General features: G+C 42.2%; 1 protein-coding gene across 1 annotated transcript; it reads right to left on the reverse strand.

Annotated features, from left to right (window-relative positions):
- Positions 1-18709: 18709 nt before the first annotated feature.
- On the reverse strand, positions 18710-55871 carry ELMOD1 (ELMO domain containing 1). The gene is made up of 10 exons (XM_065420622.1): positions 55727-55871; positions 55559-55587; positions 52793-52890; positions 40314-40443; positions 34554-34687; positions 33186-33254; positions 32710-32733; positions 27862-27912; positions 26394-26527; positions 18710-18882 (listed from the first exon to the last, which is right to left on the reverse strand). Exons 1-10 carry the CDS (start codon positions 55869-55871, stop codon positions 18710-18712), a joined length of 987 nt encoding a protein of 328 aa, XP_065276694.1.
- Between the last annotated feature and the right edge of the window lie 16218 nt (positions 55872-72089).

The raw sequence follows: 72089 nt of genomic DNA on the forward strand, positions 1-72089 counted from the left end.
ATTATATATTATAAGATACTTTGCAGTTCTACCTTCATTACTAAGCATCCATATTAAAGCATCAATCACAAATAACTCTTGGATACCAGTTCCAATACATTTCTTGCCATGGTAAGAACTTAAAATAGCATTGTAGTCATTGTTAATAAATGGCCCATTGACATTATAGATGGCATTGTAGAGTTGGAAAGCTACTAGATAGATTGATTTCCTAGTATTTTCTTCTTGCATTGAACAAAGAAAAGATAATTTAGGGAAGCATTGTAGGAGTAAGATATTTTCCAGGGACAAAAAAACCACAGCAAGTAGTATGCTGGTGAAAAAATATTTTCTTCTAGGCAGATGGTTACTATGAATAACCATGATGAAATTGTGATGAACAGTTCTCACTGCACATTGAATTGTGGTGTGGATGGAAACTGTTTTATGGGTTTCTTTTTCTACCAGCACTAAATGCTTCAGAGAAGCCCACATCATAAGAACATTAGGAAATGTGTCTGGAAATTCAAAGCCCCCTTGATTCAAAGACCCCTTTAATCTCTCCTTTTATTAGGAGAGATTAAAAAGACTGGACTTTTCATCTTAGAAAAGAGATGACTAAGGGTGGGGGGATATGATAGACGTCTATAAAATAATGAATGTATAGAAAGTGAATAAGGAAGTGTTATTTACTCCTTCACATAACACAAGAACCAGGGACCACCCAATGAAATTAATAGAAAGCAGGTTTAAAACAAACAAAAGGAAGAACTTCTTCACACAACACACAGTCAACCTGTGGAACTCTTTGCCAGGGGATGTTGTGAAGGCCAAAACTATAACGGGGTTCAAAAAAGAATTAGATAAGTTCATGGAAGATAGGTCCATCAATGGCTATTAGACAAGATGGTCAGGGATGCAACCCCATGCTCTGGATGTTCCTAGCCTCTTACTGCCGGAAGCTGGGAGTGGACAATAGTGGATGGATCACTTGATGATTGCCTGTTCTGGTCATTCCCTCTGAAGCAGTTGGCCTTGGCCACTGTGGGAAGATAGGATACTGGGCTAGATTGCCCATTGGTCTGACCAAGTATGACCATTCTTATATACAAGGGGTGGGAAAGGGACACATTATTCTTGGAGAAAACTCTCCCCATAAATATTGCCAGATCACCCCAGTGTAAGTTGATTACAGCCATTACAGTATTCACTGTGTTTAGAAGGAGGTAGTAAGCATAAAAAGAGGTGTTTTTGATGATCCCTTCTAGACAGCTTGGAAAGGATACGAGCAGTTTGCTTTACTCTCACACACAAAGGATGCTATTCCGGATCAGCCTGCAGGTGCCAGTGTAGCAAATTGCAAGGGTAACCCTATCAGCTTCTTAAAAGGTCCCAGATCCCATCAACTCAGTTAGCAAGAGAGTGAGAGATGGGAATATTTGAGACTAGGGAAGTATATGAAAGGAAAGCAGCACTGAGTGGGTTAAATCAGAGCACTGAATACTCTAATAGGATGATCAAGGACTGCAGTTTTCTTGATCGTTTGGACAAGCATTTAGCTGATTGACAGTCATTTTCTGCAACATCAGAAAATAATCTAATTTGACATGGCTGACTTCAATCCAAAAAGCAACCAGTCTAAGGCAGACATATTAGCTATAATAAATCTGAAGATAATATGTAGCTACAAAACATTCCTTTTTGCTATGACAGGGAAATTAATATTTAGAAATGTGATTGTTCCACCTGCACACAGATTTCCTACCCGTTAGAGATGGTACTGCTGCTCCCATTTGCAGCAATAAGGCAGAGAGCTGGCCATGGTACTGAAACAAAGACTACAATGGCTACCTTGTTATGGCTATTTCTGTAGTGCAATAAATAAGCATGGTACTTTTTCTGACAAGAGAACAAAATATATATCTCAGTGCGATTACAAGATATTTAATTGTACAGACAAGCATTAGCCATAGAAGGGAAAAAGAGGACAAGGGCTAAGATAATGCAGTTGATAAAAATGTTGATGCATGCACCTTGGATGTGGTGTGTTATCTTTTGTATGGAAAATAATGTATCTTTTATTGGACCAACTTCTGTTGGTGAAAGACACAAGCTTTTGATCTTACACCTGAAGAAGAGCTTGAAAGTTGTCTCTTTCATCAACAGAAGTTGGCCCAATAAAAGCTATTGCCTCATCCACCTAATATCTGGGACCGACACTGCTACAACACCTCTGCAAATTACTTTCCATCACATTCTCAAGTGTATGCACCCAAACACATGTTCTAAAAGGAAAAGAATAGGTTTTGGAATCCTATGAGAGGAAAATGTGTTTTAAAAAGAGACTTATAGATTTGTAGACTCCAAGGCCATAAGGGACCTTTGTGATCACCTAGGCTGACCTGCTGTATGAACTTCCCCAAAATAATTCCTAGCTCATATATTTTAGGAAAACATTTTTTTTTTTTTAAAAAAAATTGTCAGTGAAGGAGAATCCACCATGACCCTTGGTAAATTATTCCAATTGATAATTACCCTCACTGTCATAAATTTATGCCTCATTTCCAGTTTGAATTTGTCTAATTCAGGGACATGCACAGGAATTTAAATTTGACCCCCTTTTGAAGGGGCACATTCTGTGCCCCCCCCCATTACCTGGGGTTTTCAGAACCCCCAACGGTGGTAACTTAACTATTTCACTCCAGGCAGTGTCAGGAATAAATTAACAGCAACTCAGCAATTCGGTCTGATCAAAGATTAAATGAAAGTAAGCATGCTCTTGTCGAACACTGCAGTTTATTAGATTTAAGCAGACACAAACATAAGCAATAGGTTTAGAACATCCCAGATATTTACCTAACATCTGGAACGGTATTGAATAATTAACAGCAGGTTGGCAGTGGTTAGTTGCTCATCCACCGGGGAGAAAAGGTGGCAGGAAAAACATCTCTCAAGATGGCTTCAGAGGACTGCTCCAAAGTACACTTTATTAGCTAATCTTTTACGTCTACAAACAACATAGGTCATAATGACCCCTACTGGATCATCAGTTTTCTAACTTTCAATAAACTTTTAATATCAGAGGTATCTAGATTCAAGGTTTTCCAACCACCAAGGTTTTCAGTCTCAGTTGTTTACTTGTCTGTCCCCTCCTCCCATTCTGATTAGCAGAAACTGTAGCTAATTTTGACCTTGATTCTGAATGCCTGTCTTCAAATTAACCCTTAACTATGTGGTGTTCTATTTCATTAATTCAAAGTGGCTGAATACACATGATATGGTTGCAATTAGCTTGATCACATTCTGGGGTATACACACCCCTCAAATCCAGGGCAACACTCCTGCCCCAGGAGGAACTTACTCTCCCCCCACCCTGGTAGGAGCTCACTCTTCCCTCCCCCATAGTCCTGGGGCCAGAGGAATTCTGTGCCCTCAATGATTATTGGGGGTGGAGTGCCCCTTCTTGTCCCTCCTTGTGCACACCCCTGGTCTGGATCATGTTATACCTTTCTCTGCCAGCTTGAAGAGACCATTATCATATATTTGTTCTCCATGTAGATACCTATAGACCAGGGGTAGACAACCTATGGCATGCGTGCCGAAGGCGGCACGCGAGCTGATTTTCAGTGGCACTCACACTGCCCTGGTCCTGGCCACCATTCCAGGGGGTTCTGCATTTTAATTTAATTTTAAATGAAGTTTCTTAAACATTTTAAAAACCTTATTTACTTTACATACAACAATAGTTTAGTTCGATATTATAGACTTATAGAAAGAGATCTTCTAAAAACATTAAAATGTATTACTGGCATGTGAAACCTTAAATTAGAGTGAATAAATGAAGACTCAGCACACCACTTCTGAAAGGCTGCCGACCCCTGCTATAGACTGTAATCAAGTCACCCCTTAACTTCTCTTTGTGAAGCTAAATAGATTGAGCTCTTTGAGTCTATCACTATAAGGCAGGTTTTCTAGTCCTTTAATCCTTCTTGTGGCTCATCTCTGAACCCTCTCCAATTTAGCAACATCCTTCTTGAATTATGGGCACCAGAACTGGACACACTATTCCAGCAGTGGTCGCACCAGTGCCAAATACAGAGGTAAAAACCTCTCTACTGCTACTCGAGATTCTCCTGTATGCATCCCAGGATCACATTAGCCCTTTTAGCCACAGTATCACACTGGGAGCTCATGTTCAGCTGACTATCAACCATGACTATCGACTCTTTTTCAGAGTCACTGCTTCCCAGGATAGAGTCCCCTATCCTGTAAGTATGGCCTATATTCTTTGATCCTTGAAGGAGGAGAGGGTGAACCAGTTCAGGCAGCAAGTTCCAGGCATACAGACTACAGGGAAAAGGTGTGGCAACAAGAGTGGAAGAAAGAGCCAAAGGGATAATTAGTTTATTATTTATTAGCACTCCAAGAATATGATGGACAGAAATCATAGAAAAACATGGTCCCTGCCTGAAGGATCTTATAATCTACATTTTAGATGTTACTCAAGGGAGGGATTCAACATTGTTGTTGTTGTTTTTTGAAGGCGGGGGGGGGGGGGGAGACATGGCCAGAATGACTGTCAAGAAAAATTATCATTTATATCTTGTATAGACTGGCAGAGGTAACATGAACTTTGGGGAATCCAAAGAGGAGGCAGTTACAGTAAGCAAGATAGGAGATAAGACTTCTACCTGCCTTAACAATGACTTTTCCAGATGATCATAAAGCAGCACTGATGGCCCTTGAAGAGAGTCCTAGCCACTCTTCCTCTCCTGCAAAGGCTTTCTCATGGCTAAAGCAGTCAGAAATCCTGGGCTTTAGTCCTGATTCTACCAGGGACTCCCTGTACAATGTTATGGCCAAATTAACCCATAGACTGTAGGTCACTTTGCCCTCTGCCTTCCAAATTCCCACTCTGTAAAACGCAGAGGGTACTCATTGAATTAATTCCCGGCTGTAAAGCAAGGTGAGGTCCTTGGTTGAACGATGCCATGTAAGTGCCCAGTATTATTCTTTATAAATTAATGGGCACATATATGTTTATTTATATTAGCCAGGTTACTTCAAAATCCTATTTTTTATTGTCAGAGGTGCCCCGCGCATGTTTTTCTGCTGCAGGGCTTGCTGCAGGTAATTTAATAAGAAGGAAGCTAATTTTCCACAATCTGTTTTGATTCTAAAAAGCAGTGAGTTGAAGTGTCCTGGAATTAATTCCTGGCAGTTCAAGGCAGGCATAGAATTGCAACTGTCACATTCAAGCATGCAGATAATACATCATCTGCCATTTCAATTTGCCTATGGATAATTCAGACCCACCTTCTTTTAAAGAAATACACACTCTGATAAAGATTTACCAGAACTTCTGATCTGAACCAGATGGACATCAGATATCAATGGCATGCCATTGTGTATGCAAGGCATGCATTGCATGCCCCAGGACTTTCTGTGCCTGCAGGATGACCATATGGCCTCTGAACGTACATGGAGGATGCCATTTTGAAGAACAAAATTCTGCAAAATGGCATCCTCTGCACAGTTTGACTTTGCACGCACTGGACATGTAAGGTCAGGCTGCATGGAGAATGCCATTTTGCATGCAAGGGTACAGTTGCATGCCTGACTAAAAATGTCACAGCATGCCTCTGCTAGATGTCAATTTTATACAGGTGTTTACATTTTTAGTAGTATCAAATTATATTCCCCCAAGTAGAATAGGCTGCATTTCTTTACATTGCCCTACACACTTAATGACAGTCTATCTTGGGTTTGTTTTTTTTATAACGCTTTCGTTTTAGTATCCAAGCGCAGTCACCATGGTATCTGTAGAATGATGAAATAGAACATGTGGAACAGAACATACTTAACAGAATACACAAGAATGGTAGATAATCATTATAGACATCCATACTACATTTAAGATAATGATGTACAATGCTTCTGCTATATAATGGTGTTTCATCTGCATGTAATGTAGAAGAGGTAGCAGAGTAGGTGATAAAGATTTAGTCTCTGCACAATTCTGCAGTTCAGCCATGCGAGTGCTGTCGTTTTCCAACTGCACTGCCAAGTCTCAAGGTAATGTTTGGTTCTTTATGGAATCTGAAAGGAGTTCCGCATTCATACGGCACTGGAATTCCTACAGGATACCTGAATCACTGAATGGCTTTTCAAGGGGGAATCAAGTATTCATGAGATACTCAACTCTCATACTGCAGCTCAGAGACACTCATTTTCTAATCATAGGATGGAGAGGGGAACCTCTTCTGCCCTAGCGAGCAGATATTTGACATTTCTATCATTGCCTGGGGATGTAACTTTTCACCTGCCCGAGGGAACTAGAGTGCTGTGTTTTGAATGCTGCTCCTTAAACATATTCCTGAGCTCATGGAGCTGCAACTCCAGTTATGAGCTAAGTGACGATTACCTTTCCGTCACCTGTATCTGCTGATAAAAGGCCAGATGTGCACCTGGTGTGAACTGGCAGTGCTCCATTGCAGATTTACACTAGCAGAGGAGTTGGCTCATGGACTGGAAGAATGAGTCCCCTCTTCAGCTGCTGAAAAGGACTGACACCCCATTACTTGGGGCAGGAGGATGCTTGGGAAGGGGCAGAGTAGTACCGAGCGGTGTGTGACCACCAGTGCCACACAGCCTGCAGTGTCAGTGATGGAATCCACCCTCTCCCCAGGGAACCTCTGAACTCCTAGAGCTGCCAATGGCCCTTGTGAAGTAGGCAGAGCAGTAGGATGCACCAGCCCTGAGAGGAAGTAGAGAACAGAGACCAAGGTAGTTGAGCTGCAGCAGCTCTTCTGCCCACACTGCAGCTGTGACACCCAGGTGGGGCTGATGCAGGGAGGGAGGGGAGAGCATCTGACAGCTCCTGCTAAGTAGCTGACCCATCTGCTTTAAAGCAACTGGTCGTTGTGGGAGCAACACAAGAGGGGATGCTGCCCAGATACCCTTTCATGTAGAACTCCTCTTTTCTGCTCCCTCATGAATACCCAGGTGCCCCTCCTCCAGAATGGCTCTCTTTGCAAAGGTTGGGTGGGAAGAAGACAAAGCAGGAAAGCTTCACAGAGGAGGGTGAGGAAGCCTGGAAAGCCAGAATAGATATTGCTTCCTAGTTTATCCTTAAAAAATGGGGGACAACAGGAGAGAGAAAATGAGAAGGCAAGTGAGGGATAGTAACAACTGCACTAGGGGATGTGGTGGGGCACCAGCAGCTAACCAGTGCAGTGGGACACGGCAGCCAGTAGAGGCTGCAGACCACTGAGCTATGGCCTCTTTTGCCTACATTCCTTTCTGTTTCCTCCCTCCCCCCATTAGCAATTCAGGTGAAGCTTGGTCTCTACTGGACACAGTGACTCAGTTTTGGAGTCCTGTGAGGTACTGGGCACATTTAGCTTCTACTAACTTTCACTGCAATTGAGGGGGGTTCAATAACCTTCAGAACTGGGCTCTAAGGCCTTTATCCAGCAAAGCATTGAAACAGGTGCCTACCTCTAAGCCAGTGAGTAATCCCATTTGCTTCAGTGCGACTACCCACGTGAGTCAAGTTAAGAACCTGTTGCGCTGGATTGGTGCCTTACTTTGTAAAGTGGAGATGACTAGGGCCCTTGAGACAGCACTGAGTTACTGTATTTGATGTAAAGGTTTATTTTGGTTGCTCTGTGTGTGTACTATTGATTCAGCTATGGTGAAACAGGAATGGAGAGAGGGGGCTTTGAGAAAAGGATTGAAAAGTAAGCTGCTTTCACGAGGACTAGGTAAGTAACATCATCCCTCCCTTTTCTTGCATCAGTGCATCGCAGTGATTCACAGCAACTATCCCTATGGCTTGAGGCCCTGTGCTGCATTGTTTCACTGGATGTTTCATAAGGTTATTGAGCACTTATTAAAAACACAGCCAGCCCATCATTCACTGGGCTCCCACATTTCCACCTACCCATTATGTCCTGCCATTATTTCACCCCAGACTCATGTCATCTCTTTTGTGCTCCCTTGTCTCTTCCCTCCCGTCCCGCCCCTTCCCATTACATTCCCTTCTGCACTGCTCCCACCAGCTCCACCTCCTCCTCATTTCCTTCCCATCTCTATTTTCCTGCCCTCATCCCATCTCTGCATCTTTCTTCCTCTCCTCTTCACCTTTGTCTCTGGTGACATCAACTGCAACTCCAGCTCTCCATCCCTGCCCTTACACCATCAGCCCCCCTACCCTCCTGCCCTTCCCTCACAGCTCACGCCCAACCTTCCCCCTGGCAGTGTGGTCCCTCGGGAACGCTGCCTCCATCTCACAAAAGACCACAGATATCGATGACCGTTTAATCTCTTGCTCCCTCTGTTTCATAGTAGTTGCTTAGGCCTGGATCCCTCCCTCACAGCCAGGCTCTTTGCTGCTGCAATCGCCTACGTTTTCTTGCATGCAACCCGCTGCAAATCCACTGCAAGCAGTCAGCACACAGGGATTGCAGCTGCTCTTCCAGCCCATTGAATAGCAGGTGCCAGAGAGTGGGGGAAGGGCAGGAGTGAAGGGGGTTAATAGGTAAAGGAGGCTCATTGGCTTTGAGTTCAGAAGGGGGACTTCACTCTTCCACCCACCATCACCATTACTCAGGCTTTATGTGGAGTAGATTTCAACCCTACTTATTTGGTGTGTGTACTGCCCTTTGGAGATGAAATGCATTTCTCTACATGTTCACTGTTACAGCAACAATGCACTAGAGACCTGATTCAATTCAATGGCAGTCACTCCATTGCTATAAATAAGTTGGATAAGATTCGAGATGAGCTATTTTTATTTCTTCTCCACTGTTTGAAGGATTCTCCTATTATTAAAAGCTCAAAACCAGATCTCCATCCTCATCTTCCTTGACCTTTGACACCATTGAACACGTTCTTCTTGAAATCTTGTCCTCGTGGGGCTTTTTTTATTGTTTTCTCTCCTTGGTCTCTTCCCATCTCTCTAATAGCTCCTTCAGAGGATCCTCATCCCCTTCCTGCTTTCTCTGCTGGTGCCCCTCACACTTGGGAGGAGCTCCCCGTAAACACCCACCAAGCTACCTCAGTCTCCTCCTTCAAAACCCTGCTTAAACTCTCCTTTGCTATGATGCCTACAAAAAACTTGACAAGGGTTTGGCCACTGGTGTGCAGAGACCACAGCTTGTCATGCTGACCAGTACTGTCTCGTTGTTTCCTTGCATCCCCCATCTGTTGTCTTACACTTAGATCATAAGATCACTGGGGTCAGGAGCTGTCTTTTTACAATGGGTTTCTGGTCCATGACACGGGACCCTACGTGCTACGGTCATACTACTACTAAGAAAAACTAATTGTTAAGGGGAGTGGTCTGGTCTAAGCCAATTCCTACGGGTCTTGCTCTTGGGCTTTTTTGGCTGAATTTGTATTTTCTAATGACGGTTATACATTAAGAATATTTTCTCTAGATGAATAAGTAATCACGTGATTGGTATTGCATGTAGCCAGCAAGAGAATGCACACAACCAGTCCTGGTATCTTTCTACAACACCTATTGTTAGAAAAACTCCTCCCTTATATTTTTCAAGTCTTGTATCAACCTTGGACCGTTGCAAAGGAAGGAAAATAATGACTTCTTCATGTTCTTAACCCATATGTTTTAGGGTTGTTTTCTACCTCTGTTTGAATAATTCATCTGATTTTTAGCTGCACTGAGTGGCTAAGACAGTCAAACTGAACATAAACATTCTGTATTGTTCTCACCATAGCCCAGAGGTTTCATTAGCACAAAATTCCAGCTAATATTTGGCCAAAATCCAATTTAAACTAAAAATATCAAGACATTTAGGCAGATGTAAACCTGTGAAAACTGGGACAGTTCTGTGCAGCAGCATTAAACCATAGCTTGGGACAAGCAGCCAATAAAGAGTTTTCCAAAAGGGCCAGGAGAAGTCTTATTTCATCTGGTACAGAGCCAACTGAGGGCCAGGGGCTTGGGGGGACAGCATTACCTCTCCCTGAAAAAAATAATTATTTCTGATAGAATTGCCTCCCACAGTCTGATCCACAATACTCAGATCAGAGTGGCAGATAGATGTGGATGCAAGTTGGTATTTACTCCTCAGCTCACACCTAGAGATCCACAGCCTGCTGGGACAGCCACCTGCAAGTCAGCATGACAGCAGGGTTGTCATCCTTAGAGAGGTACACAAATAAAGCCAAAAGATCAAAACAAAATTACATTTTGAAGCAAGTGCACAGACAGAAACGATGTTAAATATGCCCACCTTGGGCCAGAATGGAGAACAACTGACAGTGCCTCATAAAATCCATTGCCCATTGTATAATCAAATAAGAGGGCATGGGGGAAGGGGAAATCACGATTTTGGTGAGCTCTCAACAGTGATGCAAGATCTAGATTTGCCAATCCCAGATCACAGCTACCCAATTCACCACAGTTTATACACACACTCCGTACTCCAAACACTGCAGCAATCCCAATTTACAATGTGCTGAAAATTCATCACTGGCAGGGCATTGTTATGGCCAGCATTTCCACTCCACCATCTCCCCTGCAAGGTCTCTTGGGGCAGATGGCACAGCATCTCCCATGTACACCAATCACAGGGGCTCTTTAAATCAGCTGAATGCTCAAACCTATGGTAGAACAACATCCTCCACCTACCTACCTCCACCCTGGGCAACTCTCCAACGCAGCTCTGGTGCAGGAAGAAGCCAAGGGATAGCATGTTCCAAGAGCTAAGGCTCCTTCTGGAGACAAGTATATTTTATTTATGTATACACAAAAATAGCCTGGTGCCAGCAAATGAGTAAAAACTGCATTCCCTTGGAAAAGAAAAGCAATCAAAGAAAAGTGAAAATAACTCCTCTGAGCTAGTGGATAAAATAGTAACAACTTACTAAAACCCGAAGAAAGCTAGAACTCCAAATGAAAGGCTGACACCTAACAGCAATACCTCCCACTCACACGCATCATCTATGTAGGGCTATAAGAAAAACAAAGACCTCACACTGTCATAGCTCTGTAGTAGTCAATGTCCTGCAATGCTATAGGAGCCCTGACAACAGCTACAATTCAGAGCACCACAAAATCCATTTAAGTCAAGGGCTTTATGTTGTGGCAGCTGAATTAATCTTGGCATGGTCAGAAAGATGGGAAACCCTCATGCTATTTCACACAGACTTAAGTTAACGTGATGTCACTTATTTCGTATGGCCCTTTCTTCGTCTGCCATCAGTAGCTAGCTCCACGCTTCCATTTCTGCATCACACCACAGTAAACCTTTCAATGCCAGGGCAGTTTTCCCATATCCACACCCCAAAAAGATTGTGTTCTGTACCATGAAGCAGTCTGTAATTACCTGCCAGTGCAGAGACGGAGAAAGAAGCCCTCTGGGCACAGACTCCTTTCACAGCGCTGGGGTGTTGCTGTAGAGCACTTGGCAACAACAGCCACTGGGATCTCTCTCAGCATCCTCTTTACTCCAGCACTGGTGGCTGGATATAAAAATACATAGGACTTATTGAGCACTTGTGTTAAACTATGGAATCTAAGCTTGGGTAGCTTTTAAAGCGAGATCCTCAGCTCAACCAGAAGTTACGGGTTGCCCTGGGTTAAATTCTATAGCCTGTGGTATACAGGAGGGCAGACCCGATGATCACAACAGTCCCTTAAAATCTTTTATTCAAATTGAAGGCACAAAAGCCATAGATACCGAGAAAGATAGGATCTAAGACATCTGATAATAGTAAGTGAAATTAGCGTTTCACAGCTAAGGCTTTTCTCTACTCCAGGAGTGAGAGATATTTTCAGCACAGCAAAATGAGCCCAATTCTGTTCCCACGGAAGGGAGCAGCAAAAAATGAGACAAACCCTTTAGTTGCTTAGATTCTCAGTTTTCTCTCCCTGCTTATGAGAAGCTAGCATCCGGTCAAATGTCTCCTGTAAAGAAGGTTAAAAACAACAGACTAGAACACAATAGGGGAGTGCACAGAACAACAAACTTTCAGCCCCAGAAACGAAGCACCAAAGAGGTCAGAAAAATAAAAACACGAATTAATTTAAGTCTAATACAAACACTAGAAAGTAAATCACAGAAAACAAATGGACACCATCAACTTGAATTTGGACCAGAACTCACCTTTGGCAATTTTTTTTAAATACAAGAAAACCTAAAACCAAGAGGAAAGTTTCCATGAATTCTTATAAACCCTGTTTTCAAATGTATTCTCCAACACTGTATATACTAAACACTGTACTCCTGGAGGAATTCTGTGCTACTGTGCACACACAATTAATGAGCCATGCATATTTTAATTTTTTTGCGCAGAAAAAAAGCCTCTTCAGAATTGTTGCTGCAGTTCTGCCTTTTGCCCACCAGAGGGTGCTGTGTCAATAGATCACAGCAGCTGCTCCCAGCCAGCTAGGGAAGGGAAAGATACTGCCTTTTTCACAGCGCCTGCCCCCGTGGGCCAGGTCAGGAGACAGGGGTTATGGGGAGACAGACAGCATGGGGTGCTGGGGGGGGAGGGTCAGACAGGGGCTCATAAAGGCTAATGGGGGAAGGACAGACTAGGGCAGGGGCTGAATGGGAGGGGAAGAGCAGGGCCACATAGGGACAGAGAATGGCTGAGTGGGGGCACAGAGATATATGGGGACAGGGGGACGGGGTACAGGGCCACATGGAGATGGGGTGCAGGGCCACATGGAGATGGAGGGAGTGGGTGACTGAGTGGGGGTGGAGGAACAAGTGAACATGGGTTGCAAGGACACATGGGGGTGCAGGAACACATGGGGACATAAGCAGATATGCCTGACTCAATGGGAGAGGCTAGAGGTCAGCCAGGGTCTGCATGGGGGAAGCTCCCTAACAATTCCTCCCCACCCCCCCAAAAAAGAAACTGTTCCATACTTTTCCCACCCATACCCAGCAACCCTCCAAGTTCACACCAAGGCTCCTTCCCAGCAATTTACTTCCCTCTCCCTCAGTTCCTCTGTTACCCCTGACTCCCCCACGCCTTTACACTGCTTCTGAGAGGTGCCGGAAATACGGTTCTGTATCATAGTTTAAATAAATTATTACTCAGAGTTCTATATTAATATGCCTAGTAAGGAATCTATTTGTCAAAAAACATTTCCTGAATCTTTTTTGTTGTCTCTATTGTTAAAGACATATTTGCTGACAGGTATTTTGAAATAAATGACTAAAAATAATTAAAACTGGTGTGATTATATTGTGTTATTTTGACAAATAACATATGCAGAATTTGGCAGAATTTTAAAATATTGTGTGCAGAATTTTTAATTTTTTAGCGCAGAATTCCCCCAGGAGTAACACTGCAACACTGAGAACCTGAAAGTGAAAATGATTATGAACAGAAGCAAAAGAAGCTGCAAGAAATGCCAGGAAAAGAAGCATCATCAGTGAAATGGGAATTGGATTTCAAAATTATTTCAGTCTAATCTAAGAGGTGTTGATATCAAGTCAAGAAATGTGGGTTCACCCCCTCCCCCATGATGAAGATGCTGGTTCCTTCACCCGTGTTTAATACCATCTTATTCTGCAAACTGTCCCATTGACTTCACTTGTAGGGTAAGGAACTACTCAACAGGAATACAGGCAGCAGAATCTGACCCAATACAATTTGACAGCATCCCTTCCAGTGCAATAGAAACCTTTGTCTTTGTCCTGAGATGCTGAGCACCCACAAATCTCATTGGAATCTATGGGAATTTTGACAGTTCAGGATCAGGGCCAAATGCCATTTTCTATAGTTCATGTTGTATCTGGAAAAAGAACATGGTTGATAAAAATTGAGCTGCATGCACAGTGTGGAATTCCACCAGCAAAGTGCTCATGCAGTATCCTTTAGCTAAATACACGTTATAATTTGCTCTGCCAATCGTCTGGCTTCGCCACCCTTAGCTCAGCTAAATTGCCATAATACAATGTGTCATTTAAGCTAAATACTACAAGCAAAATGATTGTTTCTTTGCATCAACAGTACCCCAAGAAGATCTATCTGACCAATTAGTTTTCAAATTATTTCAAGTATTTCCAGGAAAACAGAGGGACAATGTACTCCACATAACTTACTCTTACTAGCAAAAGTGAAGCTGGTGGCGTAGTTGCAGTGCTCAACGCTGATAGACACAGGGACCCAAGGTTACATTTTTAATCAATGCAATCTCTTGGTCCCATGACTGGCAACAAGGATTAGGAAAGCTACAGGAGTGGCTGGAGATTGCAAGGTATCAACAATCAGAACATTTAGCAAATGGAGCATTTTACTTCTTCAAAGTGTTGCACAAACCTTTTTTTTTTTTTTTTTTTTTTTTTAATTATAAGCCATGACCAAGATTAAGCAACACCCTCATTCTACAGATTGGGAAACACTGAGGTTAAGTGATAGACCCACACAGACTAAGAGGCAAAGGCACAATTCAAACTGGGAAGATCCTGGCTCACAGTCCAGTGCTCAGCCTTCCAGCCGTCACTGCCTCTCTGGAACGTTGGTGACAGACTGAGATGGAAAACTCTTCCTGGTTAGAAAGATGGTGGCTTTAAGATCTCAATATTTATCGTTTATATTGTGGTAGCACCTAAAAGGGCACAATTAGGTTGGGACCATTTGTGCACAGCGCTGGGCAAAACATAAAATAAATGACCTCTTCTCAGCAAGCTCAGGGGAACGACAGCTGCTGCACCATTTTCAGGGGATGGATGGAGAGGAGCAAGACTGAGCTCGTTTTCTTGTGTGGCAGGATCTGAAGTCAGATCTCAGTAGGAGAAAGCACACAGACTCCCTGAGCTACCCTCTCCTAATAGCTCACAGCCATCTTGATGGAGCCACTCTGTGCTGCAGATAGGACAAGAACGAGAAGACCAAGGGTGCTGCCCGTCAAGACCGAGGGAAAACGTGGACTGCAAAAATACATAAATAAATAAAATAAAATACACAAAACAAAAATAGTGGGGCTTCCTGGGTGGCAATGGGGAGATGAAGGGTCTCCAAGGGAAAGGGAAATTACATGTTTAGCACCATTAAATCCATCTCTCTGCACACTACTCATTTTGTTATTGGACCAACTTCTGTTGGTGAGACACACCAGCTTTTAAGCTTACACAGAGCTCTTCTTCAGGTCTGGGAAACTAACCCAGACCTGAAGAGCTCTGAGTAAGCTCAAAAGTTTGTCTCTCTCATTGACCGAAGTTGGTCCAATAAAAGATGTTATCTCACCCACCTTGTCACACTAATATCCCGGGACTGACACAGCTACAAAAACACTGCATACCACTCTCTGTAAGATAGCAGAAGTATCATGAAAGCAACTGGGTTATCATTACGCTGACACATAACTAGATGTTATTTTCTGAATGTATAGGCAGCAGGCACCTGGAGAAAAGCCATACCATAGTTGTTTAGGTCACACTATTAGGGCTTGTCTTCTCTACTGGGGTAAGTCGACCGAAGTTACACTACTCCAGCTACGTGAATAACATAGCTGGAGTTGACGTAGCTTAGATAGACTTACCACGGTGTCTTTATTGCACTGTGTTGACGGGAGATGCTCTCTGGTCAACTTCCCTTACTCTTCTCGGAAAGGTGGAGTACTGGGGTCGACCGGAGAGTGCTCTGCCGTCGATTTAGCGGGTCTTCACTAGACCTGCTGCATCAATTGCAGCAGTGTCGATCTCCCCGTAGTGAAGATCAGCCCTAGAAAGGAAACAACGACCTGGATTTTCTCTTGCAAATTCAGATGTAGATCAAATGTTGTGTCTTCTTTTAAGATTTCAGCAGGCTGCAACTATGTGCAAAACATTGCAGCCCGAATTTGATTGTTTTGCTCAATTAATTAAATGTGTGGGAGGAGGGAGATAGAATTGTGAAGCATCAAAAGTTACAATCCAGACCCTGTTTTAGATGCTTTTTTCAAGTTTGAGACAGAAAAAAAATCATTTAACTATAACGTTGCTGGCATTATATGCATTGTCCTCACCAATACTGTAAGTAATCTCTCTCCAAATCAGTGCTAACCAAGTACCAAAATAATTGAACAAATAAATATCTTATTTCTCCCATTTTCATGCACCTTGTGTGCAACAGTGGGTATTCTGAGTTTCTCTAGTTTCTAAAGTCATTGGGGAAAAATTACGGTCCTCAAAGTCAACGGGAGATTTGCCTATGAAAACAGAGCAGGATGTGGGTGTCTAGCCCTATGTGGGAGACGCGATCCACATTTGTATAATCTTTGTGAAGCACACGAATGACAGCACCAAAATCTAGAGAGTTTCCTAGAAAAGGCTAATCCCCACCTTGTTTTTTAAGTGTCTGGTCCAAACTACTTTTACAACACAAATAGACTAATGTGCTTTGGAACAGAACCTGTGAAGAGACTCTCACAGGATCCAATGGGCTTTGGATCAGGCCCATATTGCTTTTCACATTGGCCAGAGAGAACCGCTGCTGAGATGGTTATGTTCCCTTTCACCCAATAACATCCCTGAAAGCATAGGAACATTCATTTTAATTTACATGCATGTACCTTAGAAATAAAATCTCATGCTGTTTCCCTATTGAGAATGACAGATAATGTATTCATATAATTCACATAATTGGGCAATACTCAAAATTAATCTCAATACGCAAGTGGTAACACTAGGGTTACCATACGTCCGGATTTTCCCGGACATGTCCGGCTATTTGGGCTCCAAATCCCCGTCCGGGGGGAAATCCCAAAAAGCCGGACATGTCCGGGAAAATCGGGACATGCGGGGCCGGCGGTGCCGAGCCGGGGACCGGGCCGGCAGTGCAGTGCCGGGCCGGGGTCCGGGCCGGCGTTGCCGAGCCGGGGGCCGGGCCGGCGATGCCGAGCTGGAGGCCGGGGACCGGGCCGGCGGTGCGGTGCCGAGCCGGCGGTGCCGAGCCGGGGGCCGGGCCGGGGGGTGCTGAGCCGGGGGCCGGGCCGGGGACCGGCAGTGCTGGGCGGGCCGGGGGTGCTCGGCCGGGGACCCGGCCGGGGACCGGGCCGGCGGTGCGGTGCCGAGCCGGGGGCCGGGCCGGCGGTGCCGAGCCGGGGGCCGGCGCCGGGGGGTGCTGAGCCGGGGGTCCGGGGCCGGGGGGTGCTGAGCCGGGGGTCCGGGGTCCGGCAGTGCTGGGCGGGCCGGGGGTGCTCGGCCGGGGGCTGGCCCGGGGCCAGCACCCCAGAGCCCGAGCCGACCCAGGCTGGAGACGCCGGGGGGGCCAGACTGGGCCGCGCCTCCTCCCCCCACACCCCCCTTACCTGCTTCAGGCTTCCCGCGAATCAAATGTTCGCGGGAAGCAGGGGAGGGGGCGGAGTTGAGGCGGGGACTTTGGGGAAGGGGCGGAGGCGTGGGCGGGGGCGGGGCCGGGGCCCCGTGGAGTGTCCTCCTTTTGGAGGCTCAAAATATGGTAACCCTAGGTAACACAAACTTCGACTAATAATAAAATTGATTGTTCAGAAGGTAAAAAAATACACAGGGTATGAAATGCCATGGTAAACACTGGTCAATCATAGTGACAGACACCTTTTTTAAAGTGATCAGGGAAACTTGTGTGGTTTTCTTCTAAACCTTCTAATCAATTATTTCTCAGAGTTCCTGGGAATTGAGTTGACAACACAAAACAAAGTTTTCAATACTTCAATTTCAATACTTCCAAAAAACCGCTCCCCTGAACTTTCCAAGCAAAACATGATCAAATCATGCTGCATTTCAGACATGTGAAATATTAACCCTTTGTGCACAGGAATTTAGATGTGCTAGTGCAGTGGTTCTCAAACTTTTGTACTGGTGACCCCTTCCACATAGCAAGCCTCTGAGTGCGACCTCTCTTATAAATTAAAAACACTTTAAAATATATTTAACACCATTATAAACGCAGGAGGCAAAGCGGGGTTTGGGGTGGAGGCTGACGGCTCACGACCCCCCATGTAATAACCTTGTGACCCCCCTGAGGGGTCCCAGCTCCCAGTTTGAGAACTCCTGCGCTAGTGGGTGCTGAGTGGCTCTAACCCTATGCAACTTTTTGTAAAGATGGCACCTGAGGTGTTCAGTCATTATGAATATATTTGCTCTTCACTATGAATGCAGCAGTCTTCAGCTCATTTCGTATTCATGCAGCTGTGGAGTCCCATAGCAATTCTGCATATTTTAAATAAATTGTTCCCATTGAAGTGCCTCAAACCTCATTAATTTTTCATGAAGCATGTATGAATGCATGGAAAAAATTGGTCTTTAATGTGTTTTTCTGCATTAGATTAAAGTTACATACATTATCTTCTAGATGAAGTCCAAACATGTACTTTGCTTGAAATGTCAGTAGTTATCACAAAACAGATCAATAAGTTAAAAGGCTTTCACAATACAAGATTCAGATAATTATTCCACATATACAAAACACCGCTAGAGAAATACAGTTCTTCAATGCCGAATTATGGGAAAAAAGGTCTAAAAAAATAGAAAACTCTTGATACCTGGACATCAATTCAGAACGTAACACTGCATAATGCCGCAATATGAGCACCCATTTAATGAGAAATCCCCTGGAAAGAGACGTGTAAGGGGATCTAATGTTTATGACAAAAATAGATGAATACTGCACCAAAAGGCATGCATATAATCGCCATGGTCATTCAATATGTTAGTGATAATCTAAAGTGTGACCTAAGAGAAGAGTGAGGCAGTGTTCTCAAATCAAATCAAGTGAATGACTACATGTTGATTAAGCTTTCTGAGGCAGCAAAGTGAGGGCACAGAGCCATGTCTGGATTCTGGAGCTGTTTTAAAATTCGCTTGTGAAATTTCTCTCGCACACGGTTAAACTCCATTATGTCCAGTGGATCTTCTTCAATCCAGAATTTATGGAATTCATGCATCAAATAGCCTAATAAAAAGAATTCAATATTTAAAGAATTAGAACACAGGTAAAGTTGTTCCCTTTAGTCTACAGAATAGCAAGCACTGCAATCAGAAATCATAATGCATATTGTGGGGTAGGTGAAACTAGTACTATTGAAGTCTGATGTATTACAGTATTTAATGAAGTTGTGTTAGTCATACTAAGAAATGAAGCACTACAGCATACAATATTAAAACAAGCCTCTAAGAGGCATCTTCAAATAATTAAAACAAAATAACACATATAGATCTGCTAGCAATAGTAATGGAATTACTATAATTTACTTCTTAACAGAAGAAAATGTACTAATTTTATGACACCAAGAGCCCGCATTCAGGAGGACACTTACTCATGTGTTTTAAAGCTTTCCCAAATTGGGATGTTGTCTTGAATTAAGGCCTGAATTTAGAGAAGCACTTTTGAAAGGTTACTCAATTGCCTAATGCAAACTTTAAACAAAATTGTTATTGCTACTTATATCAATGAAATGGCCTAATTTTACCAATAAATAACTAAAATGAATCTATCAAATTACCAGATGCAGTTATAGAATTGTTAACTTGTGCCTGGATAAACCAAGTGAAATACAAAATATATTTTAATATTAAACTGCAGGCTATAAGTATTAAGAGATGACATTAATAAGAATCAGTCTTTACCAAGCATCTTTTGTTTATATTCAGTTATTCTCATGCTCAAATATCTATGAAACAACACTTACTCTACATTATAAACAGCCTCTAGGGAAGTGTCTATTATAAAATATTTACTGAACAAGCCCTACACTTAAAAACCTTTTAATTTATGAATTGTGAGTTAACATAACTTACTGTCTGAAAACAACTAGTTACTGGATCTTTGCCAGGAACATTCAGTTTTACAATTGTCTTTCTAAACATGAATAAAGGATTCCACCATATTGGGTTTGCACATAATCGTGGCTAGACAAATGCCAGGGGCAAGAAATAATTGGCGTTGGCAAACCTCCCTTGTGTAGGGAAAAGGCATGAGAAACATATACCCTATGATACCTGCCCTGATAAAGGCATTCTTTTTTTTTTTTAAGCCTTTTTTTTTTTTTTATTCTTTGCTCCCTCTGTGACCATCTGTGATTTCTGCATCACCTTCCCAGCAGTGGTCTGGAGGTAGAACACTGTCAACAAACAGCTGTGTCAAGAAATACTGTGGGTTGTGTAGTCAAGTTCAGCAAAGCACTTAAGCATGTGCTTGAAGCCAACAGGCCTTACACACAACCTTATGTGCTTTCCTGAATAGGGATGGACTTAAGCATATGCCATGGGCTTTGCTCAATCAGAACTTATTCCAGGACACTTTTGTTATGTACTTTATTCCATCTTTGGTTTGATAAACATTTCACTCAGTCTATTCACTCCAAAATGGTACCTTATTGCTAGACTTTACAAGCTACACAGTGGATTCCATGGTTAATTTATAAACTAAACCATTTTCATGTACTTGGGCAGACAGATTCTCCTCCTAAAGCTGGAAGGTTTTTCTTTGAAGGAAAAACCTAGCTCAGCAAAATAGCTTTAAAAATTATTATTAAAGGGAAATATATTATGGTTGGGCTTCTCACGGACAGATCCAGGCATTTCAAAAGTATTATTATTTATACAGCATGAGAAGTGGCTTGGGGTTCAGCGTATAGGGTCGTTTTTATTACGTCAAAAGGAATTTCATATTAATTAACGATATAGAATTGAGTGCATTGCTTGTAGTATCAAGAGATTTCAGTGCTGCCCTGGGAATAGTCAGCCAAATTCTGCACTCAGTTACACCCAGGCAAACCCACCAAAGTCCAGGAGGACTGGATGGGTGCAGACGAGAACAGAATTTGGCCCAGTGTTTGAGAGGTCAAATCAGTACAGCTATTGTATTCTTTCACCTAGAAACATTGTAATTTTGACTTTCAGATTCAGACATGCAGCCTGCAGGCATTTACTGCAGCCTAATTGTGTTTCAATTTTTCTCAGCTGCATTCAATTAGTTAAAACCTAGGATGACTAAGGCCATGGGGGGAAAGCGTCAGTGTAGCGGGGAAGAATACAGAACTGTGTGAGTGAGTGAAAAAAACAGTTCATAAGGCTTCCGTCTTCCCAAACAATGAGACTGGCATAAGAATAACATATGTTTGGCGTGGTCAGTCTGTCAGATATTTGATCATAAAGAAAGCAGCACTCCTTCTCCACATATAATCTGACTTTCTTCCCACACACAATCCCACCACGCTGGGACTACTCCAGCCACCCCATATCCCCAGCAGCTCCACCACCTCCCCCAGCAGCATGGGAAGTCTACTCCACCCTGGAATTCTTAGCCCTGTGGTTTTTATCCCACTGCAGCATTAAGCCAGGAGAGAGGGTGGTAAATGTAATTTCTTAGCCCTATTGGGCCTACTCCCAAACTATCTCCATGTCTCGCCAGGGAGCTCCCCTGTTTTTGTAGGCACACAGAGTAGGCAGTGAAATAAGATGGAATTGTAGGGTAGCAGTAAAGATGGGAGAAGAAAGAAGCATCTGCAATGGGATCAACAAGCAGAACAGTGACACCTGGTGGCTGGAGCTGAGCACTGGAGCACAGAAAACAAGCAGTCACCTCCGGAAAGGCGTTTCTAAAGTGTAAAAATTACTTAAAACTTTGTGGATGCAGCAACACTGGAGATAACAGATAATGTGAAAACAACATGAGCCTATCCAAAAGATCCACTCACTCATTCAAAAAACTAAGGCACACTGGCCAAGAAGGGATTTGCAGAAACTGATGACTGGACAGCATCAATGAGAAAGACTCTCTGAGAGTCCTCTGAGAAAGGGCCTTTGAAATGTTGAACAACTCATTGAAAACTTACCTTAAACACACACATTCACCTGTAGTCTGCAGAGATTATAGTGGAATCTTTTTATCTGAATGTCACATGCCACACAGTAAAAATGTTAGCTCCCCTGAATTTGTGCCAGCCAGCTCCAGTCAGCTGCGACAGCCCAGAATCCATCACAAAACCACATGGGCTGATCCTTGCTGGTGTATGGAGCTTGCCCACAGGGTAATGACTCGTCTTATACAGTAGCACAGTTTCGAAGAGAGTTAGTGAATATTTGAAGCACTTTAAGATTTATTATTTACTGTATCTAACAGCCAGAAGCATGTAAGGCACTTTACAGACATAAAATAAGACAGGTCTCAGTGCCAAAGATCTTATTGTCATCTAACCAAACATCATCAGAAAGGGGGAACAAGCAATACAGTTATTGACACTATTTCCATTCCTTTTGTCTCTGATGATCCTACTTGAGAAAAATATCTAACACCTTCAACTTCCTCTTGTTACCAAATGCTTGCTTATATATTTTCCATTTTATTTTCAGCTCCTTCTCATTCTAACCCATGTTTCACCCCCCCCATCCATTAATTCACTCCCTTTCCTACCCTCACCCATCAGCAGCTACCGACTGCTGCCTACTAGTTAATTCTAGATCTTACTCTTTCATAGTTCAGGCAGACCCTTCTCTAGTTACTTCCGGACCTCCTTTCCCGAATAGAGGGGAATGATCACATCCCTTGACCTGCTGGCAATGCTCCTACTTATACAGCCCAAAATGCTGTTAGCCTTCTTGGCAACAAGGGCACACTGTTGACTCATATGCAGCTTCTCGTCCACTGTAACCTCTAGGTCCTTTTCTGCAGAACTGCTGCCTAGCCATTCGGTCCCTAGTCTGTAGCTGTGCATGGGATTCTTCCGTCCTAAGTGCAGGACTCTGCACTTGTCCTTGTTGAACCTCATCAGATTGCTTTTGGCCCAATCCTCTAATTTGTCTAGGTCCCTCTGTATCCTATCCCTACCCTCCAGCGTATCTACCACTCCTCCCAGTTTAATGTCATCTGCAAACTTGCTGAGGGTGCAGTCCACACCATCCTCCAGATCATTAATAAAGATATTGAACAAAACCGGCCCCAGGACCGACCCTTGGGGCACTCCGCTTGATACCAGCTGCCAGCTAGACATGGAGCCATTGATCACTACCCGTTGAGCCCGACGATCTAGCCAGCTTTCTATCCACCTTATAGTCCATTCATCCAGCCCATACCTCTTTAACTTGCTGGCAAGAATACTGTGGGAGACCATATCAAAAGCTTTGCTAAAGTCAAAGAATAACACATCCACTGCTTTCCCCTCGTTCACAGAGCCAGTTATCTCATCATAGAAGGCAATTAGGTTAGTCAGGCATGACTTGCCCTTGGTGAATCCATGCTGACTGTTCCTGATCACTTTCCTCTCCTTGAAGTGCTTCAAAATGGATTCCTTGAGGACCTGCTTCATGATTTTTCCAGGGACTGAGGTGAGGCTGATTGGCCTGTAGTTCCCTGGATCCTCCTCCTTCCATTTTTTAAAGATGGGCACTATGTTAGCCTTTTTCCAGTCATCCGGGACCTCCCCCCCGATTGCCATGATTTTTCAAAATAATGGCCAATGGCTCTGCAATCACATCCGCCAATTCCTTTAGCACCCTTGGATGCAGCGCATCTGGCCCCATGAACTTGTGTTCGTCCAGCTTTTCTAAATAGTCCTGAACCACTTCTTTCTCCACAGAAGGCTGGTCACCTCCTCTCCATACTGTGCTGCCCAGTGCAGTAGTCTGGGAGCTGACCTTGTTTGTGAAGACAGGCAAAAAAAGCATTGAGTACATTAGCTTTTTCCACATCCTCTGTCACTAGGTTGCCTCCCTCATTCAGTAAGGGGCCCACATTTTCCTTGACTTTCTTCTTGTTGCTAACATACCTGTAGAAACCCTTCTTGTTACTCTTAACATTCCTTGCTAGCTGCAACTCCAAGTGTGATTTGGCCTTCCTGATTTCACTCCTGCGTGCCTGAGCAATATTTTTATACTCCTCCCTGGTTATTTGTCCAATCTTCCACTTCTTGTAAGCTTCTTTTTTTGTGTTTAAGATCAGCAAGGATTTCACTGTTAAGCCAAGCTGGTCGCCTGCCATATTTACTGCTCTTGCTACACATTGGGATGGTTTGTTCCTGCAACCTCAATAAGGATTCTTTAAAATACAGCCAGCTCTCCTGGACTCCTTTTCCCCTCATGTTATTCTCCCAGGGGATCCTGACCATCAGTTCCCTGAGGGAGTCAAAGTCTGCTTTTCTGAAGTCCAGGGACTGTATTCTGCTGCTCTTTTTTCTTCCTTGTGTCAGGATCCTGAACTTCACCATCTCATGGTCACTGCCTCCCGGGTTCCCATCCACTTTTGCTTCCCCTACTAATTCTTCCCTGTTTGTGAGTAGCAGGTCAAGAAGAGCTCTGCCCCTAGCTGGTTCCTCCAGCACTTGCACTAATAAATTGTCCCCTACACTTTCCAAAAACTTCCTGGATTGTCTGTGCACTGCTGCATTGCTCTCCCAGCAGATATCGGGGTGATTCAAGTCCCCCATGAGAACCAGGGCCTGTGATCTAGTAACTTCTGTTAGTTGCCTGAAAAAAGCCTCGTCCACTTCATCCCCCTGGTCTGGTTGTCTATAGCAGATTCCCACCACGACATCATCCTTGTTGCCACAGTTCTAAACTTAATCCAGAGACTCTCAGGTTTTTCTGCAGTTTCATACTGGAGCTCTGAGCAGACATACTGCTGTCTTACATACAATGCAACTCCCCCACCTTTTCTGCTCTGCCTGTCATTCCTGAACAGTTTATATCCATCCATGACAGTACTCCAGTCATGTGAGTTATCCCACCAAGTCTCTGTTATTCCAATCACATCATAATTCTTTGACTGTGCCAGGACTTCCAGTTCTCCCAGCTTGTTTCCCAGGCTTCTTGCATTTGTGTATAGGCACTGAAGATAACTCGCTGATCGTCCTCCTTTCTCAGTATGAGGCAGGAGTCCTCCCCTCTTGCGCTCTCCTGCTCGTGCTTCCTCACGGTATCCCACTTCCCCACTTACCTCAGGGCTTTGGTCTCCTTCCCCCGGTAAACCTAGTTTAAAGCCCTCCTCACTAGGTTAGCCAGCCTGCTTGCGAAGGTGCTCTTCCCTCTCTTTGTTAGGTGGAGCCCGTCTCTGCCTAGAAATCCTTCTTGGAACACCATCCCATAGTCAAAGAATACAAAGCCTTCTCTCCGACACCACCTGTGTAGCCATTCGTTGACTTCCACGATTCAACGGTCTCTACCCAGGCCTTTTCCTTCCACAGGGAGGGTGGAGGAGAACACCACTTGTGCCTCAAACTCCTTTACCCTTCTTCCCAGAGCCATGTAATCTGCAGTGATCCACTCAAGGTCATTCTTAGCAGTATCATTAGTGCCCACGTGGAGAAGCAGGAAGGGGTAGCAATCCGAGCATTGGTGAGGCCTCATCTGGAGTACTGTGTCCAGTTTTGGGCCCCACACTACAAGAAGGATGTGGAAAAATTGGAAAGAGTCCAGCAGAGGGCAACAAAAATGATTAGGGGGCTGGAGCACATGACTTATGAGGAGAGGCTGAGGGAACTGGTATTGTTTAGTCTGCAGAAGAGAAGAATGAGGGGGGGATTTGATAGCTGCTTTCAACTACCTGAAAGGGGGTTCCAAAGAGGATGGATCTGTTCTCAGTCGTAGCAGATGACAGAACAAGGAGTAATGGTCTCAAGTTGCAGTGGGGGAGGTTTAGGTTGGATATTAGGAAAAACTTTTTCACTAGGAGGGTGGTGAAGCACTGGAATGGGTTACCTAGGGAGGTGGTGGAATCTCCTGCCTTAGAGGTTTTTAAGGTCAGGCTTGACAAAGCCCTGGCTGGGATGATTTAGTTGGGGATTAGGTCCTACTTTGAGCAGGGGGTTGGACTAGATGATCTCCTGAGGTCCCTTTGAACCCCATGATTCTATGATTCCCCGTATCGTCACTAGGGCCTCCAAACCATTTACAGGATTTCTCATCCTGAAAAGCCCATTTTTGTAAGTTCAATTTTTCTTTAAAGCTAAAATTCAGATCCTAATCACCAGTGTGCTGAGGTAGTGGAAGGCTGTCCAAAGAGAACAGGATCGCCTATACCATGTGGGTGACATAAGAACTGGGAACATTTACCTCTGAACACTATACTTCTGAAAAAGGTCCAGCTGCCAATGTGTCAGTTCACCACTCCTGTTTACAGTGCTGAATCCCTGCTCTGTAGTGTATCCCTATCACAGATGTTCTGCAGGTAAGCACTGAAAAGCGGATACGAGATTTTATTAAGAGAGAGGGGTCTGGCTTGGATAGATGGGAAGATTCCTTTTGTATGGCTCTGTCAATTTCCCCCCCCCTTTTTCCTGAACTCGTTCACCTGTCTGTTTTGCACAACAACCTACACAGTATGCTCCGGGGTCCAAACATCACAAAGATAAAATAATAAGGTTAGGATGATGCCCATCCGTGCTGCACCAACGTTGTTCCATGCAATTCACCAGCCCTGAGTGATTTTAAGAAAGTGTTACTGGTAATGCAAACAAAACAAAAACTTACAGAAAGTCTGTTGGAAATGGGATAACGTCGGAGCCTCTGGAGCAACATTGTAGAAATGGGTCTTCAGCGCACCACTCACAAGCAGGTTGTATGCAAGGTCAGTTATGTTAATGCCAACAATAGCAAAAGAGTAGCTGGAAGAAAAGCAAAGAGTAGGATTTATAGGAAATGCTGGTGAAACTAAAAGGCTGGGAGATGTAAATGTACCACAGATTTTGTTTTTAAGAATAATGCTTGACTTTGGTTAATTTTCCTCTTATCTGACAAGGTTCTTAGAACAAAGTAAATGAGAACAAGAGAAAATATTTATCCTCTTTATTCTGTACATTTTAATGGCAGTGTTACACCTATGATATCTGCCTGTACCACACTGAAAATAATAGTTTCATCATTTTGCTAATCATTTCCACAGAAGCACCTTGGAAATATTTCTGTGAAAGAGGAATAAGACCTGCTTATTAAAGTCTCAGTGTTCTTGAACTCATTGTAGAAAGGGAGTGTTACACATGACACAGTTTTCATTATGACAAGTAATTTATTATTACTGCCCTGCTACACTTTAAACTACCACCTGTATTGTACATACATAGTTACCCCGACAGTTAAGAATGTCAGATTTGGACCAGCATGAGATTAACAAAACTCTTCCTAGGAGGGTATTACACAGTCTCTTTAAACATATAAAAAGAGCCGGTTGAAAAATATGCATAGGCTCCCTGCTCATCCCCGCAGACACTGGAAATGATAAAAATGGATAAAATATTCTTTGAATGCCCATAGGTTTACTTTGCTGTTGGGAAAAGTCCAGACAACATGTAAATAAATCTCTAGTATAATGATTCAGTTACCTCACTGTAGATCAAAGACCTGTTTGAAATGGAAATGAATTATCTGCATAATGGGGCAACATCCTACACAGTCAAGAAAGTGAATGATCAGGGAAGATGAATTTTAATAAGCAGTCAATATGGTCCTTGTGTTAAGAAAAAGGACATTATCCCTTGGTTTGTGTTTCTCATTAAACAAAGGAAGTAATACAGTAATGCCAAAATCATGGCTTAGAAATCCCACATCACTTATCCCAGGCCACTCATCCTGTTATTACAGTTGCTGGCAAGTGGCCTGTTCATAAATCACAACTTGTCTATGTCACAGTCAAAAGTGAGACCCCACCTCATGAGGTTTATTCAACCCTTGATATGTGCAGTTATACACAGTCACAAGTAAAGGCTTATCATTTTAAGAAGTCCTTCTGGTTACTAAGAAGCAATTAGAAAAGTAGTACATTAGCTATAATCAACGTATGGCTAAGATAAGCATAACATAGTAAATGGTGTTGTTAATACTGAAATTTCATTATAAAAAACTTTTTAAATTCAATTTTTAAAGAGAACAGATTTTTACATGCACAACATCAATCAGCATAATTGTGCTTATGTCAACTTATTTTTAAAGATCTTGTACTTACCCAATTGCCTTATCAAACTTTTTCTTCTCCCATTCAGCTTTGCTGAATTGGCTGAAAAAAAATGAATTCAGATGTTACCATACACTGCTTTCCAATTTGTTTTATACTGTAATGTTATCTAGCACAGGCTGGGTATTTTAAGTGCAGTTGAGCTGTCTAGTAGTATTTTACTTTGCTTCTATGATTTTGCCGTAGTTTGATCAAACTGGTATAATAGGTTTGAAGTGAGATTAGCTTCCTTGACTTATAGCATCATCCATGTATTGTTCTCATCAGTGCAATCTGAAAGGAGGCTGTGGCTATGCTACTCTCCCAGTCAAAATCAATCTATTCTGTATCCTCTTCAAAAAGATGGTCCACCTCAGTTAAACTTGAACAAGTGTTGAAAACTCTACATTTCTTTTAACTTTGATCAAGGATGACTTTAGCCTTTAGTGTTCTCCAAGATATACATGACATGAACCACTTGAAACGAACATGAAAAATAGTACTTCTGCAATAGCGAATGGATAGGGGAAATGTTATCTTAAAGAATATGCTTTTTATTAATCTGAGTAAATTAAAAAGCAGCCATATTTAATGCCTAATTACAAGGAAGTCTAGAGCAGTTTTTAGATGCTTACACATCACTCACAACAGACAATTAACAAAGGAACTTCTTTATCTTTCAGGATGTAAGATAATACAAACTAGGGTTTGACAATGGAAAGATTTCTAGAAAAGGTAATTTGATACAGTTTACAAGTGTCAATTAACTGAGGTTTCACTGGCATAGCTGAACCGTATATGCCAAATCCCAATGACATTAATGGGAGTTTTGCCTGAATAAGCACTAAGGAGAATTTTCAGAGTTTGGACCCACTATAGGGAAATATACTTGAGTGCAAACAATACAGCCACATGCCATGTTTAGATTGCACCTGAATTGTGAGAAATCAGACTATATTATACAGTACATACTTCCGTGTACATATCATTTAGAATAATTTTTGCACGATTAGAAAGATCCACATTTAGTCCTCCAAAAGATATTAAAGATATGAGCAGAACAAGGATTCGTGCACACATTCATCAGAATCTGATCTGCTTATCTTCCCAATCGCCAAAACTTTGTTTTCATCTCATGCAATTTGGTGAAAGGCTGAAGGGGGTTTATTACTGGCCCAGTGAAGGAGACACCACGTTTAAAAGTGTCCACATTTAGTGTCATATTATCATAGTGGAAGGTGGAACAGGCTCAGTGGTGTCTTCAAATGAAGATAACGAATTGCTAAATGAGAAGATAGACCAGTAATACAATTCAATAGAAACAGAAGCAACATTCATCATCATCACATGAACACCAGCACAACCACTAAACAAACAATCAGCAAACACAAAGAGCATCACTAGAAGCATTTTACCCTCTTGTGGATGCTCTTTCAAGGATGGAGCACGCATGCTCATATACAGCATTCCAAAAGGTTTCTAAGTAACGTAACATGTAAATGAAGAATACTAATGGAATTCATATTCCCTGTCTCACAAATGGGCCATTGGAATATACAGAGTGCTTGCGTAGCTACATTGGTGCTAAATTCCCTAGCATAGAAAGGCTCATAATCCAAATTCAATTTGCCATGTAAACTAATGAAAATTTTAATTAAGATCTTTATTTTTTTTACACTGAAGGACAAAACCATTTAAAAATGAACATAACACACCCTGTTTATTAGCAAAGACAAATTTCCTTTCATGAAGATGGTAATGGTAAAAAACCAAAACAAAAACAAAAAACTGTCCCCCATCCATAGAGTGAGCAATATAAAGATTGGGTAAGACCAACTGGAAATGAAGCAAACTCTGCTAAAAATGAAACAAACTAAACTTAATAAAGAGATTAAAAAGAAGCTGTGTATAATAATAACTGAAAGATACAAAGCTAAAGTCTGTAGGAAACGGCTCTTTTCAGATTTTGCTAAGATATAAATGTCTTTGGCAACAATATAGTGTGGTCATTTTGAATCAATTTTATCTAACATTAAATATTACTACCGGCTTCCATGCAATAGAAACATTTCCAAGAGAAAGCTCACATTAGGTGTAAAATATTATTTGCCTTGGGTATAATAATTGGTTCTATGTTTACAATATTGCAAATTAGGAAGTAGGTTTTTTTTTTTTTTAATAGAAATTATTTATAATTTATCGAAATTAACAAACAAAACAAAGCTTTCACAAACTAAGGTGGGTCAGGCCAGGGTAGTCTTTAGATGGAAGACTTCTAAGGAAAGTGCTGGAGGAAGTGGTTTTGGCAATTCAATAGCAACACACAATGAATCAATACCAAACCCACGTGCGGAGAGAAAAGCCATGGTTCAGATGAAATATAAAATTAATATCCTAACCAAATTCTCATTGAAGGAGTTACACTTTGGCTACCTAAATACCTCCTCTGCTGCCTTTCACTTCCAGCCCTACACAGCTGTGCTGTGGGACAGACACTGCATTCCATCTAAAGGTGCACGAATTATTGTCTGTGCCTTACAACACTAACAGCTGGTTTTATCTAGGATTGCTTATTGCAATTTTTCTGAGAACTGAAAATTATTTGCACTACGGCACTCAAAAAGGCATGTTTGTGATAAAATTCACACTTGTTTATTATGAAGAGCACTAAGAAGAAGTGGGGCTACCAAAAGTAGAGAGTCTGGAAAAGAGCTTTCCTACTGGTTTGATTTAATGGCTGGCTGAGATCATTTGTTACCACTTCTTACTGGTTAATGCAGCTGACAGGCTGAGATTATTTATTATCTATTTATGATTTTATTTAACACTTCTTAGTGGTTATGGCTGATGGTGATTATGGCTGACGTGATTAGGTCCTATGATGGTGTCCCTTGAATAGATATGTGGACAGAGTTGGCACCGGGGTTTGTTGCAGGGTTTGATTCCTGGTTGTGTGGTGTGTAGTTGCTGGTGAGTATTTGCTTCAAGTTGGGGAGCTGTCTGTAAGCGACCCTGCAACAAACCCCGGTGCCAACTCTGTCCACATATCTATTCAAGGGACACCATCATAGGACCTAATCACATCAGCCACACCATCAGGGGCTCGTTCACCTGCACATCTACCAATGCGATATATGCCATCATGTGCCAGCAATGCCCCTCTGCCATGTACATTGGCCAAACCGGACAGTCTCTATGCAAAAGAATAAATGGACACAAATCAGACATCAGGAATCATAACAGTCAAAAACCAGTAGGAGAACACTTCAATCTCTCTGGTCACTCAATAACAGACCTAAAAGTGGCAATTCTTCAACAAAAAACTTCAAAAACAGACTCCAACGTGAAACTGCAGAACTGGAATTAATTTGCAAACTGGACGCCATCAGATTAGGCCTGAATAAAGACTGGGAGTGGTTGGGTCATTACAAAATCTAAACCTATTTTCCCAATACTAATTTCCCCCTACTGTTACTCACACCTTCTTGTCAACTGTCTGAAATAGACCACTCATTACCACTTCAAAAGTTATCTTTCCTGCCTTAGTATCCTGTTGTTAAGTGACTTGTCTCGTTAGACTGACCTCACACTTGGTAAGGCAACTCCCATCCTTTCATGTATTTATACCTGCTCCTGTATTTTCCACTTCATGCATCTGGTGAAGTGGGTTCTAGCCCATGAAAGCTTATGCTCAAATAAATTTGTTAGTCTCTAAGGTGCCACAAGGACTCCTCATTATTTTTGCTGATACAGACTAACACGGCTACCACTCTGAAACCTATAACTTCTGTATGGACTCCCCCCCCCCCCCCCCCATTGCTTAAATAAAAATAAATAAGATATAAAAAGACTACTGGCCTAGGAGTCAGGTAGTCTCAAATCCTATTCCTATTCCTACTGCTGGTTCTGACAGGCCTTAATAATACTTTGTGCTTGCCTTGTATACTACACAAACATTTAGTGATGAGATGAATTAAAGGAGACACATGATAGATGTATATAAATTAAGGAACTGCACCGAGAAGTTAATTGATCGTTCCAATTTTCATATTCTCTTACTACAAGAGCAAGGAGATGTCCATTGACACAAACAAATTTAAAAATGATAACATGAAGTGATATTTTATGCAATGCATGTGGAACTCATTGTCACAAGGTATTACAGAGGCCAAGAGCTTAGCAGGACTAAAAAATGGATTCTTTATGTGGATAATGAGAACACAAGGGATAAACATTTTTGTTCTTTTGGGCAACTAACTGCCTGAGCGTTTGGGGAGGAGGGGCAGAAACTTTCCCTACAGATAGGCTTTTCCATTATTACTCATTAGATTAGCTTCTTGCACCTTCTTCTAATGTATCTGACACTGGCCATTGGTATGGCAGTGCTAATGTAGCCAGGTGATCACAATTAAGGAATAGCAGACAGTTGACATGAACAACTTGTACGATTAAAACTGTTAGCCCAAACTATTTGGCAAATACTTCTGACTAGTAAGTCAGGGTCACAGAAGTCTGGAACCGTTTGCATGACCTGAGAATTTTAATTAAAGAGCTAAATTTGTCACACATTTCATTTGCAACAAATAATTTGACCAGTTGTAGCTACAATACGCAGAATCTGCTTTAAATATGATGAAGCAAGGCTGACATTTGATCTTATATACATCAGCATGTTTAATTGCACCATATCCTTGTGCAGCCAGCAAGATTTGGTGACCACTGCAGCATTGAGCTAAAGAAGGGAATACATCAAGTACACCCTTGGAGAATACTTGGATAAATGTTGGGTTTACTCCAAATATGGTTTGATCTTTATTTACATGTAAAATCTTACAAAACTGAAAGGAGAGAAAACAATACCTTAGCTCCTCTTTAGTGACTTCCCTTCATTGTGAAAGACAAGAGAGAATTAAAAAAAAGCACATAAAAAGGTAAGTAGCTTAAAATTAAAAGAATATGGAATAAAATGAAAATATTTAGCAATAAAATAAACTATATGTCTGATTCAGTACATGAATACATGAGTTTGTCCTCTCAATCGGATTAATTTACAGTAGCTAGCTATTTTAATTTAGAGACAGGGCTTGTCTATAAGAGAGTTAGCATTTCAAACAGCAGTAGGTCAAAGTGCACTAGGGAACTTTTAGTACATGACAGCAGGGTCTGTATGGCCAGTTAGTGTGCGGCAGGCTAGGGTGCTCTAGATTTACACCCCACCGTGCCGTGCATTAACTCTCCATGGAGACAGCCCCAGAGACAGCATATGGCAATACCCAAGCATGCAAGTCTAACAAACATTTATTTGAAGCCAATTTATTGTTAGCCTCAAGCATTACCTGTATTTCGGCTGAAGAGAATCGGAAAGAACTTGCTGAGCTACTGCAGCATCCCGTTCGGCAAAATATCTGTAGGTGCGCACATTAAAATATTTAATGCAATTTGTGAACAAAGTCAGGGAATTCTTAATCCTGGCAAGCTAGGGTCATACAATAGTCCCAGTCTTTTCAAATATTGCCAAGGGCAGTTCTGCATAGGTACGATGGTATATAAAATGCTTTAATATATTTTTTAAACTATCAGTGTGTATATATAAAGTATCCCGATATCTTTATGTACATATTAAGGAGTGCATGTTACATGTCCCACCTCTGTCCCTGATACACACAGGATAAGAGTCTGTTATAGCCACAGCTACAGAGCCGTGGCACTTGAGCTCAAACTGTAGCAGCTCCTGCTTTTAGCTCTGGAGAACCCCAGTTTTCAATTCCCAAATTGTCAGCTAAGATTGTGACCATCACAATATCACAATGCGAAGTAGAATGGGAATAATTTCTCTTGTGATTAAAGCTCAGAATTCAGAACCAGGAGCTGGAATTCTAAGATAAGCTCTGTCACAGACCGACATTGGCTGAGTCACTGAACCTTTCTGATTCCTACTCTGTACCATGAAGTAAACATTTCTCTGACCTCACAGGGATGTTGTGAGGAGTAGTTTATTAAACAATTGTAAAATACTTAGATATCTTTAGATCAAGGGATGGGAGAAGCACAGGATTTTTGTGTTATTTAATACTGACAGAGATGTCAAAAATCAAACGGCCAGATATTATGTTAGCAAATAATGAAAAAATAAATGGCTATTTAAAATTCACCAAAGCAATCATAGCTATATTTCTTTCAGGATCTAATTATAAGGTTGAATGTGATCTAACTACAGACAACAACTAACAGTGATGGCATTTTATCAGTTCCAACCAATAAGTCAGAACAAAACTCCCAAAAGGAGCAAACATATATAGGCAGACAGACAAGTTTTTTATATTTTTTACAGAGTATATCTTTACACACAAAAAAATACTATAAAGCAAAATAAATGCTATATGCCTAACGGAAATGTTTCTGTTCTCATGTTTGTTTAATGTTTCACAAACGAGTCCAAACACAACATAAGAAACAGAATTACCACAGTAAACCATGTGCATTGTCTAAATTTCAAGATTCGTGGTTTAAGTAAAAAAGATTTTTTTTTTTTTAAGAAATATTTCCATCTCAAGAGAAAATTGTTTTTATTTGGCACAGTTTTCTGAGATTAGTCTTTAGTGTTTCAGGAATTATGCCTATAAACTTAACAATATCAACATATGTGTTATATTAGTAGAAGTAGCATTACATCTTCAAACTCAAGTATCTGTATATCTACTTACAACAGGTTATATAATCCCAGGAGGCCCATCCCTCTAAAATCTGTTTTAGGATCGTCTCCTTGGAAACCAATTTCACACCACTGCTTCGAAATCCGAGCTTCCAGTGGGCAATCAGGCTTCAAACATTTCCATAACTAGGAATATTACAGAGAAGTTAACGATTAAGTTTTCATGTATATAGTAGGTCTTCATTTTTATGAAATTCTCCATGCAACCTAAGTGCATCACTATGCATAGCATTCAGCAACCAGAGCCTGTGGCCAGGTACCAGCCCCTAAAAATTTGTCTTTAATACTGCAAACAGTTCAAATACTACCCTAAGAAACCCCCTTTGACATTATACAAGAGTTGTACAAACCCTCACAAGCACGCATTTCTTTATACTTTATGCATCGAAATAGAAACTGCCTCCATAAGCAGAGTCAGAAATATGTTCGCATTTTGTTGTAAATAACGGACACGCCAGCAGGCAAATCAGCCCTCTCAGTTCCAGAAGGCTCTGCAGCGATCTTTCCTCAGACATCTTTTGCAATACTCTAGAATTATCGGAAAATGAGAGTGCTGACTTGGCTAACACTGCACTGAAAGTATAAAAGAGAAAAACCTAACCAGGAATGGCATAATTCACCTTCATACTGAATTCAGGGACGAGGCCTTCACTGAGCTCACATAAAAATAACAAAAGAAAAAATTACCATGATTTAACAAGCTGGTGTAAATCAAACTAGCTTCATTGGTCCATAGTATCTAGTTGTGGGTATGGATAGTCAGAGAGATGGGTCATTTTCATAGGCATTTTAGATGCCTTTGCTCCTACATAGCTTTTTACAGTCACCATTTTAAAGCTGTTTATGAAACTACATCCACAGTGAATACCATGCCTAGATACCACAGCGATGGGCACCCAATAAAATGCTTAATTTGTCAGGATTATTCAAATAAGAGGCACACAATGTACATATTTATATACCATGGCATAAAGCAATACATTTGCTCATTCTGATGTGAATAAGACAACTGTTGTTAATCCAAAATCTACTATCACCATATCACCAGCTCACTCATATACTCTTGACCAATGTCTCAAGGAGCACTCGTATGAAAAAGCATTCTTGAAGTGCAAAAAATCATTAAATACTAGGGGGGGAAATGAAATTCCAGAACTCATAATTTATAATATTACAGAAACTTCACATTCTAGAATTCAAAATGCATTTTAATTTTTAAAACTTTATAAAACCATTTGTTCAACTTTTAAAAAATTAAGCTTTATCTTTATTAACATTTCCTGTTTTATCATGGTATGCAACAGCATGAAATATTTTAAGCACATTTCCGAATTCTTGCTTACACAGCCAGAAACTGTATTCAATGCATCAATATTATTCTTCGCTAGTTCAATCACACTGGATAAATCTTTACTTTATCTCACAAAATGTCCTTCTGGTAACATGAATAAATAATAACCATTAAGAACTTGGAGAATTTCCCACTGGCGAGATCATTTAATCAGAATGTCTAGAAACAATGAGGAGGAATCAACCTAATCTTCCCTGATGTGAACTGAAAACAAATCGAAGTCCCAGACAGACCGCTATTTGGTATTCACTAACTCTTATGTTGAAAGCATGCTGTAAACTGATGCTTGATAAATGGTATGGGAGGCAAATAGTGGAGAATGGACATCAATGTCCTTATTTTAAAAACAGGAAGAACTTTACTGTTTAAAATGAAATTTGCACAAATGTTTTTCTTATTATCATCAGTTTCTATCTGGCTTTAGTTCTAATTTAGGAGAAATTTTTTTTAAGCACCTATATGATTTAGGAGCCTACATCCCAAAGAGATTCAGGCACTTGGGGGTGGCCAGGTTTTTAAAATTATTTAGGGAATTAAAGATGCAGATAAGTGCTTACTGGGATTTTCTAAAGCACTTAGGCACTTACCTCCCATGGATTTCAATGACTCCCAAGTGACTCCTTGAAATGACTCACCCTAGGCTATCATTCTGCAAAGTTACAAATGATGCTGCAGATGATGATGGTGCTATTCAGAGATACCAATTATAACTTTTAATAAAACAATCAAATGTTTGTTTTTCAAAGACTGTTCAAGTTTATTCATGATGAGAAGAGCTCTATTTCAGGAATTTGCTGGGTGAGATAGGTGTGTTAGGAGGAAAATTTTCCTTGGGGGCAGGTTATCCCCTCACCACTTATTGCAGAGCTTCTTGTACCAGCTTCAGCATCTGGTCCTGGCCATTGTCGGAGATAGGATACTGGACTACATGAAACATTGGGCTGAATCATTATGGCAATAGATACTTTCCCCATTACTCTACCCCTTCTTCAGCTCTGACTGCTACAAAGAAGGGGTCTCCCCTGCCCTATCCCATCCCATAGCTTCTGTTTTTGAGCCCTGTTCTTTAGTGAATAAGGCGAGTGCCTGCTTCTGCTTAAGCACAGGGCTGTCCCCAAAGAATTGCACAGTGATTCTGATCTGATTCCTATCAGTTTCACTGCTGCCAACAATGATTCTGAAGAGCAGCACTGAAAACTCACTAGACTAGTCAGCTTTGACTCTATGTAACCTGGAAACCAGAGCTGACTGACTGCAATATTACTTTAATTGTATATTATTATATACGAGCTTTTATATATATATTCAACCCCCACCTCCACCCCCACACACCTGATTTTGAAATAATCATAGCTGGAGGTCTGCTTCTGGTGTAAGAAGTCAACACATTCAAAAACAAGAGAATTTACTTTGCCTAATGCTGGAGAAAATAAACTTGGTTCTTTTCTTGAAGGAAATATTCAGACAGTCCTTCACTACAAAAATGACAGCTCAGTTCTATTGCCAAAGGCAGCAAGAGCGTGGGATTGTCAGTCAGGTAAGTGATAGACATCTGTGGGCTCGTCCAAATGGCAGAACACATTTCTAGGCTTTGTGTTGGTGACAAAAGTGGGAATTTTTGGCGTGATTTTTGTGAACATGTCTCCCCCATCAGACTTTGCATTCTTACCCACTGGGAGTAGAGGGGTTAAAATGCTTCTCCTAGAACAAAGGTGTGACACTGGCAGACCTAGTGCCAGGCCATGCCAAGGTCCCCAGGCCTCCATTGAATACTGACAAATACACAGCTGAAATCAGTCTGGCTCACCTGTGTGTTAGTACTGTTAAAATAGGTGTGAGAATTACAAGTATGTGTTTAGACTTTACTGAATGCTTGTGAGTTGCTGCATGCATTAATCTCACTTATAACATCTGTATCCCACATTGTAAAGTAATATTTAAGCGTTTGCACTGTAAGCCTCTTCAACTGTGTAGCTCACCAGACGAGGAGAGAGACATTAACTACAGTATCTGTTAGTCTTTTAGGTGCCACCAGACTCCTTGTTGTTTTTGATTAACTACAGTAGAACCTCAGAGTTACGAACATCAGAGTTATGAACTGACTGGTGAACTACACACCTCATTTGGAAGCAGAAGTACACAATAAAAAGCAAATACTGTACAGCACAGTACTGTGTTAAACTACCAAAAATAAAAATAAAGGGAAAGTTTAAATTTTTTTTACCACCATGTAAGGTAACTGTTTGTGCTTGTTTCATTTAAATTAAAGATGGTTAAAAGCAGCATTTTTCTTCTGCATAGAAAAGTTTCAAAACTATATTAAGTCAATGTTCAGTTGTGGACTTTTGAAAGAACAACCATAATGTTTTGTTCAGAATTATGAACATTTCAGAGTTACAAACAACCTCCATCTCTGAAGTGTTCATAACTCTGAGGTTCTATTGTAGTATGAAATGCTGGTCTCCAACAGAAGGTGTTATGTCCTGCCCAAGGAGGAAGGTCCATTGACACCAGAAGGGTTACAATGGAACATTAAAGAGGACAAAAGACTTTGTTGTTTACTCCCCCTCCCCCATGAAGATGGGTTTTGCAAGTGGATTCCTCCCATCAACTGAGTTTGCCACTCAGAGCAGAAGGGGGGTGGGGGGAAAGGAATAAAAACCTCTAACAAGGAGGAACTGTATGTTTATGCTGCTCGGACTCTAGGGAGCAAGGATTACTAGGCATAAGCAAAAGATCCCTAGTGCTCACCCTGGATTAGCCCTAAAGCACATATAGAGCTTGCTTATTATAGAAGTTTCTATTACTTTTTTGAAACTTACGATTGGAACTCATTTATCTATGTATGTTTATCAGCTTTAACCTTGTAAGTAACTCTCTTATTTCCTTTTCTTTTTATTAAATCTGTACATAGTTTATTATAGGACTGGCGACAAGCGTTGTCTTTGGTGTGAGATCTAAGGTGCATTTGACCTGGTGAAAGGTCCTTTGGGACCGGAAGTAGCCTGAATGTTGCTGTGATTCATGATGTAAGGTACCATCTCTGTCACAAAGGAAAGCTTACCTGGGTGGCAAGACAGATTGGAGTACCCAGGATGACAGTTTGTGACTCCATGTTAAAGCTGTTATAGTGCCTCAGGAGTTTATACTTGATGATTTGTTGGTGAAATCTAATTACAGAACCCACAATCAGCTTGGGGTTTGTGACCTGGTTGGTAACAGTCTGCCCTGAGATTGGCACTCACGCTCCTGAGTCACAGCATGACAGCCTGACAAGAAGAAAGGCATAAGGTGCTTGGATCATGTAGATGTCTGAGGTGGTATGAATTCACCATCAAGAGCTGGCTGGAATCAACATATTTGAATGGAAGTTTCTACAGTAAACCGCCATGACCGAAGATTAATTCATAGGGCAAATTACTTCCTTTCCTCCACCTTTCTGAAGGGAAGCAGAGCTCAAATCCCTAGCCAGAGAACAATGGAGTGAAGGTGTCAGGGGCCTGTGAAAAGTACAGGTTTCTCAGACATACAGGTCTGTCGCATCTTACGTGCATTTAACTTGCGTGAATTCAGCTTTATGCGGTCGGCAACAACAAAAAAAGAGAAAAATAACAATTTAAATACTGTTCCTGTAGTGTGGGCGATTCAGCCCGCCATTACACTCAATGTAATTTTGACTATACGCGGTTTTTGCTTTACGCGCTGACCGCGGAACGTAACCCCAGCGTAAGATGAGACAGACCTGTACAGGCGCTTTCACTTAGGACTGAGAGACAAAGGGACAGTGTGAGAGTGCTAAGATGGATTCCAGAACAAGCTGGCCTAATGAAGCCCTGGCTTTAGCCAATATGAATTCTGTCTTAACCTTTGGTTCTCTGTGCTAACCTAAGGACTTCCCAACACCGTATTCCAGTTGACTATTGAAACCTACCCTGCTTTGGAAAAGATTTCCTGTTGTTGCTGGTTTACTTACTGATGTGCACTGATCCCCAAAGGGAGTGGAAAGTCTCTGAACAGGAGTCTACCTCAACTGGATTCACAGTTATTAGCTCATGCCAAGAAACAGGGATTGTTGGATCCCGAAGGCCAGTCTCGGAGGCGTTGAGGCCATGTGGCCAATCCTTCTGGAAAGTGTGAGCCCCTGAAGGTCTGACTGTTTAAAGGCTGGGGCATGGCACAGAGCCTGTAAATCTATGATATGTTCATAAATAAGTGCAGGGTAGCTGCATGCCTAGCAATTTACAACCTGTGTTGATGAATACTGCTGAAATATGCCATTTTAAGAGAGCATGGAGGAAGTTAAGTACCACCTGTGTAAACTGCGTATGACGCTTTTACAAATAGAGCATGTGGAATCACCAGGAATCAAGTGTTCTATGTCAAAGTGATTTCAGCACTCACCTTTAGAAGCATCTCTTCATGTTGGGGATTCTCTGAATCATATGGCTCTCTGCGCAGCTTTTCAACCTCTGCAATCAGATTTCTGTACCCTACAATCTGTAGGAGACAGGCCTGAAGAGATACTCCTAACCTAAGCAAAAAGAAGTCAAACAGTGAGGTAGGGTACTATACTGTACACAGCCACTTAATTTATATGAATATCCTCAACGAATCAAAAGCTTTAATAAGTTTAATTATGGAGGAAGAATTTTAATGGGGTCAATTCTTCTCACCAGAAAAACTACATTTAAAGATAGGGTTACCAGATAGCAACTGTGAAAAAAACAGTACAAGGGGTGGGGAGTAATAGGTGCCTATATAAGAAAAAGTCCCAAAAAACAGGACTGTCCCTTTAAAAACGGGACGGATAGTCACCCTATTTAAAGAGATCTTGTACACTGCACAATTTTGCCATTTACTAGCTTTCTTTAGTATTTGGACTTTCTTTGTAAATTAATTCCACATCCCCCTCTCCCTCCAGAACAGCAGTGAAATCTCTCACATTTGTTAACATCCCATTCTGACTGTATACAGGAGCCATGTGGATGCCTGCTAAAAGGACTGCATCAAATCTTTCCCTTCATGTAAATCACAGCTTCTCAAAAAAAAGGCTCCGAGATCGGCGATGAACTAAAAAATTCATATTGAATTAATCACTAAAACTACGCTTTGTTTCCATGTCACAAAAGCCCACACAATACATCAAAAAACCTGAACTAATGTGTCTTATGCAGCCTTTATGGGATCTGCCCTTGGGTTGTCATTTTTTGCCTCACATGCTGAGAACTGCTATAATGGTTCTGTTTTCACTCTGTATTGTAAGTCAAAACATTTTAGATTTTTATGCACAATTTAAAAGTCACTAGGCTTCCAATGCTTTAAATTACTGCAATTTATTCAAGTGTTAGGTTGGACTGTCTACAGCATATTATTAAATGCAATTATATACTGAATGTTATTGAATACCAATATCTTTCGCATCTCATATGGAAACATGTTATGAATATTTAGGCAGGTATTTAAAAAAAACATTTCCATAAAATCTCAAATTAATATAATCCCTAACATGAGTAAGGAAAGCACAATCAGCTTAATTTCAATGCTGTTTGCATGCCACTAAATCAAAGATATCAGAGATGATAAATATCTATTAGGTTATCTTGCCCATAGAATCATAGAATATCAGGGTTGGAAGGGACCTCAGGTGGTCATCTAGTCCAACCCCCTGCTCAAAGCAGGACCAATTCCCAACTAAATTAAAATCCCCATCTCTCTAAAAATGCAAGATTGTCCTGTTCAGTACTTCGTTTAATCTACTGTACTATTAAATGACTTGAACATAAAAACTTCCACTTCTTATCTTTGAAGACTATTCCACTGAGTGTAACAGAAATCCATTAGGATATTTTTCCTTACCTCAGTTTCATACTATGACTCCTAGTTACACACTCTTGATCTATCCTAAACAATTCTCCTCCTCCTCTGGTGTTTACATGCTTCACTTTTTATACCTTTCATTTTTATAGTACCTTTCATTCCAAAGAATGAAAACGTGCTTTAGTAAACTACATATGAATGCTTTCACCTCACTGCTAAAATGCTGCCATAACTGGGCTTAACTACAGCAATGACACATCGCAGTTTAGAGCAGGGAACTAGGAATACCATTGGCAGCTGAAACTGCAAGGCTAATTTAGATAGACAACAAGTAATTATTCCAATTAGAATTACGTTTATTTTAAAAAAAATATATTTATACAATCTTATGGACACACACTTTTTACATTTGTCTGTAGTATACACACACTATATCTATCTATACATAGATAGATGTATGGATAGATTCCAAGGTCAGAAGGGACCATTATGATTATCTAGTCTGAACTCTGGTATAACACAGGCCATAGAACTGCCCCAAAATAATTTGTGTTTGAACTAGAGCATACCTTTAAAAAAAATTCCAATCTTGATTTTAAAATGGCCAGTGATGAGAATCCACCACCGTATATACAAAGTCTCCTCTCCATCCCTCAGCCCCTTGTCCCAGTCTTCCCTCTCATCTCTCCATTCCCTGACCCCCCCCAGGGCTAGCGCCTCACACCTTTGCATTCCAATCAGCTTTCCTCTTTCTCATCCTTGCTGCTAGGGTAACAGCAGGGGGAGCACTGAGAGGAAAGAACCAGGAATCTTTCTACTCTTAAGTTCCTTTTTTTGGCACCAGTAACCCCTGGCTAGTAGGAACAGCATTTGCAGGGAAAGTCCCATTCACCTCATAGACTCATAGATTTTAAGGTCAGAAGGGACCATTGTGGTCATCTAGTCTGACCTCCCGCATGATGCAGGCCACAAAAGCTGACCCACCCACTTTCCCTTAACTCAGCTGTTGAAGTCTCCAGATCGTGATTTAAAGACTTCAAGTCGCAGAGAATCCTCCAGCTTGCGACCCCTGCCCTATTCTGCGGAGGAAGGCGAAAAACCTCCAGGGCCTCTGCCAATCTACCCTGGAGGAAAATTCCTTCCCGACCCCAAATATGGCGATCAGTAGAACCCCGAGCATACAGGCAAGAATCTCCAGCCGGACCCTCATTTTACCAGCGATGGCACGTTATTGCCTAATTGACTAAAATCACGTTATCCCATCAAACCATTCCCTCCATGAACTTATCTAGCCTAATCTTGAAGCCAGGGAGGTCTTTCGCCCCCACCGTTTCCCTCGGAAGGCTGTTCCAAAATTTCACCCCTCTGACGGTTAGAAACCTTCGTCTAATTTCAAGCCTAAACTTCCCCACGGCCAGTTTATATCCATTCGTTCTCGTGTCCACATTAGTACTGAGCTGAAATAATTCCTCTCCCTCCTTGGTATTTATCCCTTTGATATATTTAAAGAGAGCAATCATATCCCCCCTCAGCCTTCTTTTGGTTAGGCTAAACAAACCGAGCTCCTCAAGTCTCCTTTCATAGGAAAGGTTTTCCATTCCTCGGATCATCCTAGTGGCCCTTCTCTGTACCCGTTCCAGTTTGAGTTCGTCCTTTTTAAACATAGGAGACCAGAACTGCACACAGTACTCCAAATGAGGTCTCACCAGCGCCTTGTATAACGGAAGCAGCACCTCCTTGTCCCTACTAGAAATACCTCGCCTAACGCATCCCAAGATCGCATTAGCTTTTTTCACAGCCACGTCACATTGCCGACTCATAGTCATCCTGTGATCAACCAGGACTCCGAGGTCCTTCTCCTCCTCCGTTACTTCCAACCTATGCGTCCCCAGCTTATAACTAAAATTCTTGTTAGTCATCCCTAAATGCATCACCTTACACTTCTCACTATTAAATCTCATCCTATTATTATTACTCCAATTCACAAGGTCATCCAAGTCTCCCTGCAGAATATCCCGATCCTTCTCCGAATTGGCAATACCTCCCAACTTTGTGTCATCCGCAAACTTTATCAGCCCACTCCTACATTCGGTTCCGAGGTCAGTAATGAATAGATTAAATAAAATCGGACCCAAAACCGAACCTTGAGGAACCCCACTGGTGACCTCCTTCCAACCTGACAGTTCACCTTTCAGTACTACCCGCTGCAGTCTCCCCTTTAACCAGTTCTTTATCCACCTCTGGATTTTCATATCGATCCCCATTTTTTCCAATTTAACCAATAATTCCTCATGCGGCACAGTATCAAACGCTTTACTAAAATCGAGGTATATTAGATCCACCGCATTTCCTTTATCTAGAAGGTCTGTTACTTTCTCAAAGAAGGAGATCAGGTTGGTTTGGCACGATCTGCCTTTCGTAAACCCATGTTGTAATTTGTCCAAATTGCCATTCGCCTCAAGGTCCTTAACTACTTTCTCCTTCAAAATTTTTTCCAAGACCTTGCATACTACAGATGTTAAACTAACAGGCCTGTAGTTACCCGGGTCACTTTTTTCCCCCTTCTTGAAAATAGGAACCACATTAGCTATTTTCCAGTCCAACGGTACCACCCCCGAGTTTACAGATTCATTAAAAATTATCGTTAAGGGGCTTGCAATTTCTCGTGCCAGTTCCTTCAATATTCTAGGATGAAGATCATCCGGTCCGCCCGATTTAGTCCCGTTTAGCTGGTCAAGTTTGGCTTCCACCTCTGATGCTGTAATGTCAATCCCCCCTCCTTTATTCCCCTCTGTCCTGCTCACTCTATTTCTAAGCCCTTCATTAGCCTTATTAAAGACCGACGCAAAATATTCATTTAGATATTGTGCCATGCCTAGATTATCCTTAATCTCCACTCCATCTACATTCTTCAGCGGTCCCACTTCCTCTTTCTTTGTTTTCTTCCTATTTATATGGCTATAAAACCTCTTACTATTGGATTTAATTCCCCTCGCAAGGTCCAACTCTACACGGCTTTTGCCCTTTCTCACCGCATCCCTACATGCTCTGACCTCAATAAGGTAGGTTTCCTTGCTGATCCCTCCCCTCTTCCATTCTTTGTACGCTTTCTGCTTTTTCTTAATCGCCCCTTTGAGACGCCCGCTCATCCAGCTAGGTCTAAATCTCCTGCCCACTAACCGTTTTCCCTTTCTCGGGATACAGGCCTCGGACAGCTCGTGCAACTTCAACTTGAAATAATCCCAGGCGTCATCTGCCTTTAGATCCCTAAGTATGTTAGCCCAATGCACTTCCCTAAGTAGTCGCCTTAATTTATTAAAAGTTGGCCTTTTTGAAATCGTAAACCTTAGTCACAGTTTTATTTCTGTTAATCCTTCCATTTAGTTTAAACCGAATTAGCTCATGGTCACTCGAGCCAAGGTTGTCCCCTACAACCATTTCCTCAACGAGGTCCTCACTACTCACCAGCACCAAATCTAAAATTGCATCCCCCCTCGTCGGTTCAGTTACTACTTGATGAAGGAATTCATCTGCTAGCACGTCTAGGAACATCTGAGCCCTATTATTGTTACTAGCATTTGTTCCCCAGTCTATATCTGGGAAGTTAAAGTCCCCCATGATTACACAGTTCTTATTAGTTTTTACTTCCCTAAAAACATTAAATAGTTCTCTGTCCGCATCCAGGCTAGATCCCGGCGGTCTATAGCACACCCCAAGCAGTATCTCAGGGGAGGCTCTAGTAGTTCTTTTACCCAGTGTAATTATTGCCCAGACAGACTCCGTCTTATCCATTCCGTCACTTATTATTTCTTTACATTTAACCTCATTATTGACATACAATGCCACTCCCCCACCTTTACCTTTCTTCCGGTCATTCCTAAACAGCACATACCCTTCCATATCTGTACTCCAGTCATGACTACCGTTCCACCACGTTTCGGTTATTCCTATGATATCCGGTTTCATTTTTTGGACCAGGAGCTCCAATTCCTCCATTTTGTTACCTAGGCTTCTCGCATTGGTGTATAAACATCTTACCGTATGCTGTCTATCCTTTCTCCCATTAGTTATGCAATTTGGTACGGACCCCGTACTGTCCAACCGCCCCCTCCTTCTCATGTCCAATCCCCTACCCCTACCTATATCTGTGCTTATCTCTTCACCCTCCTTTTCAGTGTTGGAATCTGGCGTGGAGATCAACTGGACATCTCCCAACCGTCTCCCCCAAGTTCCTAGTTTAAAGCCCTTTTGATGAGATGAGCCAGTCTCCCTCCCAGAAGTCTATTTCCTTCCCTACTCAGGTGAAGTACATCCCGTGAGAACAGCTGTCTGTCCCCGAAAGCCTCCCAGTGGCCATACATCCCAAAGCCCTCCTTATAGCACCACTCCCTTAGCCAGCTATTTATCCTCACAATTCTGTCAGCCCTTTGCTGTCCTTCTCTAGGAACAGGCAGAATCCCACTGAAGATAATCTGAGCCTCAACTTCCTTAAGCGTCTTCCCCAGCCTGGCATAATCTCCCTTGATTCTCTCTAGTGAGAACCTAGCCGTGTCATTCGTTCCTACGTGAAGGACGATCAAGGGGTTCTTACCTGCTCCTTCTAGGATCCTTTTCAACCACAGGTCCACATCCCGTATCTTAGCGCCCGGCAGACAGCACACCCTTCTGTTTTCTGGGTCCGCCCTGGTCACAGGCCTGTCTAACCTCCTCAGTAAGGAGTCTCCAATCACATAAACCTGCCTTTGCCTGGTGACAGTGCGATCTACCAATCTATCCCCTGTTCCCTGCAGTCGTAACTCCTGTCTGTCTCTATTTTCCCTTATAGTCCCCCTAGTGCCATCCTGTATCCTCCTGGGGCCGAGTATTGATGCTGTCTCCATCAACTCCTCCCCTCTTTCTATTGGACTAGCTGCCCTTCTTTTCTTCCTCTGCCTCCCACCATCAGTTACCACCTGCTGCGTTCCCGCCTCGTTATCCAAACACCCAAACCTGTTCCTGAGTTCTATTTCCCCCTCACTAGCCCTCCTTTTCCTTGGCCTGCTTCTTATGGTCACATGCTTCCACTGCTCCTGTTCTCCCCCCGACATTGCCCCCTCACAGACCATAGCCCCTACTTCTACCTGCACCCCCGAGCATTCCCCTTCTGCCACTCCCGGCCTTTGCTCCATCAGCTGCTCGAATCCCCTTCTAAACTCCACCAGGGTCTCTACCTGCATCTCCAACCCCTGAACCTTTTCCTCTAACAGGTCAATTAGGCAACATTTCATGCAGACATACCTCTGGTCAGACGCCCCGGCTAGTATCATGTACATACCGCAGCTGCAACATGCAATCATCTGCATTGTGTCCCCCGCAGCTTGGCTCATGGCCGCCGTGGTCCCAGCCCACCGCTTCTTGGGAAACAGAGCACACCGACCACCGCGCCCTCCCGCCTCCCCTTTCACCTCCCCCTGTAAACTCCCACTTAAACTTCCCTGTTAGCAGCCCTGTTTGCCGGCTCCTGGGGGCCTCTGCAGCCCTGGGACGGAGCACATCCAGCAGAGATGTTAGAATTTGGTGGCAAAGTTTTCCAAAGATTCCAAGTCTCTACTGAGTAAATGTGCAAACAGATTTTAAGATGTGCAAACTTGGCCAAATTTGAACCAATTTTTACAGAGATGGTAAAAGGCATCTCTCTCCAGTGCTAGGACAAGTCCCCTCCCTCCACTACCAAATTATAAGTCCTTGCTCCAAAGCATTGGGGCACTAGAGCGTCTCAGTGACACAGTTTTTAGATTATTTTTTTTAACATGGACAGAACAATATTTTCCTCATCTAATTCGAAGAAATGGCTCAACAATTTTTCCTGAAATTTCCCCAACAAAATTCAGCCCGAGGTATATACCTGGCATGTAAATTTTCAGCCCAAATGGTTAAAATTTGACAAAATTTATAAGCAACTAAAAAAAAAGGTCTTATAACGGAAAGCATTTGGCAACCTTAACACAGACACAGACACAGACACACACAGTAGCTGTATATACATACTCACACACTCCTCTATAAAATATGCATGCTGTTGGAGAAGTTTTCTTTCAGAGGAGATATTTAATCAAGGGCTAGAAAAATTATGTTCACTAATGGCTCAGACCTGCAAAGTGTGGAGCATATCCAGCTTTCATCCAGACCACATCACACGATCCACTGTCTAAAGCCAAGCTCTAAGATACAACCGGCATTTGCTCCAATCGCTCAGACAGAGACAAACACCTACAGGATCTATATCAAGCGTTCTTAAAACTACAATACCCACCTGGTGAGGTGAAGAAACAGATTGACAGAGCCAGAAGGGTACCCAGAAGTCACCTCCTACAGGACAGGCCCAACAAAGAAAGTAACAGAACGTCACTAGCCATCACCTGCAGCCCCCAACTAAAACCTCTCCAGCGCATCATCAAGGATCTACAACCTATCCTGAAGGACGATCTCTCACTCTCACAGACCTGGGGAGACAGGCCATCCTCGCTTACAGACAGCCCCCCAACCTGAAGCAAATACTCACCAGCAACTAAACATCATACAACAAAAACACTAACCCAGGAACCAATCCCTTCAACAAACCCCGTTGCCAACTCTGTCCGCATATCTATCCAAGAGACACCATCATAGGACCTAACCACATCAGCCAGACCATCAGGGGCTTGTTCAACTGCACATCTACCAATCTGATATATGCCATCATGTGCCAGCAATGCCCCTCTGCCATGTACATTGGCCAAACCAGACAGTCTCTACGCAAAAGAATAAATGGACACAAATCAGACATCAAGAATTATAACATTCAAAAACCAGTAGGAGAACACTTCAATCTCCCTGGACACTCAATAACAGACTTAAAAGTGGCAATTCTTCAACAAAAAAACTTCAGAAACAGACTCCAACGAGAAACTGAAGAACTGGAATTAATTTGCAAACTGGACACCATCAAATTAGGCTTGAATAAAGACTGGGAGTGGATGGGTCACTACAAAAACTAATTTCCCTCTGCTGATACTCACACCTTCTTGTCAAGTGTTTGAAATGGGCCACCTTGATTGCACTGGCCTCATTAGCACTACAAAAGTGATTTTTCCTCCCTTGGTATTCACCCCTTCTTGCCAACTGTTGAGAATAGGCCACTTCCACCTTAACTGAATTGGCTCGTTAGCACTGACCCCCCCACTTGGTAAGGCAACTCCCATCTTTTCATGTGCTGTGTATTTATACCTGCCTACTGTATTTTCCACTCCATGCATCTGATGAAGTGGGTTTTAGCCCACAAAAGCTTATGCCCAAATAAATTTGTTAGTCTCTAAGGTGCCACAAGGACTCCTCATTGTTTTTGCCAAATCCAGGAAATCTCTTAAGCATATGCTTCAAGTTAAGCATGTGAGTAGCCCTGGGGAAAGTTAAAAATGTGCTTAAATGCTTTTCTAGATGGGGACCAAAGTGCTCAGTGCTTTATAGGATGGAGCCCTGAAGCTCTGGTTTGATTGATCACTGCTCATCTGGACCTTGACTTTGTACATCTCGTCTGCAAGAAGGCAGAGCCCACAACATCATGTTGCGTCTTTGCCACCAAACACCATTTCCAACCGAGCTAGCCTATCAAAATAACAAAAAGGCCTCACCTTGCTTAGCCCGTGAGAAAAGTGAAATGCCTGAATTGGCCTGGCTATCATATCAGCAGTTAATCAATCCATACCTATCTTTCCTGTAGTATTTAGTCAGTCTTGTCTGACCCTTTACCATTTTGCTCCTCTGAATTTACTCCAACCTATCAAGGTCTTTCTGATACTGAGGTGTTCTGAGCACGGCACAATACCTGAGGTGTGCTCTCACCAGGCACAGACAGAAGGTGTGGCAAATGAGATAGCATCCATCAATACATCATTTTTGCTACAGATGAAGTTACTGAACCCCATCTAAAAAAAAGATGTATTGGAATTGAAAAAGATTCAGAAAAGGGCAACAAAAATGATTAGGGGTATGGAACAGCTTTCATATGAGGAGAGATTAATAAGACTGGGACTTTTCAGCTTGGAAAAGAGATGACTAAGGGGGGGATACGATAGAGGCCTATAAAATCATGATTGGTGAGGAGAAAGTAAGTAAGGAAGTGTTATTTAATCCTTTTCATAACACAAGAACTAGGGGTCAACAAATGATATTAATAAGCAGCAGGTTTAAACAAAAGGAAGTATTTCTTCACACAACACAGAGTCAGTATGTGGAACTTTTTGCCAGGAGTTGTTGTGAAGGCCAAGTATAACAGGGTTCAAAAAAGAACTAGGTAAGTGCCTGGAGGATAGGTCCATCAACGGCTGTTAGCCAGAATGGGCAGGGATGGGGTCTCTAGCCTCTGTTTGCCAGAAGCTGGGAATGAGCGACAGGGGATGGATCACTTGATGATTACCTGTTCTGTTCATTCCCTCTGGGGCACCTGGTATTGGCCACTGTCGGGATACAGGATACTGGGCTAGATGGACCTTTGGTCTGACCCAGTATGGCCAGTCTTATGTGTGAATGAGAGTGAAAGAAAGGGAGAGGTGGGGAGAAAGGCAGGTAACCGTACAGTAGAAAGGAGCTTTCAAAATGGATATGGGAACGCTCGAAAGGCATACAAGTGCCTGTTTACTATGGGAAGCAGAGATGCATATAGCACTGAACAAAACTGGAACATGCTTAGCAGTTTTGAGAACAGATTAAAGCACTGACCAACACACAACATCTGTGCAAACATTGGGGTGACTCCACAGATATGAGCTAGGACTCCACAGATAATATATTAATGCAAGCTCACACCTGCCTATTTGAAACAGTGTGAAGGCTATAACTGGCAGGGCTGAGGAGCATGGAGGGTACACATAGAGGGTAGAACACTTACTCAGTGGGGAAGCTACCAAGACACTGAATTGCTGACAGGAAGAGAGAGAAAGATCCTTATTTCATACAACACAAACAACTGAACCCTAAGGTGTGAAGTAAATACCTGCTGAAATCACTGTGCTGTCACTGCAAGAGCTGTAAACTACAACTCACTATTAGGAGAGAGAGAATTTTACACTGATCACTGTTTATTGGATATGCTTTTCTCTCACCTCTTTTTTATGAACTTTGTTTTAACTAAGATCCCTGGGGTTTAAGACCATTGGGAGTGGGAATATTCCCAATCAGATGTTCCCAGAAGTGAAGGGGAGATCAGGACTGTAATGTCCCTCAGGTCCCTGGTTGAAAGTATGGACCAGAAGGTCCTGTTCCCCATGGTTGATGTTGCTGCCCAGATTGGAGGGAGTGTAAGGCCTGGGGAAAGCTGAAATATGAGGGGTGAGAGACGAATTTGAGTGGGAAAGGGGCTATTGCCTCCCTAGTCTGGAACATGCCATCATATCACAATTATTATTATTACTGTAGTGCCTAGAGCCTGGGGCCCCATTGTGCTAAGCACTGTACAAACACATAGTGAGAGAGTCCCCAAACAGACAAGACAGACAAAGACGTGGAGGCCAAAGACAGGCACATTGAAATTAAGTGATTTGCCCAGGATAAAGCAGCAGGTCAGTGCCATGTCTGGGAATATAAACCAAGCCTCCTGAGTCCCAGCCCTATTCTTTAAACCACACTACATCACAATGCAATCTCTCGTATCTATTTATATTAATCCTTCTCTTCAACAATTCTCAGTTTGACACTGTGAATTTTAATCAATGTTCCGTTTACTACCCCTTCTAGATCATTGATAAAGATGTTAAACAACACTGGACCCAATACCAATCAGTCCCTACTAGGCATCTTGTTTCAGATGGATTCATTGACATTTACCTTTAACCTTTGTTTATGGTCTTTTAGCCAGTAATCAGTCCATATGGACAGTGTTAATACCCAAGCCAATTTTCTCTCTCAAATTAAGCTCCAGAGCTCAACCCCCACTTCCCCAGCAATTGGTGAAGCCATATTTTAATGTTGCCCTAATTATTGCCATTATCACTAACAGGATTTGAACCTATAATGTGATGAACATGATGGCATTCTTCCCTCCGAGTTCTTACTTTACCAAGTCCCAGGCAAGAACTCAGGGCTATTCTGCTGTTGAATGTGTTGGCCAACATTTTTCAAAGGCGGCTAGTGATTTTTGGGTCACTCAATTTGAGTCACCTTCACAGATTTTTAAAATCAGAAGGGACCATTGTGATGCTCCAGTCTGCATAACCTGCAGGTTACATCTGAGTTATACAGATGACCCGCATTACACAGACCACATTATTTCACCCAGGGCTTCCTGATCTAGTCCATTCACCTGTGGTTAACTACAGTATCTCTTCCAGGAAGCATCCAATTTTTGGTTTGAAGAAAAGAAACCTTACAGGGATCCAATTTTCAGAAGGTGTTTGTCACTTTCTTCAAAATCAAGCCCCTGTAGGGTGTCATAAATTGGACACCGAGAAAATCGAGGTAACCCGAAAATCATTACTCCTTTTTGAAATACCATCTTTTGCATGAGAAATAAAACCAAAGTCCTGACCACTTTTGGTCAATGACATCTTGTGGCATTTAAATAAAAAGAAAAAAATAAGAGTGTTAATCATGTTGCCCCGGTCAAAATTCCAACTTGGGCAAGTTAAAGGAGAATTTTAGTTAGAAATCAGAATATTGTTTGAATTGCTTATGGTATGCTTCTTTCTTCCCTGCACTAAACTGCTATGTAATGTTGCTGTGCATTGCTAAAAAGCCACGATTTTTATTGCCATGAACACCAACCACAGCTGCATTTCATCCCAGGGGGAAGTGACCACTATATAGTTTGTATATCAGTTTATAAAAGACAGCAAGATTCAGAAAACCACCAAGTAAAGAGGCACAGGACTGTTGCCAATTATAGGCACCATAAGAGATTACTTATTTTTCAGTAGCGTTATTTGGACAAGAAGCACAAAGCAGATTCACACTGAGAAATAAAGCTAAGCATGAAGGCCTGATTCTCCATAGAGACAGACAGTAAAGACAGCAACAGTTCCAAATTTTCTGATAAAGAAATAGAAACTTACTGTGGATTTATATCTGGATTAATCTTTTTCAGTTCCATGATGTCATCTATAGTTTTTTCAATGGCATCTGGATGAACACTTACTGAAGTTTGCAGCAGCTGGAAATATGTTTTAACATAAATTAACTACTATATGATGACATTTAGTGGATACTCATTGTGGTGGAATGTTGTGCACATGAGGACTTCTAGATTGACAGCCTGGGAAATCCAAATTTCTATCTGCACACAGAACAAATACACCCTGGGCAGCCCTTCCAATGTGTTTAATCCCTCACCTTGATCCTGATCATCCCCCCTCCTAGTGAGGAGCCAGATTACTTTCCCAGGCTCACTCAATCCTGTACATCTCTATGGTGGTTGCCAACTGTGAAGATGTTTTGTATTGTGGACTTTTGTCTAATAGGAACTAGACTGAGACCACTAACTCAGAAAATATATCTGCATTTCTGGCCTCCATTTGGTATAAAAGTACCAAAGTACATAGTATACTGGAGTGTTGTGTAACTGACACACTCTGGGCATATAGCAATAAAGCAAGAATTTTTTTTTCATGTATTCCAAGTGATCCCACTACAAAGATTAGAGATGCACAATCTCTGGAGGGAATTAATAGGCAAGAACTTCTGAATCATCAAATGATCAAAATCTAGCAAGAACTCAGAGAAGTTCAAAATGGATTGAATCTTTTGAGAATCTGCTCTGGCAACCTCATTTGTCACTTGCACATATGTAAAACAGAATCACAGAAACGTAGGTCTGGAAGAAACTTCAAGAGGTCATCTAGTCCAGCCCCGCATGCTGAGGCAGGATTAAGAATACCTAGACCATCCCTGATAGCATCCAAGCTGTTCTTAAAATCCTCCAAGGATGGGGATTCCACAATCTCCCTAGGTAACCTATTTCTGTGCTTAAAACTATCCTTATAGTTAGAAAGTTTTTCCTAACACCTAATCTAAGTCTCCCTTGCTGCAAGCTAAGACCATTATTTCCTGTCCTACCGTTGGTGGATTTGGAGAAAAATTTATCACTGGTTTTCTTTATAACAACCTTTCACATATCTGAAGACTTATTACACCCCCCTCAGTCTTCTCTTCTCTAGACTGAACATGCCTAATTCTTTCAAGCTTTCCTCATAGGTCATATTTTCTAAATGTAGATCCATACTTTCTAAATGTAGAGCCATACGTTCCATTTCCATTAGTGGCACTGTAACATGTATAAAGTAGATGCCATTTAGTTTATTTTGTGAAATCTTTTTGTAATGCAGATATAAATAGCATGCTTTCCAATGACACTGGATTTCCCTTCCCAGACAGAAGTGTATAGTTTAAAAATAGAGTTTTTATGTTTTCATGCTCTTCACTTTAACTTCTGCAATGTATTTAGAATAACAGCATTCTAATTTTACAGTTTGAGGAGAAAAGACTGAGAGGCTGTTTTTAATATTTTTATGAACATTCATGAAAGTGAGGGACAAAAAACACACTGCCCAGGTACTTCTACATGTCCCCCAATCACCATAAGGTACAAAAGTAATAACCCCATTTTTACAGATAAGGAAACTGAGGCACGGGGTGATTCAATGAATTGCCCCTGGTCACACAAGAAGTCTTTGGCAAAATCAGGAACTGAACCAAGGACTCCCAAGTCTTAGTCCAGTGCCTTAACCACAAGATCATCCTTTTTCCCTTTTCTTATTTGTCTCCATTACTGCCAACAATGGACTAAGCATTGTATAAACACAAATAGTTTCCCAATATAATTTTGTTGAACAACTCAACCTTATCTTGCAAAACCACCTGCTACTCTATCCACAGACTTCTCCTGAGGAGAGGCTGCTATTTATGCTAGTGTGTCAGTCTTTATATAGGTTATGAGGTGGGAAAACTAGTGTGCTAATTTTGACAAGTGAACACTGTGATGGGGTGCCTACCCCACACAGGCATAGAAGGGGTTAATCATGCCCTGCCCCAGAAGCAGCAATGGAGGTGAGTCCTCCGAGAAACCCAGAGAGGCTGTGTGAAGCACAGCCAATCAGAGAGTAGTTGTAAAGAGCACCCAATCTGGGCCCCGGCAGGCTGGGATAAAAGGGAGATGCAGGGTCAGTGCTGCTGGAGCCCAGGGAGTAAGGACTGTGTCCCTGGAGGGACAAGAGAATTAAGCACCTTGGACAGAGCAGCTGCCAGCAGGGACTGGGGGAGTGAGAGGGACTCCTGGCTGGTTGCTGGGCCTGAGCAGCTGAGTGCCCTGAGGTAAGGGTGAAGAAGGTGCTGGGGCCATGGGGAAGTGGCCCAGGGAAACATAGCAGCATTGACAGAGGTTACAGAGGAGCAACAGGAGGCTGCTATTTACAGAGTCCCTGTACTGGGGCTCAGAGTAGTGGGCAGGCCCGGATCCCCCTCTCCTCACTAAAGAAATGGCTGGACTGTTGGACAGTTACCCCCTCCCCTCCCTTGGAAGGTGGAAACACAGATTATGGCATAGCCTGAGAGCTGAGTCACAAAGAGGATGCTGCAGTTCTGGGAGCTGAGAGAGGAGCAGAGAGAGTGCCAGTGTGCAGACCACAGACGTGGGCATTGGCCTTGAGCTAATCTGCAGCAAGACTAGGAGACAGCAGCGCCAGTCTGGTGACGAGGGCTGCAACCTGGGACAAACATGTTTTCCTCTACTGTTAAATTTCATTTTACAAATTGGAAAGAGGCATGCTGTGAAATGCTGAGTGGAAAAGTATATGGGAGAAAGAGGGAGAGAGAAGTTCACTCACCTTATTTTTTGAACCCCTCAGTGATGTCTCTGTTAAGAAAACAATTATTTAAAAATGTAATTATCTCAGTTCATTTTCAAGGCAAACAACATACACTGTGCGTGTGTCGTGGCCACACTTATGGACAAAGAACAGAAATGTGAGGAATACCAGGTATTTTACACTTACCTATCTTCATAGTTCTGCTGGCCCCAGGCTTGATATTGTAACAGATCCTTTGTAATTCACATCGTCCCGTTAATTTCCTCACCACAAATTTCAGACAGCGCCACAAACATTTACAGTAGAAGTACAGGCACACCTGGACAAACATTCTGTCAAAGGAAACCTTAAAGTGAGAATTTGGAACTGAATTTGTCTAAACAAAACAGGTAAGATTTTAAGACACCTAACTGTATATCTGAAGGACAAAACTTTTATACAAGGAACATATGGACTCTTATTCTGCAATAGATTACTTATACATGTAAGGTTTGCAGAACCAGGCCCTTCAGTTTTACCCAGTTAAAAAAAACCAAACCATGAATCAGCTCAGAAAAGAATCCCCAAAAGAATTTTAGTTCTATGAAGTTCCCCCCGCTTAATATAGGAGTTTGTGTGCATAAGTCTTATTAATGTCAAGAGGAATTATGCCCGTATAATAAGGGATGTACAGACCTCAGAATGATTATAGTACTGTGAAGTCTAGTGAGCCACAACTCCTTAATTCTATATTCTGCTTTGATACAAACTCTAACCCCTTGGGCCAGTCACTCAACCTCTCATCTTGACTGAGAAGTTAAAGGACTATTAATGCTGATTAATACACTGATGATATCTAATTCCCAGGGGTGCATGAGAATGAATGGCCCTAATCAGGGAAAGCACTGCATCTTCCTTTAACCAGGCCTTTAAGTGGCTGTCCTGAACAGGGATGATTCCTGAAGAAGGGCCAATGTTTGTTCAGCCCTTTGAAGATGGGGAGCAGCCATACAGCAGTGTTTATAATAATCACACGTCACAGAAGTCTGGATACCCTGCAGTTCTGATGAGGATTCTATTTTACATTCATGTTAATATTGTGTTACTAAAATAAAAATTCTAACAAAGTATCTTATTGCATTTATTATGGTACTGCTTAAGGACCAACCAAGGATGGAGACTGTACAAACACAAGGTAATAAATGGTCCCTGCCCCCAAAGAGCTTACAGTCTAAATAGACAAGACAGGGAAAGGGGGAAAGGGATATAACACACAGAGTGAACTACGTGATAGCAGCAAGTGTTCCACAATTATTATTATTATTATTATTAGCTGTGTTTAGTTAGGAGGGGATACGATAAGTAAAGCCACAACAACATGCCTGCAGTTAAAGCAATTTTCACAGAACTGTGACTATTATGTGCAGAAAAACCTTCAGACCCAAGAAATGCATTCTCAGAGCAAATCATCCATGTAGTCCTTTTACTGTTGTGGATCTGAAGGACCAGATCCTGCAGTGTCAAATAACTCTTAACTCCCATTCGCTTCACTAGGAGCGGAGGGAAGTGCAGGAAGCACTCAGCACTCCAGAGGATGAGGCCCTAATTTCGGAAGCAACAGTCTAATTGCAAAAATAGTCCTGATAATTGGGAGAATGACTCATTAATTTTCAATTGTATTATGTTAAAAGGGCTCAAGAAGAGCAACCCGTTAAGTTCCATGTCTCTCATTCTACTATAATTTTATATAAAGGAAATAATGTGATGAATCCTATGTAAGTGCCAAGAATATTTGGAAAACAGATTATAAAGAATCTACATATTTGGCAACAGACTCCGAATTTAAGCTTATATATCAAGTTCTTAAAATTAGTTATATTGAAATACTAAAGCCTTGTTTACACTTCAAATGCTTTGGCAGTATAGCTATACAAGCAGAGTCCCCTAATGTAGACGTGACTTATGCTGCCAGAAGGAGTTTTCTGTCGACACCGTAACACCATGTCCCCACATGACAACAGCTATTCCAACAGCAGCACTATTCTCTCAGCATAGCTGCATCTGCACTCGGGGTTTGCAGGCATAGCTATGCCAGCTAGGGTTTGTTTTTTAAACACACTCCAGACCAACATAGCTAAGCCAACAAAACTTTGTAGTGTACACCTGGCCACTGTGTTAGATACTCAACCAGTGAAAACTGGCTCAGCATTAATAGAGCAGCATCAATTCACAAGAGCACATTTACACTGAGACGCTAAGGCCTGCTCGACACAAGAAAATTAGACTGGCATAACTAGGTCACTCAGGGGTGTGAAAAATCCACACCTCAAAGTGGCCTAGTTAAGTGGACCTAATCCTAGTTTCCTCTGGGGGAGGTGATTTACCTATGCCGATATCAGCGTATGTAGTGTCTACACTGAAGGGCTATAGCTGTGCTGCTGTAGCATTTTAAGTGTAGACATACCCTAAGGAAAATTAAGCCACAATAACTAAAGGTGTGAAGATAAAAAGTGCATTAAACCCCTGTGTAGGTGCTTAGTTCGCTTTAGTTTAATTTAGTCCTCTTTGAAGGAGGATTAAGCTAAAACCAAGGAAGGCCATTTTACATCTGAATGAGAACATCGACATGAGGGTTAAATGCACCTGAACTAATGTGCTTTGACTTTACACCATTAGTTAATTTGTCTTAATTTGTCGAAGTGTCCCCATGTAGACGTGCCTTTAGTGTTTATGCCACAGGAAGTCTGTATTTTGGATTCAATCAGAAAGCCTGAAGACTTCTAAGGGCTTGTCTACACATACACTGATGCAACTGTGCCGCGTATGGTGAACACGCTCTATGTCAGCAGCAAAACCTCCCCGCCGACATAGCGCTGTCCACACCAGTGCTTATGGCGGTGTATATTATATCCCTCGGGTGAGTGGTTTATTCACACCCGAGCGACAAATTATGCAGGCATAAGCTGTAGTGTAAACATAGCCTAAATGATGTGTCCCCTCTGGTATCTGAATCAAATATACACAGATATGGAGAATACCCCAGTTGCTAACACTAAAATGTTCTTGCACATTAAAAAAAAAAAGTGAGGATTTGCTCCAATATATGCCAGGCAACCAACTTCTTAGTATTAAGAGAGCAAACAAAACAGCAGTCAGGAAAAAAAAAATCCCACCATTAAGCAGATGCATAGACATTGTTAAGGTCTTTGCAGCAGTCAGAAGTATAAATCAGGCAAAAGGAGAGAATAAAATGTGTCACGCAAAGGCAGCCAATGTCTTCATCCATAATCTTCAATTCTGCTCCTGCAAAAATAGTCTCTAAAGCTGGACATTTCAGTACTCCAGCAGTCACATATGCCCCATGAGTCATTGTGGTTGTTGCTATCCTGGATTAGGTTACTATCTTCAAACAAGAAAACAAGCACAACTCAGCAACAAATACCTGATGAAGTTGATGGAACATTAAAGCGCTCTGCTTCATCCCTACTAAGGCAAAACTCCCAATGGAGTAAACGGGAGTTTTATCTGAGAGCACTGGTGGATGGGACCCAAATGGAGTAAGACAAACAATTTGCTTTTTGATCACTGATCTGTGCTGTAAATCAAAATCACATACTATTGGTGTGCAGTGCATTCCATGATTATAATATACTTCTATTTCAGCAATGTCTGTAGGCCACGGTGGTCGTCTCTTCTTTGCATATAGAAGAAAGATCCTTTTAACTTCAAGCAAGCTGTTCAATCAAAATGTTTATTTCCAATGCATAGAGAATTACTCTTATAAACAGCATAGCTCCTTTATAATAACTGTATGATTGTAGTTAACTCATTCCCTTGGAGCTTAAACATTACAAGCCATCTTTCATTACTGGTAAAAATCTGGTTTCTTGGAGAACAAATGTTCTTGGAAATGGATAAAGTGACAAAAACTTGCTAGTTGTGACATGTTATTCTGGCACTGCCTTTAGGTTCAATGATGAAACATGCTTATAGTGGTACAAGGAGTTTGGACTTCAGAGCTGTTTTTCCCTGGTTCCAATTGATGTTCATCATTATAATTTTGTGTATGGCTTGTACTAAAGCATGGCTATCCCCGCCTATAAAATGTGGATAATGATACTGACCTCCTTTGTACAGCATTTTGAGATCTACGGATGAAAAGAGCTAGATAAATGCTAGGATATTTTTATTATTATTAACCAAAGTACAGCTATTAAAAATGGATCACAGTGCTACAGAATGACAAATATACTGTATATGTGACTTACCATAACACATTTGACAGTGGCTGTTTTTAATAAAGCAGACTGCATTAATTATAATTATGCACCTAAAGTAAAAAAAAAAAAAAATCTTTGTTTTGTAGATACCTGTAATGTTATACTACTCGTCCATCTTAACCTTGTGATAGTGGAAGTCTTCTTTACAACGAGAATGGTATGAACAGTTACTGAAATTTGTTTTCAATTATTATTTTTTTAATAAAAATGAATTCTTGCTTGCAGAAATCCTGTAATGAAAGCACACTGCTGATGAAATGGGCTAGGTTTTTATTTTAAAGTGAACTGACAAATTCCTAGACACCCACCAAGTGAAACAAAGAGATTGAGAATTTAAAAAAAAATCTAGTGCGGCATTACAGCATGATCACTGAATTAGGTTGGATGACACACAAATGACTGCCTCTGGCAACATATGCCAATACCTTCCAAATTCTCATGGAAATAGATTCCCCTTCCTCCCCGCCCCCAAGCTTGCTCTGGGTCTGGCACATATTTTCTTTGCACAGAAAATGTAGAGCCTGATTCACCACTGGCTTGTGTAGTCATTTACACCTGCTCAAAGTGGGTCCAAAATGATACTCAATCAAACTTCTCCACTCAAGTGATTAATTCAACATTAAGGTTCAGAAAACCAAATATGCGAAAGTCAGGACATTTCTAAAAGGTAGGGTTTGTTCCCCCACAGCATGAGCTCCTCAACACTGCACATTATATACAACACACATACGTATAGTCTGCATTATGCATACTTAACACAGAAGGAAAGCCTTCCATCTTTTTTAACCAAAAATTCCTAGTTTTACAAAAGCTTTTTTTTTTTTTTTAAACCAATTTTCACTTTTATTTTGGACCACCGAAGTCCATGAAAATACTGATTATATTATGAAAATCCGATATGTTCCATTAGGTAGAAGATTTTATGTTAATAATAAATTAGTCTAAGTGTAAATGTGAGGCAGTCTATTAAACTAAGGCAACGTAATGGAAGACATACACATGCATGCATGTCATATGCATACATTGGTGATTGAGTCTGGATAGAGAGATGGCGGCTTGGCAAACTGGGCCACTCAGTACCAAGACGCCATCTCTATTTATTGCTTTTTTCGGTCCTCCTGTCCCCAATATTTACCCTATTTGCCCAGAAAACTATTAAGTTAATTTTTTGTTCCGATTTTCACCTTTTTTTTAATTTTTGTAGTAAGCACTGATAAATTCCTAGGAAACTTTAAACAAACTAAAAAGCTAAAATGAAGGGCCTCACCCATAAGTTAGCTGTACCATTTAATCAGGAAAAACACAAAAAGAAAATACTGTACAACATGCATGTGGCCATGTTAACAGAAGTAAACTAGTAACTGTAAATGTCTTAATTTTCAATGCTTGATGCCTAAACCTTAATGATGCATTAATACTAGTACACACATGTACACATGCACACACAGAAACACACATTATCTAGCATAAATCTCTCTCTCTCGTGCAACTAAACACACACACACACACACACACACACACACACACGAACTCCATCCCTTAGCCCAAACATTTTGAGTATTCAAAGTGATTTGTTACATGCAGAGTAATATACTAATGAAGCTCAATGTAACTGGGATAACATGGCTTTAGAAAAGGTTACTCTGACCCTAAGGCAGCTTTTATCTCTATTTTGGGCTCCAAGACAGGGTTTTGGGGCAGAGTTAACTGCTCAGAACTCTCTCCCTCTCTTCATCCCCCGCTGCTGCCTCCCACACCACCTCCCCCTTTACCCATGAATGTTGTCCTGGTCCATGGTCTTCCTGCCACACACACTCCTTCCTCCTGGCACAGCAGCTCCAACATGCCTCCCGCAAATACTTTATAGCTTGAAGGGTTAGAATTCTTCAAGATCAGCCAGCGTTCAAAGGGAAACACCAGTATCAAGCCTCCCATTCTGTCTCAAAAACCAGTTTGATAAACTGTAACCTGCACATGGGTAATGCACGCAAGTTAAAGCACATTAAGCCCCCATGTGGATGCTCTCATTCAGAAGTAAAGTGGCCTTAGTACACTGTAACTTATTCCTCCTCAGATTGGGTTACAGCAAACTAAGGACACAACTTCTGAATTAGAGCTTCCAAATGGGGGTTTAATGCCGGGCCGCCCAGAGGGGGGGACAAGTGGGGCAATTTGCCCCAGTCCCCGGGCCCCGCAGGGCCCCCGCGAGCCCTGGCCGAGAATCCCTTTCCTCACCTGGCAATGCTCCGAGTCTGCGGCGACGGCATTTCAGCGACGGGGGCCCTTCAGTCGCTTCGGTTCTTTGGCGGCATTTCGGTGGCGGGGGGCCCTTCAGTGCTGCCGAAGACGTGGAGCGACTGAAGGGCCCCCCGCCGCCGAAATGCTACCGCCGCAGACTCAGAGCGCTGCCCGGTGAGTACAAGCTCCCCCGCTTTGCCCCAGGCCCCCTGAATCCTCTGGGCAGCCCTGGTTTAATGTGTTTTAACTTGCGTGCATTACCCATGTAGCTAACCCCTTACACTACTATGATCTCACAAACTAAGCTGAGTTGGTCCTGGAGAGTAGCGGAATAGGAACGCTCTCAGGAAGCCTACATGCAGCAGAGTGTGGTGATAACTTGGTAGATGATGTTCTTCACTCTGAAGCTGTTCACATGAGCATTTTCAGCTGATCTTGCAAAGGGTGTCAGATATTTGCTCTCAGTTAACCCCATGGTCCTTTCAACTGGTGTTAAACATTATTATCCTAATGGGGTGGATAGAGTCCTCTGAGTTCAAAATAGTCATAGAAAAGCATGCTTGATGTGGTGTTTTCTGATCAGCTCAGTCAGACTTTTATATAAAGGGTAGTGGAACTCAGCTGATCTTCTCCATCATAGCAAAACATGGGGACCCATGTTTGTCATCCATTGTCAAACACAGACTGAAAATCTGAGAAAAGACTCAACCCAAGTTAATACTGAAGTCATACCTCAACACTGTGCAGTCAACTTGATTAATAATCTATCCAAAGTTTCCTTGCTCTTTCCCTTTGGTCCTAAAGCATTGTGCAATACAGCAGAACTTCAGATTTACGAACACCTCAGGAATGGAGATTGTTCATAACTCTAAAATGTTCGTAACTCTGAACAAAACATTATGGTTGTTCTTTCAAAAGTTTACAACTGAACATTGACTTAATACAGTTTTAAAACTTTACTATGGAGAAGAAAAATGCTGCTTTCCCTTTATTTTTTTAGTAGCTTATGTTTAACAGTACGTTATTTGCTTTTTTTCCCTTCTTCTTCTTCGTCTTTGCTGCTGCCTGATTGTGTATTTCTAGTTCCAAAAGAGGTGTGTGGTTGATTGGTCAGTTCGTAATTCTGGTGTTTGTAACTCTGAGGTTCTACTGTATTCCCATGCTCTGTTACACAAATACTGTGTCCCATCCAAAACATGGCTGCATGTCCAATGACTGGTGAATTAACGGCCTATTCAGCACTTTCAAATACTACGAAAGGCATGAAAAACGCGTTAATCATGACTGAGTTCTCTTATTGCAGACAACAGTACTTGTTTTATCCATGTTTAAGAGATCAAATCCTCTTTTCGCTCAAAGATTTCCAAATTCCCTAATACATCTGAGAAAAATCCTATTCTGCATGAAGTAATCCCCCTAGAGTTTAAAGGTGGGATTTTCAAAAATGCTCAGCATTTCATTGATTTCAATGGGAGCGAGTCAGGCCAGTGAAGAGAGCTTTTGAAAATCCCACCTTAAATTAATGAATGGAACAAGCCCAATTCTTCTGGTCTCAAATGATTTTTCAGAGCCGCAGGAAGATTAGTATTTTTCAAAGCCAAGAACAGATCAGTATTAAACAAATTCAATTGCCTGAGTCCTTGGTAAACTGAATGCTTTTTTAATTAGATGCCCAGTGCTGATGACTAAGTTTGGTATAAATTAAAACAAACTTTCTAATTTAAAAATCCATCCCATAGATCCACAGTTTGTTTGCCACCCTTACTGTCTTCCCGTCATGCCTAGTTTTACGTACTGCAGATACACAAGATACCTATGCAACTATTTTGTTCCCTGCAGACACACATCAGTGGAAAAGTTGTTATTTCTGTCACATCAGAAAATGGATGTTTATTCATTTTGTCTGCTGGATGCGGGTGCAATACACTAAGAGCTGCTCACTGTACCGTTACTGGGTAGCTGCACTCTGATTTTAGCTTGGAAAAATAAGACTTCTATATTCCATCCACAGAACAGCAGCTTTTCCACGTAAGAAAAACCCTTTAAAAATGTTACACTGTACTTTTATGAACAATTCGACTGGTCCTTTTTTATTTGTGTAACTTGCAGCTGTAAATAAGGATCAACAGTAAGGTTCTCTGTTGGCCATCGTTACAAGGAGAATTATCTGTCTGCTCCACACAAACCTGATAGCTTATTTTTTTAAAACAATTGTACGACATATCAGACAGTTTTTCAGTCATAAGGAAGACTGAATTCCAATTTGCCCATCCGCTTATACATGGAGGAAAATCACTATAGCAACCAAGGAACACATCAGGACAGAGTCATTCAAAAGCATTCTATACTGGGAGATGCACCTTCACATTCCTTACTTCAAACTGCCTCGGTGATTTTTAATTTACTTGATGGGATCAGGGCAAGACATAACAACATATTGTAAAAATTTGCTAGTGCTTGGAGGCCATTTACCAGTAGACTGAGGGAGTGTGACAAATTTAAGGGATTTACTGAGAAAAACTGCACTCCAGCAGGTGTTAAGTACAGTAAGTAACTCATTATATTTTAGTATCTGAAATAATAACAAACAACAAAAGGACGTGACATCTTGGCAGCCTCACCAAGACCCAGTTGTGAGCAGAGCTGGTTGAAAAGTGGAGACGTTTTCTATGAAAATCTTTTCCCATTTTTGCCAAAATGTCAAACTTCAAGAAATTCTCCAAAATGTTCTTGCTCTTGTGTTGAGCCTGGACGTGTGATAAGAATCAGAAAGTGAGAGCAAGAAACAACCCTCCCTTCTGGTTGGCTTATCAAATTCACACTTACCTCTAAATTATCTGATAACTGAGTGCCCAGATCAAATGAGCATTTCACATGGGTTTGTCCAACAAATGAAGGGGAGAAACTAATGAAAACAAAGACAGCTCTGGAAAGGCTATATTAATCCCTCCATGAGAATGCTCTCTGCAATATTTATAAGTCCTCTGTTGGTGCTGCACAATAAGAGAGTGAAGGTTCAGGTGCATAAATAAATCTGACCATATGGACAGTCCCAATTCAGGAACAGCATGTGTCCAGTTTTTAAATCCTCAGGGAAGTCTTCCCAAAGCAAAAGGACGTTAAAAGGCAGAATGTGGAAAGTTGCAGACCCAAGCAGATCCCTTATATACAATGAATACTACATTATCTTTAGTTGGCTGGACCATGGTTGGAACATGGAATAGCCTCACGCTTTCACAAGCAGAGCGTACCTTCTACCCCTCACCCCCCCAAAATCTGCAAGAGTTTCAGCATTGCCAAATGGTCATTAAATAGGTTGGGGCCTGTTACCTGAGAAACCCAAGGTGCACCACTACAACAACTGTGATCAGCAGAGACATTTAAGGTGGAGTCCCCTTGCTTTAAGTAGGATGGACTGCTGGCAGTGCATTCTCCATGAGAAACCTTTGGCTCTGGCATTTGCTCACCAGAGGCAAATTGATTACCTTTCCAAACACGCCATAAAGTCCATTTTCTCTCATTGGCAGAATCATGGGAAGGGACTGAACAGATGAGTTGATCAAGTGGACAAGGAATGTCTGAAGGAAGGGTTTAAGATCAAATATAATATATACAGAGAAAGATTGATTGTGCTTTTTAATCTCTCAAGCATTGCAAGACTTCAGTTTATTAAATGAAGTGTCACTATGCAGCATCATAACTAATTTCTTCATAGGAATCTTTCTAGCTTAGTCCTACATATAATAACTTAGTCTCAATGTCAGCAAGAGTTACTATCATTCACATACAATGCCAAGTTTTTGAAAACTTTTCCAACGCTAACCCACCATCCCCCCCTCCAGGTGGAAGACAGACTGCTTCACAGTGAGGAAAGGTAATTTTTGAGTTCAGCCATTTCTGAGTTGTGTGTAAGAAGCGCCTTTTAAAGGATATTTTCTACTTGAGCTTTTTTAAAGTGATCAATTTTTTAAAACCTATTTTTGCTAGAATACACTTTGAATAACATGCCCTGAAAATTTTGATATTTAATTAAAACAAACCATATATACAACAATCACCACATCGAAGGAATGGGTCAGGATTTTAAACAGATTATAAAAATAACCCACAAACAATACATCAACAGAAAAGGAACAGATTAAAAACTACACAGAACCCAATATGCAAATTACAACAACTTCATCCTTATCTGAAAACTTGTCCTATATCAACCCTTATAATGTTGATTACAATTTAGATTAATGCTTTTGATTTTATGATGGGGGAAGATTCAAAATGAGATGTTTCATTTTGAAATGTCAATTGAAAAATGAAATATTTCATTTTGAAACATACTTCAAAACTGTCCACTTTTTCCACTTCAACATTTCCAAACTGAAACTTTTCAGAATTTTTCATTTTGCAAAAACTTTTTGCTATTTTGACTTTTCAATCCAAATCAGAATGGAAAGTAATTTCAAAATGTTAGACTTTCCCATGAAAGGGAAAAACTGTTTCCCAAACAGATACTTATTTGGCTCTCACTGGTATAGCATCTGAGTGCCTCCCAAGACACTCTCTCTCCATTCACTGCCTTTAGGAGTATCACAAAATGAAGTAGAGAGATGGCAATTTCCTTCTGGGCATCTATAGGGATTTATTTTAATTTCTAGTATGCCCATCACCATGCTCACAATGGGCAATGCTAACCCTCCCCAATTAGTCACCCAACAGGAAGAGAATAAGAAACAACAGGGAAGTGGTTATGGGAGTCAAAATGAAGGCATTGTCTATCTGATTTGGGCTTGACTAAAACAGGAGCTTTACTACTAGCACATTAAAAACGGAGAGCTGGCTGCGTGCATACAATTCTAAATCATCAGCCTCGTTCCCCAGGGGGCTTATATACAGTCAGTGACAGACGGGGTGTAGTGCTGCTGGAGTAGTCCGGAGTGTTTATCCGGCACCTGAAATCCAGGACAGAGCAGCCCACTGGCACTCCACCTGGTGCATGGGGTTGCAACGCCATTCCCATTTGACCCGGCCATCCTTCCGTCAGGACAGGGAACAGCCTGACCAAATTTGAGCAAGTGCCATTGCGACCTGGCATGCAGGGTTGCAGTTTCACTCAGGTTTGGCCTAGCTGCTCCATCACCCCTGGCCACCCCCCTGCCTCCACCAAACTGGACTGGCACGGTGACCCCATGTGCAAGGCTGCAATGCCACTCATCACTCAAATTTGGCCTGTGCTGTGTGTGTTAGCTGGGTGATGGGAGCTAACGAAGCTGCTGGGTGGTTGCGATTGAGAGGAGCCCTCTAACCTGGGACAGAAGCAGAGTGCTGAGCCAGGGATGCGCTGGTGAATGGCCAGGAAAGTCCCAGGGGTAGTGGGTGAGCAGCAGAGGGGAGAGTTGTCGATGGGCTACGGAGTGAATGGGGAGTGTTGAAGGCCTGTGGGATGAGGGACTGGAGGGCAGGGGGGCTGCAATGAACAGGATGTGTGTCACAACTGCTGGGATGTGTCAGTAGGCTGTCAGGGTAAGTGGGGCTGGTGGAAAACCATTGTCATCCTGGTCTGATTAGCCAGTCAAATCAGGTTTATGGAGTAGCTCAAAAGTAGCTGGAGCAAACCAGTGAATCTTGCCCTCATATGAAGTTTGCAGAGAATATGAATGTTGTAAAGACAGTATTTTACATGTGCTGCCAATGGGCTTTTTGACTAACGACATGTGTGCTTTGCTACCTAGCTTAAAGTTTGGAAAATAAAAGCTGAGTTATGTGTGTTTCATGTTGAGACGTATGTGTATTTATTACAAATGCATGAAGGCTCACAATTGCTGTTGTGCAGATTTTCAATTAGATAAAATTTCTTGGTAAAACGTTAGCCTCCAAAATCTAAACTACCTTGTGTCACTGTAAGACAAAGCACCCATATTCAAACCCTATCCAGGGCCGGCTTTAGCAAGAGCGGGGCCCGATGCCTGGGGACGGGGCTTGCTGCAAGCCCCGCCCCCAGGAATCGAGCCGCGCTCCGGCCGGGGTTGTCGGGCTTGGGTCCGGCCTGGAGCCGCGCCACGCCGCGGGGGCCGCGCCGGGCCATGCCGGAGCCGTGCTACGGGGGCCGTGCCGTGCCGGGCCGGAGCCACGCCGCGGGGGCCGGGCCGGAGCCGCGCCGCGGGGGCCGGGCCGGAGCCGCGCCGCGGGGGCCGGGCCGGAGCCGCGCCGCGGGGGCCGGGCCGGAGCCGCGCCGCGGGGGCCGGGCCGGAGCCGCGCCGCGGGGGCCGGGCCGGAGCCGTGCTGCACCGGAGCCGCGCCGCGGGACCCGAGCCGCGCCGGACCCGAGCCGCGCTGCGGGGGCCGGGCTGGAGCCAAGCCTGGCCAGAGCCGCTGGGGCCTGCGTGCTCAGCCGGAACTGGGGCCGGACTGGGCCGCACCTCCCCGGAGCCCTTCTCACGTCCCCCCGCCACCCCAGCTTACCTGGTGCTGCCTGCCCGCCCCTGCTTCTTTTCAGACTTCCCGCGAATCAGAGATTCGCGGGAAGCAGGGGAGGGGGAGGAGCAGGTGGCGGAGCGTTCAGGGGAGGAGAGGAGGGGGAAGTGAGCTGAGGGCCGGGTGGAGAGCTGCGGCGCGGGGCCCTCTTAGCGCGGGGCCCAATTCAGCCGAATCGGCTGAATCGGACTAAAGCCGGCCCTGACCCTATCGCACGTGACAGAATTACTAACTTGAGATCCCTTCTACAAGGCTCCTACACTATAAAATTTTGCACTACATCACTGCTGACAGAAGTAGTGAAGGAAACACATTTAAACAAAAGAGTGATGGCAGCAAGATTGGCTTAGGTACCAGACCATTATGGATGATCAATCTCAAGTAACAATACTGAAATCTGCAGTACCAAAGGGATTCTCTGCCATTAACGGATCATTCTTTAGTTGTCCATTTGTGAGTTTCTTCAACTTTCCTCTGAAACATCAAGTACTGGTGACATGCCACTGTATTAGATGGATCACTGATCCGATTCAATAGGCCAGTTCCTATATTCTGTACAACTGAAAATGAAGTTTTAATACAATCTAGCATTTTGACAGTTTTAATTAAATGGTAGTGGCAAAGTGGCTGAAAAGCAACCAATAATGAGCTATGTTCCACTAGTTACATAGAAGATAAGGGCCAAAATACAGCAAAATTGTTCTACAATGAAATGAGTTATCATTAGACATAGTTTTGGAGAAGGGTTACCTCAGGAAGTGCTTCATTGTGGTGGCTTTGATGTTCCAGACACGCAATCCTTCTCAACCGATCACAGATAAAATTGTTCTCGCAGAAATAACTGATGCTGTAGAAAAAAATTAGACATATTTACTAACAGAGATATAATAGTATCTCAACATTCTCAGTTGTCAATGTATTTTTTTCTACATACCTCCTGCAATTATTTTAAGAATTCTAATTCCAACAAAAATAGTAAGTTTATGTTCAAGTCCTCAGCCTGAAATCTCACATATATTACTTTGCTCTATGCCTTTCTTTTTCAGATTACAGATTTTCTTAGATAAAGCTCAGGACTAAGAGCAAGAATGTCTGGATTCCCAACAAAAACTCTTTCATAGACTTCCTTGGAACTTGGGAAGTTGCAACATCCTCCCCATTTGTAACTGCAAAAAAACATGCACCTAACCTCACATGGGCATTGTAAACCTCTATTCTTAAGCATCTGTAGCAGTATTCGAAGATCCTCAGATGAAAAGCACTAAATAAGTGCAAAGCATTATGACTGGATCCTGATTTGAGACATACATGGGAGACACGAGACAGGTAACTACGCTTCCAGGCACCAAGATCCCTGAGGTGACATGTTTGCTGTCTTGCAATTTATTTCCTCACATTTTAATCAGCATCTCCACTAGACTCTTCTAGTGGGCAAGCCTAGTTAAGTTCCATTGTGATTACCAGTTAGCTGAAAGCAGTGGGTGGAATTCAGATAAGAAGTCTGTTTCTGGGAAGCAAGCCTGTACACTACAGATTTCTGGGACTCTCCCCAGCAACCTCTTTTCTCCATAAGCTTCTAAAAGGTAGCATTGTTTTCACCCTGAAATAATACTTCTAATAAGATGTAGAATTCAACTATCAATTTTACACAGCAAAATACTCAAAAGGATCAATAAAACATCTCCTATTTACCACCTTTCATCCAGGAGGATCCAAAAGCACTTTATAGACTTCAAATATAGGGACCATTCATCCATTACCGAAAGGGAACCGCCAACAGGGTGGCACATTCTGTGCCAGTAATAACTACATCACAGTTTTTAAAAGGCAGAGGAAGCAAAAATGTCTAAAAAAATATATCTAATTACCTACAAGCCAGATTTTCAAAAGAACTCAGTTCTCATTTAGGCTTCTGATTAAAGGCCAGATTTTCACACAATTGGGCACCCAATATTTTGAAGAGTTCAGCATCCTTTTGAAAATCTTGCAACTTATTTTGGGGCTCGAAGGGAAGCTGAACCTTGGAAAATCTGACCCCACGTATTTTTGCAGGACCAAATGATACTGCTAATCTGATGCAAACTTCCCCCTCCCCCACTCTCCTTCTTCCACCTAGTAATCATTTTCCTTTCCTCTTTCTGACATCTCTGAACATTATACTGTCACCTGCTGCAAAGAAAAGATCAAGTGCTCCATTTATAAAAACACAGCTATCCGGTTGGATCACATCATGCTGCTCGCTAAAAATATATAATCCCTAAACTGTGAAAGCTTCAGTCCATTTAGATTGTTTTTGACTGGCTGAATCATGCTGCTGTCCCCTGAATACAGCTGTAATTGCTACTGGCTGCTGTGACACCTGCTTGAAAGGATGGACAGAGGCTAACAACAAACTCTGGTTCATTAATGAATACAGCAGGCAGGCTTCTAATGCTCCCTAGAGAAGCTTTTGATGTTCCTTAGACAATATCAAGTGCAGGTGAAATGGGAGGAGAAGGGCAAAGACTGGAGGGGACATAAACTGCCTCCCCCTCCCCCGTTTTCTGTCTAAAGATATAATTTGTACAGCATTCTCACTGCTGGGTCTTAGCACGAGATAAATGAAACAGCCTTTAGTCTTCAAATAATTCTGACCCTTAATGACAGTAGGAGCAGGAACAGGACACAATCTAGGCCCTCTACTGGCTGTCATACACCACCCTTTGCTAAGCATATATGTTGCCCTCTGAGCATCCCCAATCTGTTCCTTCTTGAACCTCGTCAGTGAAAGAGCTTCCTGTTGGAGACTGTACTTCTCTGTTACCAGAGCTCTAGATAGCAGACCAAATGCACTTATGATTCTGCACCCAAAAATTCAGAGCTGCAGTGCTAGGAATCATTAGTATTATGGGTTTGTAAAACCTTCTGTCTTCATGGGTCTCAAGGTCAGGTTCTGTGAAAAAGCAGAGCTGGTCTGAAGTTTTTGAAAAGTTTATAATTAAAAATTGGTCTGTTTCAAAAAGTGGTTTTTAAAAGGTCAATACTGGTTTGGGGGTTGTTTTTCTTCCATTTTTCATACCAAAGTTATTATTTTAAAAGCAAATATCTCAACAACATGTGTTTATGAAAAACTCAGCTTTGGCAAATGAAAAATGTTGATAATTAGGGCCTTACCAAATTCACAATCCATTTTGGTCAATTTCATGGTCATAGGATTTTAAAAATAGTTAATTTCATGATTTCAGCTATTTAAATCTGAAATTTCATGGTGTTGTAATTGTAGGGGTCTTGACCGAAAAAGGAGTTGGGGAGGGTCACAAGGTTACTGGGGGGGGGGGGTGTCGCAGTACTGCTACCCTTACTTCTGTGCTACTGCTGGCAGCGGTGCTGCCTTCAGACCTGGGCAACTGGAGAGCAGTGGCTGCTGGCCGGGAGCCCAGTTCTGAAGGCAGAGCCACTGCCAGCAGCAGAAGTAAGGGTGGCAACCGTGGCATGGTATGGTATCGCCACCCTTACTTCTGCACTGCTGCTGGCAGGGTGCTGCCTTCAGAGCTGGGCGCCTGGCCAACATCGCCACTCTCTGGCCGCTGAGCTCTGAAGGCAAA

Source organism: Emys orbicularis, chromosome 1, assembly GCF_028017835.1.
Source record: "Emys orbicularis isolate rEmyOrb1 chromosome 1, rEmyOrb1.hap1, whole genome shotgun sequence".
NCBI lineage: Eukaryota > Metazoa > Chordata > Testudines > Emydidae > Emys > Emys orbicularis.

What these genes read in the sequence shown, in the direction of transcription:
- ELMOD1 (XM_065420622.1), bottom strand. Translation starts at nt 55,871, where the DNA reads ATGTTTGTCCAGGTGTGCCTGTACTTCTACTGTAAATGTTTGTGGCGC. An exon ending in AATCCAGATATAAATCCACA is followed by an intron (nt 40,444 to 52,792) that starts GTAAGTTTCTAT and finishes CTTTTTGCTTAG; the next exon opens with GTTAGGAGTATCTCTTCAGG. An exon ending in ATGAAGAGATGCTTCTAAAG is followed by an intron (nt 34,688 to 40,313) that starts GTGAGTGCTGAA and finishes TAATATTCCTAG; the next exon opens with TTATGGAAATGTTTGAAGCC.